Source organism: Triticum aestivum, chromosome 5D (assembly GCF_018294505.1).
Source record: "Triticum aestivum cultivar Chinese Spring chromosome 5D, IWGSC CS RefSeq v2.1, whole genome shotgun sequence".
In the NCBI taxonomy this organism is placed as follows: Eukaryota; Viridiplantae; Streptophyta; class Magnoliopsida; order Poales; family Poaceae; genus Triticum; species Triticum aestivum.
In genome coordinates this window covers 501,895,558-501,966,639 of record NC_057808.1, presented here as the reverse complement: position 1 = coordinate 501,966,639, position 71,082 = coordinate 501,895,558, and the positions used below count along the sequence as shown (strand labels likewise).

General features: G+C 45.9%; 4 protein-coding genes and 1 pseudogene across 6 annotated transcripts in view; 3 read left to right on the top strand and 2 right to left on the bottom strand.

Moving 5' to 3' along the window:
- The window catches only part of LOC123123226 (ankyrin-1), a 13,746-nt gene extending 12,501 nt beyond the window's left edge, over nt 1-1,245 (top strand). Inside the window, exons 9-12 of one of the 3 annotated variants that reach the window (XR_006460564.1) lie at nt 61-240; nt 321-400; nt 710-896; nt 961-1,245. Coding sequence is in view for 1 of the 3 variants with exons in the window: in XM_044543697.1 (XP_044399632.1) it covers nt 61-240; nt 321-400; nt 710-755 (306 nt within the window). In the remaining 2 variants the exon portion in view is untranslated. Of the gene's footprint in view, nt 1-60; nt 241-320; nt 401-709 lie in introns of those variants that run through there. The other 2 variants (XM_044543697.1, XR_006460565.1) reach the window with 2 other exon arrangements.
- A 10,038-nt stretch (nt 1,246-11,283) lies between these two features.
- Nucleotides 11,284-18,411, top strand: LOC123123227 (protein STIP1 homolog). Its single transcript, XM_044543699.1, has 8 exons — nt 11,284-11,399; nt 11,769-11,864; nt 12,007-12,140; nt 16,320-16,472; nt 17,070-17,171; nt 17,757-17,936; nt 18,016-18,095; nt 18,366-18,411. Exons 3-8 carry the CDS (start codon nt 12,054-12,056, stop codon nt 18,409-18,411), a joined length of 648 nt encoding a protein of 215 aa, XP_044399634.1. The 5' UTR covers nt 11,284-11,399; nt 11,769-11,864; nt 12,007-12,053.
- An 8,783-nt stretch (nt 18,412-27,194) lies between these two features.
- Nucleotides 27,195-42,964, top strand: LOC123121017 (ankyrin repeat and SOCS box protein 3). The gene is made up of 11 exons (XM_044540965.1): nt 27,195-27,264; nt 27,371-27,544; nt 28,081-28,206; nt 33,542-33,681; nt 34,189-34,293; nt 34,432-34,560; nt 35,719-35,871; nt 36,753-36,854; nt 42,358-42,537; nt 42,618-42,697; nt 42,856-42,964. The coding sequence occupies exons 1-11, from the start codon at nt 27,195-27,197 to the stop codon at nt 42,962-42,964; spliced, it is 1,368 nt and encodes a 455-aa protein (XP_044396900.1).
- LOC123126388 (uncharacterized) lies at nt 41,234-41,373 on the bottom strand (annotated as a pseudogene).
- A 2,866-nt stretch (nt 42,965-45,830) lies between the features above and the next one.
- LOC123123225 (eukaryotic translation initiation factor 3 subunit B) lies at nt 45,831-50,429 on the bottom strand. The gene is made up of 11 exons (XM_044543696.1): nt 50,122-50,429; nt 49,367-49,607; nt 48,738-48,884; nt 48,494-48,622; nt 48,247-48,375; nt 48,092-48,175; nt 47,894-48,018; nt 47,600-47,798; nt 46,979-47,514; nt 46,518-46,626; nt 45,831-46,425 (listed from the first exon to the last, which is right to left on the bottom strand). The coding sequence occupies exons 1-11, from the start codon at nt 50,241-50,243 to the stop codon at nt 46,081-46,083; spliced, it is 2,166 nt and encodes a 721-aa protein (XP_044399631.1). The 5' UTR covers nt 50,244-50,429; the 3' UTR covers nt 45,831-46,080.
- Nucleotides 50,430-71,082: the final 20,653 nt, after the last annotated feature.

Here is a 71,082-nt window from a genome sequence, read left to right as displayed (position 1 = left end):
GTCTTGGAGCACTATATTTTTTGGAATTGCTAAAAGTTGCATGTGACTGATGTGTTGTAGGCAATGGCATTTGACCCTAGTCCAGATGATTGTGCAACCATATTGGCAAATAGGAGTCTCAGTACGTTGCGCGGTGGGAACGGCAGAGCTGCTCTCTCTGATGCTACCATGTGCAGGATGGCGCGACCTCTTTGGCCAAAAGCTTGCTACCGAGAAGGCGCAGCTCTTATGTTATTGAAGGTAAAAAGAACGCAGTAGTTTTCTTCAAGCATTCGGGGTCATGATCATATAACTGATCATCCTATGGCGTGTACTTGTAGAGGTACGAGAGAGCATGTGAGGCTTTTGCGGATGGCTTGAAGCTTGACCCTACAAATGGTGATCTTGCAAATGCTTTAAGGTAACTGGTCCATATTTTCGTGGTGTGTAGGGTTACATGCTGCAGCCCCCTGCCTGCTTCAAAAGTTAAGTGAAAGGATACATGATATCGACCATTGTTTGTGTCCATGGAAAAGATGGTCTCCATATCTGGAGAATATTACATGGATTCAGTCATTCAAGTCCGTTGAGTTATTTTCTTGAGCTGGAGCGATTTACTAATCGCGGAAAGACGCCTACTGTCGATCTGCATAGTGTTATGATTGATCTTCAGAGCGAAGTTGTACACAGATTCCTGACAATGCTCATGTTCATAATATTTTGGTTGCAGGGAAGCCCAAGAAGCAGCAAAGAATGCTCGTAGCCGTGAAAAGTGACTGACGTGTCAAGTCTTACATGCAGAATCCGAAGCTCTATTTTGTTGCCGAGCACCTTTTGTCTAGCCTTAAAACTTCTGACGAGAATATCCTGTGGTTTTCAAGACTTCCTTCGCACGCATCGTTTGTAAATATAACCAGGTGAACTCGCTAGCTGTAGTAATCTCGATTCCAGTTCAAGTGTTAACAAACTTTATCATCACAGAAAATTAAGCTTGTTGTATCTTGGGTGTAATCATGGAATTCAGTACTGAAGTTTGGGGCTAATGCAGACATTGAAGTTTCACGGGTAGCCTGTGAAGGAATACTAGAACAAGTTATTGATTTCGTCGGTAGCCTGGTTTGCCCCAAAAAAATTAGGTTTTATATGGCATTGGGCATACTTTGCCGAGAGGTTCTTGTGTTGGACGTATTATGTCTTTGTCGGGCTGCCGAGGAAAATGTAATTGGCTCGTTCTCTCGATCGTTGAAGCAGAGATCACATAGCCCACATATGTCAACTATTTCCCAGAATGCCTAAATTTTACTTGCATCGTGATCATTTTGATCCCATCTGCTCCTCTCATCTCAAAATTTCATTGAAGTCCCCAATGTTCATACATGGAAGGTCTAAATCAGCCTTATAAGAAACTTAGTCATGTTCCGTGTGAGATGCAGCAAGTTCCTATTCGCCTCCCCATACAAGCATGTAAGGCACCATGGTTGTTTTCCCACCCCCTGCACCGTCATATCTATGTGATACTAGCAACTCCACTCATGCTTGTATGGGGAGGCGAATAGGAACTCAACTCCATAAGCATGATCAAAACCCAAAATCCTCTACTCATGCCTGAACTCCCAACTCCATAAGCATGATCAAAAGCCAAAATCCTTTGATTTCCTTTTCCTTTTTTTTCTTCTTTTTTCATCGGTTTTCCTTGTTTCCTTTATCCAGGCTCAAGCATGACATATAGTTAGGCCCGTTTATCTGTTATGGGACGCGTGCTTTTAGGCCAATTTGGATGGCATTTCCTAAATGGTGCCCGCTGCGCCCTTTTCTTCAAGCAACGCACTAACCACTTGGACAACGACACACTTGTGCTTACAGTCTTTCTTCTTTCCTTTTATTCTTTCTCTAGGTCGTTCGCTGGTAAGCTTCTGAGCGTTTTTTTTCTTGTTCCTTTTTCACTTTTCTTTTCTCATTTCCCTTCTTTTTTTCTTTCCTTCAATGCGCGAACTTTTTATCAAAGTCGATGAACTTTTTTCAAAATCGATTAAATTTTTTCAAATTTGATGGACTTTTTTAAAATTCAATGAACTTATTTTAAATCAGTGAACTTATTTTTCAAAACCGATGAACTTTTTTTAAATTTTTGCGAACTGTTTTAAAAATTGATGAACTTTTTTCAAATTTGATGAACTTTTTTCAAATTCAATGAACTTTTTTTAAATCAATGAACTTTTTTTTAATTCGATGAACGTTTTTTCGAAACTGATGAACTTTTTTTAATTTTTGTGAACTTTTTATAAAATTAATGAACTAGTTTTCAAAATCGATGAACTTGTTTTCAAAATCAATGAACTTTTCAACTAATTTTCAGATTTTTTAGGTTAAATGTTTCACTAAACGAATGGTTAAGTAGCACCTTTTCCTAGTTGTAGAACAACAGAACTTGTGCGGTGTAGTGGTACTTGAGTTAGTGCACAAAAGACTTGCGAGCCTGAGTTTGAAATCCGGCTTTCGCGCTTTTTCTTCACGTTTTTTTTCTTGTGACGTCTTTTGCTGTGATCGATCGAAAACCCACCTGGGCCGGCCCAGTATCATGACGCTTCGAGCGCCACAACTCGAAACCGGCGCTGAAGGAGCTCCCAATTTGGACTGTTTTGAGGGCTTTTGGGCTGTTTTCACACACACACACACACACACACACACACACACATATAGGGGTAGTTACCGCACATGTCTCATATACTACCATATAGTATTATAAAGAGTCGCACTATTCATCACCCTGGGTGAGGAATAGTTATTCTTCACCCCTCTCTATTTTGACGTCAATGCACCGTATTTTTAGGCTTTGTAAATTTTGTATTATTTCATTTGTAAAAAGAGAACGTAAGAAAATATATACTCGTCGTAAAAAAATATTTATGTGACGTAAAATTACGAACGTAAAAACATAGTGTAAAACAAATGTGATATTTCTGGTCTTATAACCCTTTTTTTTCTTATACCAAATTTTACGTAATGAATCAATATGAATGTAACTATTTGTATTCCAAATGTAATTTATTTACGAAGCGATCGTAAGATTACCTCGAGTGAAGAATAACTTATTCTACATCCTGGGTGATGAATAGTATTACTATTATAAATATGTTTATATATTATATATAATATATTTCAAAGTGAGTTACATGGTAAAATTGCAAGCTGGCCCATGATTTTTATTATATTTGCGAAATAAGTATATATTTGTACGTAAAAAAACATACCAAAATATGATGCATACTACCTAAAAAGTACTCCCTCCGTCCCATAATATAAGAACGTTTAGTGTCAAAAACGTTCTTATATTATGGGACGGAGGGAGTAGTACATATACTACATAAACATCGTTATATACTACATACTACGCGTACATACTTTCCGATTTAATAGATAGTACATACAACATACAAAACTCAAGTGGTGGTAACTACCACTGGTGGTAGATAAAATTTGTCATATATATATATATATATATATATATATATATATATATATATGTATATAAAATAGTGCTGAAAGAATGAAATAACACTGGTGGTAGATAAAATAAGTGGAGTTAAGATATCCATGCACCATACCACAGATATCGATTTAACTCGGATATGTTATATGGGCAGGACTGTATCTAAATTGTCTCCTCTGTGTGTCCTTGTGCAATTTTAACTACAGTAAACATTGTGTCAGATGGAAAGACATTTGATACTGCATTAGGGGTTAGTTAAATTCTCTTTCCACATTTGGTTCTTTTGTCTATGACTGACCGATGCCTTGTTGATGTGAACCTTTTTCGTGTTGAGGGCAGGATTGGTGTGAATTCCTCATGTTAATTTTTCCGGTTGTTGCAGGTCACACGCCACTGTACCTTTCTGCCTATTTTGGGAGAGCTGCTGCTGCAAGATATCTTCTTGATCATGGTGCCGATCCACTAGCTAGCAAACTACGGTCACCTCTTTATGGCGCTGCAATGCATGGTCTCTCTCTTTATCAACAAGCTAGTATGCTACTTTTATATCATATGTGTCAGTGCATATACATAGTCAATTTGTTTTTTGCCTTAGAAAGCCACATCACTGGATAAAAGCAGCATTAGACTCCGAAAAACATTTGATAGATCTAGAAGAGCAAGAAGAACTGGAAAAGGTTTCGGGAGACGTGATTCTCTTCTTTGATGTTGTCAACTACTTTGTTGCTATTCCTTTAGGGTTCATTTGGATTTAGGGATATGGAGGCTTGGAATCAGAAATGCTTGCTGGAGTTAAATCTTATCTGTATTTGGATGGAGGGAACTGGAAAAGGCGAAGGATAGGGATATGAACCTGCGTTTTCAACCCAAAGGGGGGAGGGGGGAGGTGGGCTTGATTATGAGGTGGAAATCGGCATGGCTAACCTAAATTATCAAAATACCCTTGATACCCACATGCTAGATCTTTTTTTTATCTTAAATTTTGATACTACCTATCCCTATTCCATCACAAACCATGCATTGAGTGGATCAAAATTTTACATCCCACCTATAACCCGCATCCTCATATCTCTCTATATTCACTACCTCACTATCCCTATATCCCGACATTTCTGCCCAGTGAACAGCCCGATTGATGCATAAGATGATCCCTTGTAGATTTTCCGGGGATTTATTTTTCCTACATGTTTGATACTCCCTCTGTTCCTAAATATTTTTCTTTGTAGAGATTTCAAATAGACTACCACACACAGATGTATATAGACATATTTTAGTGTAGATTCACTCACTTTGCTCTGTATATAGTCACTTGTTTAAATATCTAGAAAGACAAATATTTAGGAACGGAGGGAGTAGTTGTCCTGAGCAGGCTCCTCAATTTGTGCACTACATTTGTAAGCTTTGAACAACAAAGCCTTTAGGGGTTGTTTGGTTGCTTTCCTGGTCAGCATGCCTGTCAAATTTGGGAGCTTGGCAAGCGCCTGGGAAGCTGCAGATTTGTGCCTGGCCAAGCAAGCATTGTTTGACTGGTGACCACACCTAACCACACCTGGGGGTGAATTCTGGATGTCACATCAGCCTATTACTTTCCTTTTCCTACTCACATGCATGATTAGCATTGCCAGGCAGCACCCAGGCGTCCTTTCTCGATTGCCTGGACCAGGCTAGTGACGTTCTCCAGTTTCCAAGATAGGCTAATGTTGCTTATCGATTCCCAGGCCAGGCTAGCTTCGAGTTATCCAGGCACCAACCAAACAATATCTAGGCAGATCTCAGGCATCATTCAGGCCAGGCAAATTTGCTTCAGGACAAGAACCAAACAGGCCTTAGTCCCAAACAAGTTGGGGTAGGCTAGAGGTGAAACCCATAAGATCTCGCGACCAATTCATGGTTCTGGCACATGGATAGCAAGCTTCCACACACCCCTGTCCATGGCTAGTTCTTTGGTGACACTCCAATCCTTCAGATCTCTCTTTACGGACTCCTCCCATGTCAAATTCGGTCTACCCCGACCTCTTTTGACATTATATGCACGCTTTAGCCGTCCGCTATGCACTGGGGCTTCTGGAGGCCTGCGCTGAATATGCCCAAACCATCTCAGACGATGTTGGACAAGCTCCTCTTCAATTGGTGCTACCCCAACTCTATCTCGTATATCATCATTCTGGACTCGATCCTTCCTCGTGTGACCACACATCCATCTCAACATGCGCATCTCCGCCACACCTAACTGTTGAACATGTCGCCTTTTAGTCGGCCAACGCTCATCGCCATACAACATTGCGGGTCGAGCCGCCGTCCTATAGAACTTGCCTTTTAGCTTTTGTGGCACTCTCTTGTCACAGAGAATGCCAGAAGCTTGGCGCCACTTCATCCATCCGGCTTTGAGTCGATGGTTCATATCTTTATCAATACCCGCATCCTTCTACAGCATTGACCCCAGATATCGAAAGGTGTCCTTCTAAGGCACCACCTGCCCATCAAGGCTAACCTCCTCGCGCCTAGTAGTACTGAAACCACACCTCATGTACTCGGTGTTAGCTCTACTAAGCCTAAAACCTTTCGATTCCAAGGTTTGTCTCCATACCTATTAACTTCCTATTGACCCCCATCCGACTATCGTCAACTAGCACCACATCATCCGCAAAGAGCATACACCATGGGATATCTCCTTGTATATCCCTTGTGACATCATCCATCACCAAGGCAGAAAGATAAGGGCTCAAAGCTGACCCCTGATGCAGTCCTATCTTAATCGAGAAGTCATCAGTGTCGACATCACTTGTTCGAGCACTTGTTACAACATTATCATACATGTCCTTGATGAGGATAATGTACTTTGCTAGGACTTTGTGTTTCTTCAAGGCCCACCACATGACATTCCACGGTATCTTATCATAAGCCTTCTCCAAGTCAATGAACTTGATATGCAAGTTCTTCTTTTGCTCCCTGTATCTCTCCATAAGTTGTCATACCAAGAAAATGGCTTCCATGGTCGACCTCCCAGGCATGAAACCAAACTGATTTTTGGTCATGCTTGTCGTTCTTCTTAAGCGGTGCTCAATGACTCTCTCCCATAGCTTCATTGTTTGGCTCATCAGCTTAATTCCACGGTAATTAGTACAACTCTGAACATCCCCATCGTCCTTGAAGATTGGTACCAATATACTCTGCCTCCATTCTTCTGGAATCTTGTTTGCCCAAAAAATGAGGTTGAAAAGCTTGGTTAGCCATACAATCCCTATGTCCCCGGGGCCTTTCCACACCTCAATAGGAATACAATCAGGGCCCATGGCCTTGCCTCCTTTCATCCTTTCTAAAGCCTCTTTGACCTCAGACTCCTGGATTCACCGCACAAAACGCCTGCTGGTCTCATCAAAGGAGTCGTCCAGTTCAATGGTAGAACTCTCATTCTCCCCATTGAGCAGCTTGTTGAAGTACTCTGCCATCTATGCTTAATCTCCTCGTCCTTAACCAGGAGTTGGTCTGCTCCGTCCTTTATGCATTTGACTTGGCCAACATCCCTCGTCCTCCTCTCTCAGATCTTGGCCATCTTATAGATGTCCCTTTCGCCTTCCTTCGTGCCTAACCGTTGGTAAAGGTCCTCATACGCCTGACCCCTTGCTTCATTGACAGCTCGCTTTGCGACCTTCTTCGCCATCTTGTACTTCTCTATGTTGCTTGCACTCCTATCTAGGTATAGGCGTCTGAAACAATCTTTCTTATCCTTAATCGCCTTCTGGACATCATCATTCCACCACCAAGTATCCTCAGCTTCGCTTCTCCTTCCTCTGGACACTCCAAACTCCTTTGAGGCCACCTTAAGAATGCAAGTCACCATCTTCATCCACCCATTGTCTCCATCCCCTCCTTCCTCCCAAGGGCCCTCCTTAATGACCCTCTCCTTGAACGCTTGAGCTACCTCCCCTTGAGCTTCCACTACTTCGTTCTAGCGACTTTGGCACGCTTATCCCGCTGGACACGAATCCGAAAGCAGAAGTCAGCAACCACTAGCTTATGCTGAGGGACAACACTCTCTCCAAGTATCGCCTTACAATCTAGGCACGCATGCCTATCTTCTCTTCTCGAGAGGATGAAATCAATCTGGCTAGTGTTGACCACTGCTAAAAGTCACCAGATGTGATTCTCCCTTTTTAAAGAGGGTGTTAGCTACGATCATGTCGTAGGCTAGAGCAAAGCTTAAGACATCGTCTCCTTGATTCCTGATGCCATAGCCAAAGCCCCCATGCACCCCTTCAAAACCTGTGTTAGATGTACCTCCGTGGCCATTGAGGTCTCCTCCTATGAAGAGCTTCTCGCCAATCAATACACTCCTAACCATGTCCTCCGGGCCTTCCCAGAACTCACTCTTGGTGTTCTCATCGTGGCCTACTTGCGGGGCATACACGCTGATAACATTGAGAACTAAGTCCCCAACTACCAGCTTGACTAGGATAATCCGACCCCCACGTCTCTTGACGTCTACCACTACATACTTGAGGCTTTTGTTGATAAAGATGCCTACGCCATTTCTGTTTGCAGCCATCCCCGTGTACCACAACTTGAAGCTGGTATCCTCCAATTCATTCGCCTTATGTCCCCTCCATTTGGTTTCTTGGACGCAAAGGATAGTAACACCTCTCCTCACTGCTGCATCAAATAGCTCCTGAAGCTTCCATGTTAGAGACCCTACGTTCTAGCTACCTAAGCGGATCCTCCTAGGCTCGGCTAGCTTCCTTCCCTTTGCACTCGTCGAGATAAATGCGAAGACCCTTGCTCATTTTTCACTACATCTGGGCGCAGATGTAGCACGCCATTAAGGATGCGACGACCCGATCCTCGCTCACTTGCCACCGTATCCAGATCAAGATAAGGCGTGCCACCGGGGAGGGGGTGTGACAGCCCGACCCTTGCCCATTTGACACCACACCCGGGTTTCGATGTGGCGCCTCGCTAAGAGGGTTACGCCCCAACGAAAATCTTTTGGGTTTCATCTACATAAGAGTGGCCGAGTCTTTACGTTGGCTCGCCAAGCCTATCACAACCCTCCTTTACCCGGGCTTGGGACGGCTATGTTGAGACAATGTAGGCGGAGTTATTTGTAAGCTTTGAACTAGTGTATCAATTTAAGATGGTAACCGGGTGGCAATTATGGCGATACAATAGGCTTTATAGGCAAGTAGCCAGAAGAAACAAGTGCTTTCTTTCTTTTGCGCAAGGTTATTTCCGAACGTTGGAGCTGATTCGGACATAACTACTAATCGGTAGATCACAATTCCTGTTGTCCATTATGCCGGAGTTGTCAAGTCAACATGTGAATAGACTCAAAAGTATGGTTCAAGAGGCCTATACTTGGACACAGAGGGGGTAACAATAATTTTTGGATAAATTGCGAAAGTCAGGACTTGAACTCGAGACCTTAGGCTCCGATACCATGTCAAGCTTCATGCAGTACCCAACGGGCAACAACAATTTTTGGATAAATTGCAAAGGTCGGGACTTGAACTCAAGACCTTAGGCTCTGGTACAATGTCAAGCTTCATGCACTAGCCAACGCAACCTAAAGTCCAAACTGATTGAAAGGGCTAGGCAATCCACATATACACTTCAACAAGAATTTCTCCCCAAAAATGCAACAAATTCTCACCTCTGAATAGCAAGTTGCAGAAGTACATGATTCCTCTCTGTTAGGAAAGCAACTTATCTCTATTGAAGTCCCAACGGCATATATATATTACACAAGACTTGAGGTGCAAGGAAAGTAAACAGTCTAATAAGGACTCTTAGACCAATACTAATACTTCCTAACACCGCGCCTCAAATGCAAAACATATGCAATAGCATTGCATTTCAAGAAGTGTAACACTAGAAGAAGAAAAATGATAATCCAAATCCACGTCTTGAGTGTCGTCGTACCATGAAGAGTCTTCAAAACCTGTCGAGTCGCCAAAGGGCATAACGAAGAAATGGCACATCAGAGGAAGACACCGCATCACTTGAAGATGCAAAAGAAGTATCAAGAGAAGATGGGTAGTCAGAGGAAGATGGCACATCAAGAGAATGAAGCATTGCTTCAAGAATCATGGCCCATGAAATTCGATGGTGAAAGAAGCTCAGCGGCAAGAGAATGGGCTTAGATTAACAATGCAAAGAGAGGCCACAAATATCCTGTTGAGAGGACAATGACCAGAAAAAGGCCGACGGACAAAAGTTTGGTGGACTCACATGGCATAAGAAACACAAAATGTCAATGGATTTGGTGGACGCAGTGGAAAACAAAGAAAAGTAGAAAACGCGTAGTAGGGTAGATGCAATCAACACAGCCTGCAAAATGCAAAAGACGCCGGAAGAGATGACGTCACAGGTCGACGAGCATCAAGCACAGAGCCGGCGCATGTGCGAGACGGAACCAATATAGGAAACACCGTCGAGAATCAGCGGGCAGCGAGGGAGATGCATACCCTACAAGAACAACATGCCTCTTTTTTTCAGTAAAGAAACAAGCTGGGTCAAACCAGGAGAGTAGCACGGAGAGCAGCGGACAGCCTCGGCCTTGGAAACTTGGGACAGCAGCGGCAGTAGTAGGCAAGAACCACACTAGCAGCGACTCCAACTCCAAAGAGATCTAGGCGCGAGACCAAGTTGCAGGCTAAGCTAGAAGGCTGAGTAGTAGCAGCAGCAGCAGGTCCAAGCAAGAAGCAGAGCCATACACGGGTGCATTGCGGGAGGAGAACAGCCGTGGAAGAAGACCACGGCACTTGGTGGCGCGCCGAAAAGAGCAGAGGCGGGCTGCCCGCATTGGCGCTAATGGACGGGAGGAGCAGCATGACGCCTGGGTGGAGGCGCCGATCTGGAGTCGCGGGAGCGGCCGTTGAGTATCCCAAACCAGAGGCGACGCGTGTCTGCCCAGCAGCGACCATGTAGAGGCCCAGCGGCCCATCGACACAATGGGCCCAAGTTGACGCAGGGGACGGCTGGCCTGAATTCCGCCGGGGTCGAAGGAGACGGCCATCGCCTGGTTGGAGCGAAAGCAAAGGAAATCTTTCGTGGGAGATCGATGAGAAGTCACGAAACAAGCACAAAGCACAGGGACGTGCGGATCATGACAGACCGGGAAAAAATACGATCGGGAGAGAGGACGAGTTGCGGCGTCCGGGGGAGACCTAAACCTAGGCTCTAATACCATGTTAGGAAAGCAACTTATCTCAATTGAAGGCCCAAGGGGCATATATATATTACACAAGACTTGAGGTGCAAGGAAAGTAAACGACTCTTGGACCAATACTAATACTTCCTAACACTCTCATCCTGCAATTTATCACCAAATGTTTCAAACTCAGCGTGCAGAACTACAACCCTCACTCTTAGGATCATGGAAGTTTACTACCATGACACCTCTCTTGGCAAGTGTGATGCTTGATATTGTTTTAGCATATCTTGCCATATGTTTTAATGTGATCTCCATCGAACAAAGCTCCCATATATATGATTTGGATGATGGCCGAAGAAACATTATCGAGCGTGTGTAGAATAACTTAGGTTTGGGATTTTCAAGTTGGATATCCAATGTTATCCAAGGTGTTGATTATAATCGTAGAAGCTCAATATTGATGCCTTTTTCTATTTCTAAGGTTTAGATACACAAGTAATGGAAGTTTAAATAGTCCCAATACGACCGCATTTCAAAACCTGGTCCTGGATTGGATATGTGGTAACGAAAAAGGTTAAAGTCAGCTATATGCTGGAAAATATTCTTGCCTCATTCATTTTTTTGGAACTTCATTTTCCAGGGCATTGTGAAATGTTAGAAATGCTGCTTTCAAGAGGAGCCGATGTGGATATAGATTCTGTACAAGGGACACCATTGCATGCAGCTCTTCTTTATAGACAAGATGGCACAATGAAGATTTTATTGGAGCACCATGCCGATGTAAGACATTGTTTGTTGATTCTCTCCTTTGCAGTGCAAAAGAAAACTCTGGAATGGGATCTTGTTGCCTTTGATACTTGCGTTCCATCTGAAAAAAGGTTTGTGTCGTATATGAAGCAACAAAAATTTCAACATGGACAGTAATTAGTTATCCTAAAGTGAAACGTGCTCACTTTCCCAGAAGCCAAGTAAATGTTATGTCTATTTTCTGTATAAATATATTTCTTTCTGTTTCCTTCAGAAATACTAATGTTTTTAAACACCACGAGCTGATTTATTTCTCTATTAGCATATATCTCAAAAGAAATTCTCTATTGGTCCCTCTTTTTGTTGACAAGTGTAAGCGGTTGATTCTTCCACTTTTCACAGCCTAACAAGGTTTTCGCTATTGGTTATACCCCATTGAGTTGGGCTCTCCGGCCCATGCCTACAGTGTCATTGGAATCTGTCAAGCTACTCATTGAGGTCAGTACTCTTTCTTCATATGGAGCTTTCTTAAAGTTTACTCTGTAGGCACAGCTTCATTTTCTTTGTGTACATGTTCTCTGTGGCTGACATATCAAGCATTAACTCAAATAAATGATCAAATAACTATTCATTTACACAGGCTGGTGCTGATGTGAATTTTATTGACTTCACTGGGATAGTTACGTCATGTTGGCAGTGAAGTATGACATACCTGGCACTGGCATCTTGAAGTGCTTACTAGATGCTGGTGCTAACCCCAATATTCCAGATGAAGTGAGTTTTATTTGTTTCCTGTTTTGCTGTTGTCACTTGTCAGAATCTACTTTTCATGCATATGCTGTTAGTTAGCTGAACATTGTTCCCCCGTTTCTCAATGAGGTCATGTTACGCTGTAGACTCTTGACAGATTAGGGTAATCTTAACCGCACTTCTGAGGCCAGGAATAGACTTGCATGAGGAGAAAACACTGCTCCCTCCGGCTACAAAAAAAGGGCACACACACTTCGAGATTTAACTTTGACCATCAATTATACCAAGTATACATAAGTCATGTGACTTTAAAAATTACACCACTGGCAAATTCTTTGGGATACAAATTTAACAGTATACTTTTTGTGACAAATAACCCACATTTTATTGGTTAAATTCATGGTCAAACTGAATCTCGAAAAGTCGTCGGTGGCGGGCCTCTCTTCCCTGCTCGATGGAGGTCGGCGTGGGCCGGTGGTATTGGGCGGTGGCGGGCGATGTCAACGGTGTGAAGGGCTGCGTGGAGGTGGTGGTTTGCGCATGGAGTGCCTGTATCTGGGGCGTTGGCCCTGTCGAGGAGCACACCTCCTACACGGCAGCGGGTGGCTGGCGCGGATGCTGAGGTGCGTCACCCTGGGCCGCATGGCCAGCGGGTCACCGGCGGGTGTGGATCTTGCTCCCAGGGCTTCCCCGTTGGTTCTTGGAGCCAATAAGGAGTGGTGGTCCCCTCCCTCGCTCCTCATCCTGCCCCGCCGATCCGTGATGCGGTGAACCTCTGGTTGGTCGGATCTGGTAATTGATTAGGGCTGGTGAGGCTGGGGGCTCAGGATGGGGGGAATCCCTTGGCTGCCGGCGGCGGCCACAATACTGGCGACACTTTGGGCGTTGTTCCCCTTCTTGTAGGTGCCATCAAGATCCTGCTCCTGCCCTCCACCTCCATGTCTCGGGTGAAAGCCAAAATCTCTTGATTGGGTGGCGACGACGCTTCAACGCCATTTTTCTTCTTGAAGGCGCCACTTTGGGATTGTGGAGTTGATGGATGGGGCTTCGGCGTTGGGGGTGGGCCGCTGGGATATCTACAGTGATGCTCCTGTTCGGCTGCTTGCGGTGACATTTGATCTTTGTCGGAGGCGGTGGCGATGTATGGGGTGTTGCTTTGCGAGATGAGGTCGCCGTGCTTGTCATCCTCTCCTCGGCAACCTGTGCCGTCTGTACTTCCCTGACGGCAAATTAGTTGTTTCCCATAGTGGTTGGGTCAGGTCATGCGTGCTCGGGGATGAGCAACTCTGCTTGGCTACAACACGGTGTCCTTTGATGCAGGCCGAGAGCGCAGGGGACCTTCTACAGAGGCAGAGACGGATGGCAAGACAACCGCATACACACCACCTTGAACAGCAGTTGGTACTCTGTTCGGTGCAGCGCAACGTAGACCACGTACAAAGCAAGTGCGTACAACAGAAACTAACCTGTAAAGGACAATAAATCATTTCTACACAGCCAAAGCGACCATAAAAAGTTGTACGCGCCCAAACCTATTAGCGTTCTATACCTATTTGGAGTACCGCCCAACCAATGACCAAAAATATTGGCAGCACTTGTGGGCGGATACAAATTGGACGCTATTTGGATGATTGACCACGTAGAACGTGCTGACTTTCACTTTCACTAGAAAAAGAGGTGTTTGATTGTCTTTTCTTGAGTACAAAAGCTACACTTCTTGCTTCCTTGCCAATTGTGACGGCTGAGGTTGTCTTTGGTTGGCATAACTCCTCTTCGAAGATATCAGATGAAGATTTTAACTTTTAGTGGAATCTTGGACTTCCAAATTGTCAAGGCTTAAAGACATTTGTTGATTGTTGGTTTTAGGATAGCTAACGAGTCTCGCCACTTGTTAAAGACATTTGTGCTGATATGTGCGGTGTGCAATGCAGCAAGAAGAGAATAGACGATGCTGCTTCTATGCATAACTGAAATCTATTTTTCAGATAACATGCGAAGAAGAAAAAGGCATGAGTCAAATGTATGTGGGATTATAAATGGTCAGGTTGTATGCAGCAAGAAGAGAATAGACGATGCTGCTTCTGTGCATAACTGAAATCTATTTTTCAGTTAACATGCGAAGAAGAAAAAGGCATGAGTCAAATGTATGTGGGATTATAAATGGTCAGGTGTATTTATACATCTGAAATCCACTCTGGTTAATTCCTGAAGACACATTGGTCAGGGGAATTCACTAAGAACAATGCCCGTGTGTTGCAACGGGATATAAATATTCTATTATGTGAGCTTGTGATTTACCTGCCTATAATATGCAATTGTGTAAATAAACGTTCATCAAATTCTGCCCGTGATTTACCTTATATTTTGATCAGAAGTTTGGTAAGTAAATTAAAATGAAATTGGTTCAGAAGGTAAGTAGATTAAGGTGATTGATTATCATACATGGAAGGTTGGACAAAGGGGCGGTGGAAAGAAAAGGTGAAACGGGAACCTTACGTTCTTTTTAGGTAGTAGAGAGTAGAGATTCTGTGAGGAAACCTTCTTGCATCTTGGTTTAAGTATTACAGGTACTGTAAATACAGAAGCAAAAAGATGTAAAAATAGAGAACTCATGGTAGAGCAAAGTTTCCGATTATTATACCATAGCATCTCAATTAATTGGAGATAGGAAACTTATGGCAATATTCCTCAATCTCTTCAATCGATCTCACTTAGTCAGGCTTGATACCGTGGATTCACCTCCATGCATGTAAAAGCAGATCACCAAAAATCCATCTGAATAATTTCACTCAGACCAGCATGATAGATATTATGGTATTCCCTAGAGCTTTTGGCCACAATCAGAACCCAACTACTTCTCAGTGGATCTATGGATGCTGCATCTCCCTCTTCACGTCCCATCGTCCCTGAGACTAGTGGTCTCTGACGATGCCTTCGATGCCTTCTTTTTAGGAGCTGAGATTCACGAGGTGCCTCACACCATACTTTCCTTTTGGCTCTCCCTAGTGCCAGCATTTGGGGAGAATCTCCCGGATCCTTCTTGTCCATAGCTTAGACCTTACCTTCGCGTGGGGAAATTAGAGCCTTAGCCCCCTACCTGACGCGCCAGATGTCGGAGTGTGTACTTAGGACACCGGGGATCAGTGAAACCCCGTATTTTTGAGTTTGGCCAGGGGCTAAAACACTTTGTCAATCCACGAGCAAAGGATCTCACACAAACACAGGGGATTTATACATGTTCGGGACGCTATCTGAGCGTAATATTACTTCCTGTTGGTATTGATATGAAGGGGGGGGGGGGGTGATATAAGTGCTTCTGTGTTACAATGATGGTGGTTGGGGTGCAACCAGTGGTGGTCGGGATCTACCTAGAGTGCCCGAGCACCCATCTCTAACCTTCTCCCTTCCTACTACTTGGTGCTCTTCAAACGATGGATGCTAGTGTGCTTTTGTGCGTGTGTTCTTGCCTGTCCTACTAACCTCGGTCCTCCCTTATATGCTAGTGTGCTTTTGTGCGTGTGTATCGCAAACCTGAAAACTTGGGGGTATTCAGGATTGAAATCCATCACTACCTAGAGGTTTCTCCTGGCGCCAATGTCCCCGTACCTAGGTGATTTGGTGTGGGATACTATCAATGCATCAGATGCTTATAAGAGGATCGTACCATGTGTCCCATCAAGGACCCCTTCATGCACCTGAACTTTGACTGTGCAGCCAGGAGGATGGACGACGAAACTGCATGTTTACAGTTGTAAAAATGATTTTGAAACATTGTAAATTGCAGGGTATGTCATGTAAATGTTTCTTGTCTAGCAAATTATGAATTGAAAAAAAACTCCAGCTTCTTCATAGCCTGGTCTAAAGAAACATAAAATGCAACATCTTCAAAGATTCCTTCTGCCCTTTCCATGTATATTTTGGTGTCCGTATCATCTTCTTCCTATTCTGTTTTGAAAAGTTTATGCAATACAACATATTAGTTGAAGCTTTCGGTTATTAATGTTACTGTACTTAACGTAACCTTTGCCTTACAAATTTCATTAGGAAGGATGAACGAGGCTGTTCCATCATTTGCCCTTGCATAGTGATTCTCTTGAAGTCCATCCAGCCATTTGGTTGAGATGTTAGGCTGTGATTCCTAATTATTAATGATGGAAATCTTCCAACTACTTTTGTATTTATGTTTGGTATTTATTCTTGCAGTGTGGTACGACACCAATTGAACTTGCTGCCTCTAAAGGCCGTAGGGACATGGTTGAAATGTTATTCCCTTTAACCTCTCCTATTTCAACACTGCCGGAGTGGAGTATTGATGGAATCATTTCTCATGTGAAACACTTTGGTTTGAAACCGATGGTATGTGTTTAGTTCTATGCTCGCTTGCCCGTATGTTATTTATCATCACCCTGTAGCTCTCTTGTTTGGCAGTTCTGCCTATCATTTGGAGTAGAATTAGTTTTAATTCATGATTGTTGTAAACTCCATTGTGCAAGCAAAACATTCCATGCAAATTTTAGAACCATGACATGGTTAGGTTCTGGCCTTCCCGATGTTTTGGAGCTGGCTGCGATTGATTGTAAGGACACTGTTGATGAGTAATACAATTTTTACCCGCAAAACAAAAAAATCAATGCAAATTTTACTTTGGTGCATTACATCACTATGAGCGAACTTCTATCGTTGGGTATTGACTGTATGATGAACATTAATGTGCTAGCTAGACTTAACAAGTTGTCTTCATTGATATTCTGCCAATCCCTGCAGCTTCAGACAACAAGGTTTTAGTACGCACTTATGATACACCCTGCAACACTGCAGTACAACAATTTTTGTAGTTTTATACACTAATTAGGCGATATAGGCTGAGACTTACAAATTTGTACGTTTTATGTTTTACATTACAGGCTAGTTCTACATATTTGTTCTAACTGCAATTTTTTTTTTTGTGATCAGGATAAGCAAAAGCGTGCAAAGAAATTAACTGAACTGAAACAGAAAGCTTCAGAGGCTTTTAAGAGTGGGCAGTATTATATAGCAGCACTGCTGTATAGTAGTGTAAGTCACTAGGGCACATTTTTATTGCTTGAAGGAGCGACAGGTGTTTTCTATATTTGTAAACTGCTAATCTCAGTCCACACTATAGTTTTGTTCACACGAAAAATAGGTTTCATATTCTGGTAAAACATGTGTTGTTAGATACTCCATTCTACAGTACCCCCTCTATCCACATATATATTATACTCCCTCCGTCCCATAATATAAGATCGTTTTGCAAGCTGTTTTTAGCTTGTAAAACGATCTTATATTATGAGACGGAGGGAGTATGTTATAAAAAGTATACCTTCGAGTTCGTATTTGAAAGGAGTTTTCAATTGTACAATTTTATAGCATACATCTCATGAATTATTGATCTTCTTGATGGTCAAAGTAAATATCGGAATACATATTAGGCCCTATATATATGGATGGAGGGAGTACAAGGCATGCACAATCTAGGCCAGCCATCCTGCTCTCTTAGTAATTAGGAGGTAGTTGAGCAGTTTGTATACGGTTGAGGTAACACAATACTGTTGTACAAAAGTTCTTGGAGCACTCTGTTTTAGGTGTTTCTAAAAGATGCATATGATTGATGTATTGTAGGCAATGGCATTTGACCCTAGTCCAGATGATTTTGCAACCATCTTGGCAAATAGGAGTCTCTGCTCATTGCGCGCTATGAACGGAAGAACGGCTCTCGCTGATGCTAGCAGGTGCAGAATGCTCCGGCCTCTTTGGCCAAAAGCCTGCTATCGAGAAGGGGCAGCTTTTATGTTATTGAAGGTAAAAAGAAGATGGTAGCTTTCTTCAAGCATTCGTATCATGATCATAGAGCTGATCATCCTCTGTTTCGTACTTGTAGAATTATGAGAAAGCATGCAAGGCTTTTGCCGATGGCTTGAAGCTTGACCCTACAAACGGTGATCTTGCAAATGCTTTAAGGTAACTGGTCCATGTTTTCATAAGTTAAGTGAAAGGATAAATGATATCTTATAGACAATTGTGTGCATGAAAGATGGTCTCCATCTCTAGAGAATATTACATTGCATGGATTCAAGTCTGTTGAGTTCTTTTCTGAGTCGGAGCGATTTACTGATCGTGGAAAGAGCACCTAGTGTTGACCCGTGTGTTACTAGGGTTGATTGATATTCAGGGTAAGGAGTTGTACACAGATTTCTGACAATGCTCATGTTCAAAATATTTTGGTCGCAGGGAAGCCCAAGAGGCAGCGAAGAATGCTCGTTGCCCTGGAAAGTAACTGACGCTCCTGTCCTACAATGCACAATCTGCGGCTTTGTTTTGCTGCTAGCTAGCGTCTTTTGTCTAGTCTGAAAACTTCTAGCAAGAACATCCTGTGGTTTTTTAAGACTTTCGTGGTACCCATCGTTTGTAAACTGGATGCACTCGCTAACCGTAGTATGTTGATTCCAGTTCAAGTGTCGACAAACTTTATCGTCACAGAACGTTAAGCTTGTTATATCTTTGGTTGTTGGATCATGGAATTCAGTACTGAGGTTTCTCGTTGAACTTGGCATTGTGACTGGCAGCCACATTCTGAGGCTGGTCTGGTCCGGTGCGGATTGGGATTGGCCCTTGGTGGTTGCAATGGCATGAAGGGCGTGGTGGTCGTATGGCATTGTCGGGTCCCTGAGTAGCGAGGGAGCCTGGACTGAGAGCATCTCCAACCGCCAACACCCCCCCCCCCCCCCTCCCTTGATTTTTTAGCGCCGGCGCCCAAAAATCGGCCCAGTCGCGGCCCTAGGAGCCTGTTTTTCGCCGGTTTGGGCCGAAACTGGCGCCGGCGAACCCAGGCTGAACCGGGCGCGCTGGGGAGCCCCGGGGCAAGCGATTTTGACGCGAACGAACTGCGGGTCTATCAAGTCAGCGACACTCGCCTCGTCGTCCTCACAGCGCCTCTGTTTCCCGCGGGGAATCAATGCTAAGGCTGTCGCCGTCAGCCTTCCATTGATTCCTCACGGGTGGCGCGGCGACGCCCCCCTCCCTCCACGCGTACACACGGCGCCCAGGCCGCTATAAAGCAACGCCTCCCCCTGCCTGTGGCCACACCCCGCCCACCGCCGCCTGAGCTCTGCCTCTCCCTCTCTCTCCCCGTGCGCAGCCGCCGCCGCCGCTCCTCCCCCCTCTCTCCCCGTGCCCATGGGCGAGCAGTTCCCCGGCGATGGGGCGGCGGACAATGGCTTCGGCCGCCGCTCGTTGCACGAGTGGGAAGCCCACTTGCTGTTCGAGGCCAACATCCCGGCGCCTCCCGACATGCGCGCGCCGGGGCGGTGGAAGCTCAGCACCGGTGGCGTCCCCATCGCCCCGCTGCCTGACGTCACCGTGCGCGCCGACGACGAGGTCGACCGCGTGCGGGCGTCGCTGACGCAGGAGCAGCGGGCCCTCCCGCAGTACGCCGCCGGCAACCACGAGGCATGGGCGGCGTACTTCCAGCACCGGTAGGCGCAGCGGCTGGCCTCCACCAACGGGGCGCCGGTGGTGCGGGGGACGAAGAATAGCGAGGGCCGCCGCCTGTTGTGGGGCGCCCCCGGCCGCACTCTCCACGCCGTCCTCCAGCACCTCGAGGGCGGTAATGACCCGCCGTTGACCTACCCTGCCGCCCCGCCACGCCAATGGATGCCGAGGAGGGCGGCGTCCTCTTCCTCTTCCTCCTCCCGCTCCTCACACTCCTCCGGGTCGCCGGCGCTGTTCAGCGTCAAGGCCGAGCCCGCGGAGACGCCGCTCGGCCGGTGCACCCGCAGCGCCGGCATCGTCATCAACGAGGGCGGGCGCGCCTCCTCCTCGGCTCCTCCCCGCTTCGTCAAGCCGAAGACAGAGCCAGGGCTCGCCGACGCCGTGAAGACGGAGCTCGGGCTCGCCTCCGTGAAGACAGAGCCAGGGCTCGCCGCTGTGAAGACGGAGCTGGAGCTCTCTGACGCGGCGGCCTTGAAGTGGGCGCGCGAAGACTGGGCGTGGACGGAGCTAGAGCTCCAGTGCCGCGCCCTAGAGCACATCGCCGCTCGGCGCCGTGGCCGCGACGAGGGAGGTGTCGTCGTTCTCGACGACGACAATGACAAGGACGCGCCGCCACCGGTCCGCCAGGGCGACCTCGGGCAAGGGTCCAGTGCGGGCGACCGCGTGAAGGAGGAGAAGGACGACGAGGACAATGGCAATGGCGGCGACTTCGCCGCACTCAGCGCGTTCTTCGGCTTGTAGTTGCGGCCTTTGTTTTAAGTATTTCACTTTTCTATGTAAAAGTCGCCTAAGAAATGTCATGTTTGCCGAATTTTAGCCGAATCTTCATCCCGTTTGCCAAATTTTAGCCGAATTCTTTTTCAAAAAAAAATTAAAACGCCTTCTGGGGCCGGTGCCTGGGAACGCCAGAGCCCCATGCCGATTTTTGCGCCGGTTCGCCCCTAGGCAGCGATTTTACGAGCCCCCTGAGGGGCCAACGGCTGGAGATGCTCTGAGAACCAAAACAACTATTTATTTCCGCTCTCGTTTTGCCTGGAGTCTACAATTACTTGGAGGCACAAATCCATAATTCATAACAAGAGGCAACGCTTAATTCATGTGCTTCCTGTGGTATGCACTTGCAGGCCATGAGTCGGGAGCTACACTGTAGCACCCACCCTACCATCAGAGCCATTGCCCTAGAGCTAGATGCATGTGGGAAATCATGGGTGCGCGTGCGCCCCTTACTCGTCACGTCTGACACTACCGCTGGCAACATGAACCCCTTCATCCCGTCATATAACCAAATATTGGTGCAATATATTATGGGCATGTTTGGTTGCCTGCATCAAATTTGAGCCATTTGTATCTGCGGCCCGACGCAACCAGCCTGAGTCAATGCACTTTTTTTCATTAATTTACGTAAAGTGGGGCTGTTGGTATTTCGACGTGGAGTTGAGGGACATTGTAATTAAACCGCTCACGTAGCATGGGCCGATGGTGTGCAACAGGTTTCAGCTTCGCCAAACACTCCCCCCAAGAGATGGGATTTGTGGGGATAAGAGCATCTCCAGCTGTTGGCCCTCTCAGGACGCATAAAAATCGCCCCTGGGGGCGAGCCGGCGACACAATCGGCGCTGGGGGCGGTTTTGCGTCCAGTCGTTGCCCCCAGCTCGCCCCCAGGCGCCGAAATTGGCCCACTTTTCAGCCCCATTTTGGCGAATTAAAGGCCCATATGGGCGAGAATAGGCCCATATTCGGCGTGGTTCACCGTGGCTCGGCGTTCAATTATCAATGTAAATTTTTTCTTATAACATATTTCATCACAGAAAAATCAAATACTTCCAACAAAATAGTACAACAACAAATAGTTCAATACAAATTATATAGTTCAACAAATAAAAACTCATATTTCATCACACGTCGCGCCCGGCGTCCCCCTTGAGCCTCCATAGGTGCTCAATCAGATCTTTCTGCAGTTGATGATGCACCTGTGGGTTTCGGATCTCCTGACGCATACTGAGATAGGCAGTCCAGGTTGCCGGTAGCTGGTGATCAACTTCGGCTAGAGGATCCTGCCTGTAGTATGGTTCAGTGTCAAACACTGGGTCTTCTTGCTCGCTCTCGATGATCATGTTGTGCAAGATGACACAGCAAGTCATAATCTCCCACATTTGATCTTTCGACCAGGTCTGAGCGGGGTACCGGACAACAGCAAATCGAGATTGGAGCACACCAAATGCCCGCTCGACATCCTTCTTGCAAGCCTCCTGAATCTTCGCAAACCAGGCGTTCTTGCCTCCTGGCACAGGGTTTGAGATTGTCTTCACAAATGTCGACCATCTCGGATAGATGCCATCAGCTAGATAGTACCCCTTGTTGTAGTGCCGCCCATTGATTTCGAAGTTCACCGAAGGAGAATGACCTTCAACAAGCTTGGCAAAGACAGGAGAGCACTGCAGCATGTTGATGTCATTGTGAGTTCCTGGCATACCAAAGAAGGAGTGCCAAATCCAGAGGTCCTGTGTGGCCACCGCCTCAAGTACCACACTGCAACCGCCTTTGGCGCCTTTGTACATCCCCTGCCAAGCAAATGGGCAATTCTTCCATTTCCAATGCATGCAGTCGATGCTTCCAAGCATCCCAGGAAATCCTCTTGCTGCATTTTGTGCTAGGATCCGAACAGTGTCTTCCGCATTGGGTGTTCTCAAGTATTGTGCTCCAAACACTGCCACCACTGCCCGACAGAACTTGTAGAAGCACTCCATGCTGGTGGACTCGGCCATGCGCCCATAGTCGTCGAGTGAATCACCGGGAGCTTCGTATGCAAGCATCCTCATCGCTGTCGTGCACTTCTGGATCGAGGTGAATCCAAGTTTGTCGGTGCAATCCATCTTGCACTTGAAGTAGTTGTCGAACTCCCGGATGGAATTCACAATTCTGAGGAAGAGCTTTCGGCTCATTTGATAACGGCGCCGAAATGTTTTGTCGCCGTGAAGTGGAGCATCGGCGAAGTAGTCGGAGTAGAGCATGCAGTAGCCTTCGAGACGATGCCGGTTTTTTGATTTCACCCGCCCCGGCGCCGAGCCACCTCGCCGCGGCTTTTCATTGCTCGCCAACAGCTGGGCGAGGGCGGCGAGTACCATCAGATGCTCTTCTTCCTGGACGTCGGCCTCGGCTTCCTCCTCCAGCAGCGCGGCGAGCGCTTGCTCGTCATCCGAGTCCATCGCCGAGGCAGGCAAATGCCGAACACCTTGCGCCCGGTTGGCGTGCACCCGCCGCTAAACTGCCCCTCCGCGGCCGGAAACGCCTAGCTGCTGTTGGAGGGGCTACCGCGGCGAACCTCTGCTATTTTTCCGGCGAGGAATGGCTATCTAGCGGTGAAGGGCGGCGAGCGGCGCCGGGATATAGCTAGTGGCGGCCGAGGGCGCGGGGGGTGGAAGGCGAGTCGGGGAAGAAAATCTTGACTTTTCACCTGAGGGTGTGGGCCAGCCGCGCTTTTCCCTTGCGCTGGAGCCCCCGATTGCCCCCCAGTGCGCCGGGTTCGGTCTGCGCGCGCCGGGAGAAAAAAGGGCCGAACCGGCGCTTTTCGTCGTCCTGGGGGCGCGACTGGGGCATTTTTTTTGGCGCCGGCGCCGAAAAAGTGGCCTGGGGGGCCTGTTGGGGGCGCGGCTGGAAGAGCATCTCCAGCCGTTCGGCCCCCCAGGGGCTTGAAATAGCGCCGCCTGGGAGCGCGTCGGCAAAAATATCGGCGTGGGGGTGGTCGGATTCCCAACCGCCGACCCACGCCCAACCCAGACGCCGATTTTTTGAAAAACAAACTCAGCCAAAATTCGGCCAACGCGACACATATTCGGCCAAAATGGTGATTTCATTGATATTTGTACATAAAAACTTAAAACATAATTCAAAAACTAAAAACATAAACTAAGCGCCGCCGTCCGCCGCCCCTCCTACAGGCCGAAGAATGCACCGAAGGCGCTGTAGTCCCCGTCATCGCCGGCCTCCTCCTTCTTCACGCCGCCGCTGTCCTTGCTGCACCCCTGCCCTGCGTCGCCTTGGCGGACGGGTTTGGTTGGCGGCGGTGGTGCGTCGTCGTCACTGTCCTCGACGAAAATGACACCGCCCTCGTCGCGGCCGCGACGCCGGGCGGCAATCTCATCGAGGGCGCGGCGCTGGCGCTCCATCTCAAGTTTGACGTAGTCCTCGCGCGCCCACTTGAGGGCGGCCTCGGCGGCGGCCATGTCGTCGTGCTCGCTCTTCACGGTGATGAGCCCCGGCTCCGTCTTCGGCTTGACGAAGCGAGAGGAAGAGGAACCACGGGCGCCCTCGTTGATGACGAGGGCGCCACGAGTGGCGTCTCCACGGGCTCGGCCTTGACGCTGGCGAGCGCCGGCGAACCAGAGGAGAGGGAGGAGGAGGAGAGGGAAGAGGAGAAGGAGGACTACCCACCCGTGCGCCTCGGCCGGGGCCGCCGGGTACTGGAGCGGCGGCTGGTTGCCGCCCTCGAGGTGCTCGAGGACGTAGTGCATCGTCCGCCCGGGGACGCCCCACCACAGGCGGCGGCCATCGGCGTTGTGGCGCCCCCTCACCGGCGCGTTGTTGGTGGAGGCGACCTGCTCCTCGTGGCAGCGTTGGAAGTACGCCACCCAGCTGGCGTGGTTGTTGGCGGCGTACTTCGGATGGCCGCGCACCTCCTCCGGCAGGGAGGCCCGAACGCGCTCAATCTCGTCGTGGAAGTGGTCGGCGTTGGGCTGCCGCGGGACAGGGACGCCTCCGGCGCTGAGCCTCCACCGCCCCGGCGCGCGCATGTCAGGCGGCGCCGGGTAGTTGGCCTCCTGGAGGAGGTGCGCCTGCCACTCGTGCAGGGTGCGACGGCCGAAGCGTTAGCCGCCGCACCGTCGCCGGGGAAATGCTCACCCATCGGAGGCTGGTGGCGGGGGAGAGAGAGACGGGATGGGGCGCCGGCGACGAGAGAAGGACTGTGGGGGCGAAGGAGAGTGCGTCCACCGGCGAGGGAGGGGCGGCTTTTTATAGCCGCCAGGGGGAGGCGCGGCAGGCGTGTGTGTACGCGTGGCGGGAGGGGGACGGCGCGTCGACGTGCCATCACTGCGCCGTCCGTGAGGAATCAATGGAAGGCTGACCGGCGGCAGCCTTGGCATTGATTCCCCGCGGGAAAATGAGGCGATGAGGAAGACGAGACGCGGCTGACCGCTGACTCGGCGGGCCCGCCCGACTTTCGCGCCACAAACGCTTTCCCTGGCGCCCCCGGGTGCCCCAGCGCGCCGGGTTCGGCCTGGGTCCGCCGACGCCAGTTTCGGGCCTAACCGGCGAAAATTGGGCTTCTGAGGGCGTAACTGGCCGTTTTTTCGGCGCCAACGATAAAAAAGTGCCTTGGGAGGGGGGGGTGGGGGCTATTGGTGGCGCTGCTGGAGATGCTCTAACGCCCTTTGTTGGCGGCAAGAGGGACGAAAAAGATTGGTGACGGTTAGGTTTGCTTGCCGCGAGTCGCTAGGGGATGCCGGTATCAAGGGCATTTCAAGAAATATGGCGATTCTAACAGCTAGGACGACTCTCTTATAGTGGTTTTTTGGCCTTTTGCCTCCAGATTGATGGTTATTATGCAGTTCAAGGGCTTTTGAGGAGTCCGCCAACTCTCTTACATGTGCCCACTCAATGGTGTGACTCGCGAAAGCCTTTATTTATTTTTATCTTGAAAACCATACTTTGCTTGACAAACTTTAAAAGATGTTATCAGAAACCAGATTAAAAAGGAGAGAGGCATATTACGAGCAATTGGGAAATGTTTATGTACTAGATAAAAATGTAAGTATATATGAAATAAAATGATCATCGCGTATTCAAAATTAATGCATAAAATAGATTCAAGTACTAAAATAATCATTTGCTCCCTCCGTCCCAAAATAAGCGACGTGGAGTTGAACTAAAACCACGTCGCTTATTTTGGACAGAGGGAGTATGTTTTAAAAAAATTAGAAATTTAAATCTTGCTACTATTAGTACGAATATATGTTCATGTATATACTACTAAAAAAATTAAGCCATAAAAGGTAGAAAACATAACTCAATAAAGAGTAAAAATAAAATAAAACTTGAGAATAAAAATTTAAAAAGAGTAGAAATAGAAAGACCCAAGCGGCTCACGACTAGGGTTTCCTCTGCCTCTCGCCGGCCGCCGCTGGTCCGCTTGGTCTCCTATATGATTCTAGGACTATGGAGACATGATAGATCCCGGCCCTTGTCGGCGAGAGGGGGCTACGTGTTTAGGTGTTTTTTTCAGTCTCGTTAGGGTTTCTGCCATGCTCAGGAAGATCAGATGGCGGTGGCTTCCTGAAGATGAAATAAGGTTTTTCTCGCCTATCCCCAGGTGGTGTTTCTAGCGTTGTGGAGGTGTCTCTCCGGCGGATCTCGTGGGATCCGGTAGATGTTTGATGAAGGTGGATCCGCTTGGATTCGGTCTTCGTTCGTCTGCGACCGTGTGTCTGCAGGTTGGATCCTTCCGATCTACACTTCTCTTCATCGGCAGCGGTTGTTGTTCTAGTGCGCTGGTCTTATGGGGCCTTAGAGCAACTCCAACGCGGTTAGCCAAACAGACCCGGATTTTTTCCGCCTTTTGTCCGTTTGGCTCGGCGAGCGGACATGCGTGTCCACTTTTCGTTTGGGTCAGCCGGTGTGCCCAACGGGGACGGACGCATTACGACGCACCCGGCACGGCGTCCACACGCTCGCCCTCGACGCCATGCGATTGCGACAAACCATAGTGGACGGGATCCACATGGTCTCAATGCCATGCGCTCTTCAGCAGCACCGGCGGCGGCGGCGCTCCCGCTCCAGCAGCAGCAGCGTTGGGGGTGGGAGGAGGGAGGGGCGAGACGAGGCCGGCCGTCGGCGTGGGTGCTTGGTGGCATCGTCGGGTGGGTAGAGAAAGAGGAGGAGCGAGAGGTGGGAGCTGGTGGGTCTGTGACAGGTGGGCCAGATCTCGCATGCAGTGAACGAAGAGGACATAGAAAACGCCCACTTTGTGTCTGCCTCCGACCCAAATTTGGGACGAAAATGGGTCCGAGCGGACACAAAATGGAAATGGGTCTCTGCGTTGGGCCGTATTTTTTGTCTGCGCGGACGAATTGGGTCGCTGCGTTGGAGTCACTTTTAGCACGACGACTTTCCAACTGTCTACTACAACAAGGTTTGTCCGACTCTAATGAGAGAGGGGCGATGACGGTGGCGTGACTTCGGCTCGCTCCAGTGCATGTAGTCTTAGCTAGGTGGTCTACGGACCTGGATGAAATTTTTATTTCTGGTGTTCTTTGTACTACCAATGACAGTTGGTGATCTATGGATCTGGATATTTTTTATTTCTGAGCAGATTGGAAGTTCTCTTAAAAAAATATAGGATAGGTATATATAAAAAAGAAGAAGAAAAATTGACGGAGTGAGCATCAAATGGTCTCCTCGTCTTCTCCAGACTGTCCACACTAATACTACCCCGCAGCGCGTGCCGCTCTCTCTCCCACGTATCGGCAAGGGAACAACCCGCCCGACTTCTCAATCGCCATGGAGATGGAGGCGATGGGGAAGCAGCAGCGGGAGGAGGCGCTCCTCCGCGCCGCCTCCGACGGCAACCTCCGACTCCTCAAGAGTAACCCCGCCTCCTCCTCCTCATGCTCTTTCTTCTTAGGGTTTGACGATGGTAGTAGCTTGACGGATTAGTGTCTGACTTGGCTCCCACTTCTCGCATTGCGAAGAGATGGCGCGGTGGATGGGCTCAGGGGGCCATGGCGAGGCCGCAGTCCTGGCGGCTGTGGAGGATGGCGAAGGGGACCGCGCTCTCCACCTGGCGGCCAGGGAGGGGCGGGTTGAGGTCTGCAGGTACCTCGTCGAGGACCTTCGCCTCGATGTCAATCAACTCAACTTCATAGGTGACGCCCCCTTCCTTGCTTCCCTTCGCGTCAATTTGTAGCTCCTTTATCACTTTTAAAATTTATTTATTTATGTTGATTGCTACTGCTTACTAGTTACTATTATACCATGTGAAGTATGCATTTGGGGCTTCGAATTTGGTCTTATATGTTGTATGCATTTGTAAATTGTGATGAAGTGACAAGGGGAGTTGAAATATCCAATATATAGACATCCATGCTCAGAAAGTCCATGCACCATACCAGAAACATCGATTTTCCCCCTAAAAAAACATAATTTTTTTTTATCCTTAACATCAAATTTCTTTGGGTATGCTATATATAGGCAAATCGCTGTATGAAGTGTCTCCTCTGTCTGTCGTTGTGCAATTTTGTCAGCACTAAACATTTGTCAGATGGAAAGCCTTTCACAGTTTCACCAGTGAAGTCCTCTTTCCACGTTTGGCTCTTTAATTTGTGTACAGTTTTTTGTATTGAGGGCAGGATTGGCGTGAATTTTGTTGAGCTCCTGATGTTTATTTTTCTGGCTGTTGCAGGTGACACGCCACTGTTCCTTTCTGCCACTTATGGGAGAGCTGATGCTGCAAGATATCTTCTTGATCATGGTGCTGATCCACTAGCTGGCAAACTACACTCGCCTCTCTGTGGCGCTGCAATGCAAGGTCTCTCTGTATGCTTATTTGTCATATATATATGTGTGTGTGTGTGTGTGTGTGTGTGTGTGTGTGTGTGTGTGTGTGTGTGTGTGTGTCAGTGTATACATAGTCAATTTGATTGCCTTAGAAAGCCACATCGATCACTCGATATAAACAGCAGTAGACTCCGACAAACTATTGATATATCTGGGAGAGCAAGAAGAACTGGAAAGGGGTTCCCGAGACGTGATTCTCTGCTTTGATGCTGTCAACCGTTTTGTTGCTATTCCTTTAGAGTTCGTTTGGATTTCGGGATATGAAGGCTTGGAATCACAACTGCTTGCACGAGTTAAATCTAATCATATTCCTATATTTGGATGGAGGGAATTGGAGAAGGAGGAGAAGGATAGGGATATCAGATATCAGATATGAACCTGCGTTTTCAACCCAAGGGGGAGGCTAGTTCTGAACTTCTGATGGAAATGGGCATGGCTAACCAAAATTATCAAAATGCCCTGGATACCCACTTGCTGGATCTTTTCCTTTCTTGAATGAGTGAGGATATTTTGATCTTAAATTTTGATACTACCTATTCCTTCCATCACAAACCAATCATTCGAGTGGATTATCTATAATTAACCCACACATCCTCACACCTCGATCTGTCTCCAACTCTCCATATTCCCGGCCTCACTATCCATGTATCCAAACGCTGTTGCTTCTGCCCAGTGGCACAGCCCGATGTGATGCATAGGATGGCCCGTTCTAGATTTTTCAGGATTTATTATTCCTAACTCGTTTGATACTTGTCCTAAGCAACTTGTGCACTACATTTGTCAAACTTTGGCCGATGTACCAATTTAAGATGGTAATTGGCCGCCTGGCCGGGTCACAATTATGGCAATACACCAGGCTTATAGGCGAGAATAGCCAGAAGAAACAGGTCAGTGCTTTCTTTCTTTTGCACAAGGTTGTTTCTAAACGTTGGAGCTGATTCCTACATAACTACTAATCGGTAGATCATAACTCCTGTTGTTCCCAGCCTAAGTGATATTCTGGAACGTACGCGGTCTCAACTCGACGGCCAAGCGTACTGCCGTTCGTAGCATGATAGCCGCCGCTACTTCCTCCATTGTATGTCTCCAAGAAACCAAGCTAGCTCGCTGTGATCTCATCGGACCTTGTCATAGAAACGCTTGGTAGCTTGTTCCTGGATTTCTTCTGGCTCGCCGCAGACGGTACCCAGGGCGGCATCCTTCCTGCTTGGAGCCGCAACCCCATTGCCCTTACTAATCCCCATGTTGGTGACCACCACGTCTCCGCTGCGGTCACCACGCTCTTCGGTGGCGCGCACTGGTGGATCACGGGCGTTTACGGGCCGCAAGGGGACGATCAGAAGCTAGCATTCCTTGCGGAGCTGCATGACCTTCGCGCTACCATCGTCGGCCCGTGGATCGTGTGGGTGGGGATTTCAACATGATCACTTCCGCAACGGACAAAAATAGGCTCATCCAGCGCACCATGAATCGATTTCGACGATTCATCGCTGACTTTACCCCGCGCGACATCTATCTCCACGGTCGTCGCTACACTTGGTCGAATGAGCAGGACAACCCCACTCTCATCCGCAATGACCGTATCCTCGGTACCCCCTCCTGGGCGACTGACCACCCCTAGCACTTGCTCCGTTGCCTGTCCACGGCTACCTCCAATCACGCTCACTGCTCCTGGACTGATCCCCTCTACCGGGCGCAAAGAGGCGGTTCCACTCTGAGCGTTTTTGGCCCAAGCTCGATGGTTTTTAGGAGACTCTGGCAGACGCGTGGGCTTCTGTCGAGCCTGATCCGGACCCCCTCCGACGCATCTTTGCGCGCCTGAAGGCCACCGCGCGGCGCCTACGGGGCTGGGGCACGTGCTCCACCAACGCCATCGCCACTCAGCTCCTCCTCGCCCGCGAGCTTATTCTACGTCTGGACTCCGCCCAAGATTCTCGCGCTCTGTCCTCGCCGAGTCTTGGTTGCGTCGTGAGCTCAAGCGCGCCTATCTTGGACTGGCTTCTCTTGACCGGTCCATCGCCCGTCAACGCATCCGCTTCCACTAGCTGCAGGAGGGTGACACCGCGGCGGCCCTCTTCAAGATCCATGCGGCGCACCGCACTACCAGGAACTGCATTCTGGCCCAGCTACCATCTCCGGCGAGACCGATCTGGCTCAAGCCGCGTTCGACCACTTCACTGCCATTCTTGGTTCGTCCGAGCCGCGCGTCAGGTCCCTCAACCTTGGGGTCTTCCATCACCGCTGCTTTGATCTCTTGGAGCTTGAACAGCCGTTCACCGAGGACGAAATTTGGTCGGCCATCAAGCAACTCCCCACGGGCAAGGCACCCGGCCCCGACAGCTTCACTGCCGAATTCCTTCCCGCCCGCTGGGGCACCATCAAGGAAGACATATGTGTAGTCTTTGACAAGCTCTACCTCAACAATGGCCGTGGATTCCATAAGCTCAATGAAGCTCTCCTTACCCTGATCCCCAAGAAGCAAGATGCCACCACCTTGTTCGACTACCGGCCTATTAGTTTGATCCACCTGCTGGCCAAGCTCTTTGCCAAGGTCCTCTCCCTACAGCTCATCCCGCAAATTGGCCGAGATCGTCTCCTCCAACCAGAGCGCTCTCATCGCTGGTCGGAGCGTACATGATAATTTCATCTTAGTCCAGCAAGCGGCGAAGCTTCTTCACAACCTAAAGCTCCCCAGAGTGCTGCTTAAGCTCGACATTGCTCGCGCCTTCGACTCAGTCTCCTGGCCATTCCTGCTTGAGACCCTGCGCTCAGCGTCCACCTGCAGGTGCGGCTGGATCTCCATCCTCCTCCTCTCAGCGTCCACCTGCGTCGTGATCAATAGCACCCTCGGGCCGCCGATCGACCACGCCTGTGGTCTCCGGCAGGGTGACCCGATCTCCCCTATGATGTTTGCCATCGCTATCGATTCCCTGAACTCTCTGCCCCAGTACGCGGTTCACGTCGGGGCCTTTCGCCGGCTCACTACGAGGCACGCCGTGTCCAGCATCTCGCTCTTCGCGGACGATGTGGTGATCTTTTGCCACCACGATCCCATCGAGCTCTCCATGGTGCGTGCCATCCTCGACATCTTTGGTAGCGCATCGGGCCTGTGCACGAATTGCCAAGTGCACCGCCATGGCCATCCAGTGCCCCCCGTCTGCACCTGCTGACATTCAGGCTGCCCTCGCCTGCCCCATGGCTGATTTCCCAATCAAATACTTGGGACTGCCGCTCCCCGATCCGACATCACCCTTAGCACCCGATGGCTTTGTCTTCAGGCCATCGACGCCTCGCGACTGTGGCGCCATCTTCACCTTCCCTACGAATCAAGGCCTTCTTTCGGGCCTCTACTACATGGGCTCTTGGCGACAGTAAGACCTGCCTTTTCTGGGAGGACCACTGGCTGGTTGGCCTTTCTGTCATCGACCTCGCGCCCTCGCTTGTATGCAGACGCCGCCGGCTCGTATGCGAGGGCCTCCACCAGCGCATCTAGATCGGCGGCATCCGCGGTGCTCTGGGTCCCCACTCCCCAGGCCATTGTCGAGTACGTGGAGCTTTGGTGCCAGAATACTCCTCAAACCCAAACCGCCCCCCCCCCCCCCCCCCCCCCCCCGCCCGCCCGCCCGCCCGCCCGCCCGGACACGATCGCGTGGTGATGAACCGCCTCTAGCACTTACACTGCCAAGTCTGCCTACCTTGCCTTGTTTCACAGCTCCACGGAAGCCTCCTTCTGGCGCCTCATCTGGAAACACTGGGCCCCGCTAAATGTCAAATTCTTCCTCTAGCTGGCCTCCCAAAACCGCTGCTGGACAGCCGACCGACTGGCACGGCACAACCTTGACCACGAGCCCACTTGCATCCTCTGTTCTCGGGAGGACGAAACCTTACATCACCTTCTTGTTGGCTGCGTGATCTCGCGGATTTCCTGGCATGAGATCCTCTCTTGGGCACGACTACCTCTGCTGCCGCCTGACGGCTCCACTAGCTTCTAAGATTGGTGGACCATGGCAGCCGTGACCTGCACCCCGAGCTTCCGGCGCTGACTAGGCTTCCTCATCACCATCTCGGCCTGGCACATCTGGAAGCATCGGAACGCCTGCATCTTTGACAGCGAGACGCCCTCCGCTCACATGATCGTCGAGGCTGTCAACGCAAAGATACGTGCCTAGTGTATTCACGAAAAAGATCCTGTTGTTCAATATGTCAGAAAATATCTCCCAAAACAATGCAACATATTCTCACCTCTAGATGGCAAGCTGCAAAAGTACATGATTCCTCTCATCCTGAAATTTATCGCCTAATGTTTCAAACTTGTAGTTTGCTTTGTAAGATTTGGAAATGTAGTTAGAGTACCAAATTTCCAACGAAGTTCATTGAAAAAAAAAGCTTCTCTATAGGAATAAGGCTGCCAACATGGCCCCGCAGCTGCGAGTTAGCAGGTATAGCGATCCTAACTAGTCGTAGGAGGTGCAAAAGGCACCGAATCAGCCTTGGAGATAACTGGATAAACCTTTCTCCTAATAGTTTTCCTAATTCTTAGTCAGTCCAAGATTAGTCTCAGGATTCTTCTTTTTTTTTATCCGGTTATAATAAATTCTGAAATTTTCACTGTTAGATGAAATCAGTGCCCCATATCATCGAGAGAGAAGTAAGCATTTCTGGGTCGATTGATCCAAATTCGATCCATTCCTTCAAATTACTTATTAGTTTTCTTTTGATAAGATTAGTCTTAGTTTTGCTAACATTTGTTTGGTAGCCTCTCTCTGTTTGAATAGATTTGGCTAAGGAATAAAGTAAGCAAGAGACACGCGTCACAGCGCATGGAGCTATAACCTTCAGTCTTGGGATCGTGACAGTTGACTACTATGACACCTCTCTTGGCTAGTGTGATGCTTGATGTTACTATTTTAGCAGATCTTGCCATATGCTTTTATGTGATTTCCATCGAACAAGACTCCCATATATATGATTTGGATGATGGCCGCAGAAAGATTATCGAGTGTGGGGAGAACTTTGAGGCTTGGAATTTTGAAGTTGGATATCCAATCTTATCCAAGGTGTTGATGACGACTTTCTTCTATTTCCAAGGATAAACAAATAAAATTTGAGTAGTCCCAGTCCAACCACTTTTGTAAACCTTATCCTCGATGAGATATGTGGTAACCAAAAAGGTTACTGGGCAGTTCATGATCACAAAACTGAAAACTGGCCCAGAGTTAAATTTTAGCGCAGATGTGTAAAGTCAGTTACATGTTAGAAAATATTCATGTCTCATTCTTTTTTTTTTTTGAAACTTTGTTTTCCAGGACATTGTGAAATAGTAGAACTGCTGCTTTCAAGAGGAATCGATGTGAATTTAGATTATGCACAAGGGACACCATTGCATGCAGCTGCTATTTCTACACGACATGACGCAATGAAGATTTTGTTGGAGCACCATGCCGATGTAAGACACCAGTTTCTTGGTTCTCTCATGTGGGCAGTGGTACTCGTGCTCCATCTGTATATTCTATTTAGGAATGCACTGGAATGGAAAAACTTATTGCATTTGATACTTGTGATCCATCTGAACAAAAGATTTGCGTTGTATTTGAAGCAACAAAGATTCATCATGGACAGTACTTAATTATCCTATAGTAAAATGTGCTCACTTTCCCAGAAGCCAAGTACATGCTATGTCTAATTTCTACGTAAATATATTTCTTTCTGTTGCCTTCAAAAATACCAATATACTCCCTTCGTTCCAAAATAAGTGTCGCCCAATTTACTACAAAATTAGTACAAGTTTGTACTAAATCTACGACAGTTATTTTGGGACGTAGGGCGTATTTAACACACCATGGGTCGATTTTATTTCTCTATTGACGTATCTTGAAATCAATTTCTTTATTGATCACTCTTTTTTTCCGACAAGTGTAACTGTGTAAGTGATTGATTCTTCCACTTTTCACAGCCTAACAAGGTTTGTGGTCTTGGTTACACCCCATTGAGTTGGGCCCTCCGGGCCATCAGGCCCATGCCAAGAGAGTCGTTGGAATGTGTCAAGCTGCTTGTTAAGGTCAGTACTCTTTCTTCATATGGAGCTTTGTTAAAGTTCTGTAGGCACAGCTTCATTTTCCTTGTGTATATGTTTTCTGTGGCTGACATATCAAGCATTAGCTGAAGCAAATGATCAACTAATTATTCATTTGCACAGGCTGGTGCTGATCTGAATTTTATTGACTTCGGTGGTGGTAGTTACGTGATGTTGGCAGTGAAGTTTGGCTTACCTGGTATCATGAAGTTCTTACTAAATGCTGGTGCTAACCCCAATATTCCTGATGAAGTGAGCTTTACTTGTTTTCCTATTTTGCTGTTGTCACTTGTCATCATCTACTTTTCATGCATATGCTGTTAGCTGAACATTGTTCCATTTCTTCTCTATGAGGTCATGTTAGGCTTTAGACTCTTGACACTTGACAGATTAGGATAATCTTCTTACCGACACTTCGTCTGACGCCAGGAATAGGCTTACAAAAGACGGCACACATGCTTTTTGAGATTTAACAGTTAGCGAAATAATACACAAGTCGTGTAACTTAAAAATTATACCATTGAAAAATTCTTTATATACAAATTTAATGGTATAATTTTTGTGACACATAACCCACATTGTATTGGTTATTAAGATCAAGGATTAAGACGTTTGTGATGACTGTATATGCAGTATGCAGTGCAGCAAGTAGAAGAGAAGATGCTGCTTCTATGCATAACCGAAATCCATTTTTGAGTTGCGAACAAGAAAAATGCATGAGTTATACCTATGTGGGATTATAAAATGGAATTGTTAGGTTGTACTTATACATCTGACATTCGTCAATTCCTGATGACACATGGTCAGGGGAATTCAGTAAGCTTATGTCACTTCTTATTCTGTGAGGGTACCTTCTTGCAACTTGGTTTAAGTAGTATTATAGGTACTGTAAATACTAAATACATAAGCAAAAGGATGTAAAAATAGAGAACTTATGGTAGAGCAAAGTTGCTGGTTATTATACCGTAGGCTATCAATTAATCGGAGATACCAAATTTATAGCAGTATTCCTCAATCTCTTCAATCCATCTCACTTAGTCATGCTTTGATATCGTTGATTCACCTCCATGTAAAAGTGGATCTCCAAAAATCCATCTGAATAATATCACTCTCAGATCAGCATGATAGATTATACCCCGAAGTAGGGTGTACAATGTTAGAGTAATCTAAACGTGTTGGATGTGTAGTACTAGCTAGTAGGTTGCATGTAACGCGTTATTTTGGCTTGGAAACCTAGGTGTGTCATATAGTACTAGGACAGGTAGGCTGTTCCACCGTTTGTCCTTGCATAGTGATTCTCTTGAAGTCCATCCAACCATTTGGGTGAAATGTTAGGCTGTGATTCCTAACTATTAATGTGCAAATCTCCCAATTACATTTTGTATTTATATCTGGCGTTTACTGTTGCAGTGTGGTCGCACACCAATTGAAGTTGCTGCCTCTACAGGCAGTAGGGACATGGTTGAAATGTTATTCCCTTTAACTTCTCCTATTTCAACGCTGCCGGACTGGAGTATTGATGGAATCATTTCTCATGGGAAACACTATGGTTTGAAGCCAGGGGTATGTGTTTCCTTCTGTGCTCACTTGCAGCTCCATATGTTATTTATCATGCATCACCCTGTAGTTTTGGTCTTTGGCATGCAGTTCTGCCTATCATTTAGAGTAGAAATAGTTTTAATTCACGATTATTGTAGATTATATTGTGCAAACAAAACATTCCATTCACAAATTTTACTTTTGGTGCCTTTGGGTATGACCGTACGGTGAACTATTAATGTGCTAGACTAATAAGTTATCTTGGATGATATTGTTCCAGCCCTGCAACACCGGACAATAGTTTTTATTACAAATTTATAGTCCTATACATTAATTAGGATACACCTTGAGCTCCGGATAAATCCTGCAGCACTGCAGTACAGCACATTTTTCTAGGAAGTGGAGTATTTGCACCCGAGCTCAAATGCTCCCTGGTGAACAGTAAAATCAGAAAAAAAAAAGTAAAAAATCCGTTTTTTTGTGCCAATTTTTGAGAAATGTTTTATGTGCTTGCAAAAATTTGTCATGAATGGACATTCCTGGAAGCCGTGGCAAAAAAATCGAAATCAATGCTCCTAGAATGCTATTTTTCAAAGCATTTTGGAGTACTGTTTTTTTTTGCCATGACTTCCAAGAATGTTATTTCGCAATGAAAATTTTCAAGAATAGAACATATTTGTCAAAGGTTATCACCAAAAAAACAGTTTTTTTGTTTGTTCATTTTTTTCTCTGTTTTACTGTTCACACGAGCTCATTTGAGCTCGGGAGTAGAAGAACACTTTCGATTTTTCTAGTCTTATACATTAATTAGGTGATATAGGCTGAGACTTACAAATTTGTACATTTTTCATGTTTTACATTACAGGATATGTCTACATATTTATCCTAACCGCTTCTGTCATCAGGATAAACAAATGTGTGCAAAGAGAAGAATAGAACTAAAACAGAAAGCTTCGGAGGCTTTTAAGAGAGGGGAATATTTTATGGCATCGGAGATGTATAGTTGTGTAAGTCACTAGGGCCCATTTTTATTGCCTGTAGTGATTGTTATTTTTTATATATGTAAACTGTTAATCTCAGTCCATACTATATTTTTGTTCACATCGAAAATAGGTTGCATGTACTGCCACCTCTTTCTGGTAAAACATGTGTAATTACGATGTAGTTGAGCAGTTTGTGTTTGTAAGCGAGCGGTGAACATCGTACCTCGTTGGAGGCGACGGTTGCGTGTTATATAGGAGGGGCATACAGATAGTTGAGATTACATCTTGTGAATCAAGAAAGAATGGAGAGAAGAGATGAATATTGTTACATGAGATCTTGGCTAACTAACTCTATCTAGCCAATACGGTTTAGGTAAACCGGTGTGCCTAAGTAGTGCGCCTCTCAACTACGTGACATATCATGTTTAACACCCTTCCATAATCACAGCTTTGTTAAGTTGAGATTACGTTTGAATTCTTCGAAGCTCCTTGTAGATAAGGCATAGGTGAAACCATATGCAACTTGATCTTGGGAATGAATAAAACGAATATCCAGTTTCTTTGCAGCAACTCTTTATCTGACATAGTGAGAATCTATTTTGATATGTTTGGTCTTTGCATGAAAAAACGGGTTAGCAGAAAGATAGGTGACACCTAGATTGTCACACCATAGACATGGGACCTGCTTACAACGCATCCCAAGTTCTTTCAGCAAAGACTGAACCCAAATAATTTTTGTTGTGGCATTTGCCAATGCTTTGTATTCCGCCTTTGTGCTAGATCTCGAAACTGTGGCATGTTCTTTGCACACATGGAGATTAAATTTGGTCCAAAGAACATTGCAAAGCCACTTGTTGAGAGCCTATCATCTAGGCAACCTGCTCAGTCAGAATCAGAGAATGCACTGACAAGAGTTGATGGTGACTTGCTGAATGTTAGTCTAATGCTCAAAGTATTTTTAACATATCTAAGTATGCGTTTTGCAGCTGGCAAATGCATTGTAGTAGGTGCATGAATAAGCTGACATACCTGTTGACAACAAAGGAAATATCAGGCATGATCAGAGTTAGGTACTGTAAAGCACCAACCATACGTCTGTACTTGGTACTATCCTCTTGATTCAAGAGTTCTCCTTGTGACAAGGATAATTTTTCTGTGCTAGACAGTGGTGTTGATGATGGTGTACAACCCGGCAACCCAACTCTAGCTACAAGATCAGTTGCATACTTTTCTTGCGATAGATGAAAATCATCTCCATTTCTCTACACTTCAAATGCCAAGAAAATAATGCAAGTCTCCTAGATCCTGGAGAGCAAACTCAGAGTTTAAATCTTTTAACAATCTTGTAACAGCCTCATTTGATGAACTTGTAACAATGATGTCATAAACATATATAAGCACAAATGTGGAAGTATTTGACTTATTATAAATAAACAATGAGGTGTTTGACTTGGAAGGAGCAAACCCAAGTGCTTTAAGTTTTGAACTTAAACGGGAGTACCATGACCTAGGAGCTTGCTTCGGTCCATACAAGGCCTTATCAAGCTTGCACACATGATGGGATGTATTTCTGTCCTCAAACCCAGGAGGTTGTCTCATGAACACTTCCTCTTCCAGAATGTCATGAAGAAACGCATTCTGTACATCTAGTTGTCTCAAGCTCCATCCCCTGAACACTGCAATAGACAAAACAAGACGAATAGTGGCAGCCTTTACAACAGGACTGAAAGTGTCCTCATAATCTATGAGGTACCTTTGCTTAAAGCCTTTTCCAACTAGTCTAGCTTTATAGCAATCTATGGTCCCATCAGACTTCTTTTTAATTCTGAAGACCCATTTGCAGTCAATCACATTTTTTACCTTGACGAAAGGAACTAAATGCCAAGTTTTATTTTTCTGGAGCGTCATGTACTACTCTTCCATAGCCTTCGTCCACCGTGGGTCGCTCAGGGCTTTTGCAACAATATTTGGTTCATTTGTACTACAAGTAAGACCAACTTTTGCTGTGTGTTTATATTTTTTGGGTCGAGTTACTCCCTTTGAAGCCTTGTCCGTGGTGGCGAAGGAGCCGGCACAGAAGGTTTAGCAGACGGCGCGGAAGATCCCGCAGCAGGGCAACACACAAGCCCGAGGAGGATGGGCACGACAACCTTGGCGGATGTTCTGTGGCTGCAGCGCGCGGCTCAGAGAAGCCAGGTGGCGCAGAAGATCCCGCACCTGCGGCAGTCTCATCATGAGCCGATGATGGAGTGGCCTGGGCGGAATCAATGCGGGACTCCGAGCCAGGGTCCTGGCGCTGCACACGCCACGTGTAGCAACGTGGTTCGTCCCCGAACTGTATGTGCGCCGACTGGTCTGCATGCGACCACGCGGCCTCGGATGATTGGCGCGGAGCAACACGGTCGGCCGATCCACTGCTGGCGTCATGACATGGCACGGATTCTGGAGTGGGTCGCTATAGTAAGTGCGGTGTGGATCCCGGGGTTGATCCCACTCACTGGCGCAGTGCAGACCTGCGGTGTGAGGATCCTGAGGCCGATTCGCCTTGTTCCTGAGGCTGATCCGCTCCGTCGTTGTTGTTGCCTTGTCCAGTAGGCATAGAATACCGATTTGGGTCAATTTCTTCATCATTTTCTATACCGTTTTTTCTGCTTCATCACAAGACTCATGTTCATCATTAGTAAGAGGATTAGTCAACAATTGATCACCAGTATTATAGTGTTCCCCTTGATCAATAACGGTGAGGTGAGATGGCAAAAGGATTTCTATTTGGAGGAGGGCGCTGGCAGTGGGATGAAGATGTGCAAAGGGGAAAACGGTTTCTTCGAACAGAACATCACAAGAAATGTAGACACGTCCAGTGGATACATCAAGGCATTTGACAGCTTTGTGGTGTGGACTATAACCGAGAAAAACACATTGTTTTAATCTAAACATGAGCTGGCGATTGTTATAAGGACGAAGATTTGGCCAACTAGCACACCCAAACACTCGTAGAGATGTGTAGTTAGGTTTTGTATGGAGAATACGTTCTACCGGAGTTTCATTGTGATGACACGACTAGGCAACATATTGATACGATAAACTACGGTAAGAAAGGCTTCATCCCAAAATTTCAAGGGCATGGATGCGACAACAAGCAATGATAACCCTACTTCAACGATGTGTCTATGCTTACGTTCAGCAGATCCATTCTGTTGATGAGCATGGGGACATGACACATGATGTGGCATGCCAATTTGTTGGAAGAAGGAATTGGGGTTTCTGTATTCCCCTCACCAATCCGATTGTAGGCCTAGAATTTCACAATCAAATTTTCTTTCGACAAGTGCTTGAAAGTTGTGAAGAACTTGAAATACATCGAATCTTTTTTAAGAAGGTAGATCCAAGTATATTTGTTGTAGTCATGGATAAAACTCACATAACAGGAATGTCTACTGACAAAAGTAGGAGAAGGACCCCAAACATCCGAGAAAATGAGCTCAAGTGGTTTGGTAGAAACACTCGTAGAAACCGGATAAGGTAATTGATGACTTTTAGCGCGTTGACAGGAATCACAAATTGTTTCACAACTACGCTCACCAACAAAGAACAAACAAGAGCTTATTTCTTCTAATTACTTGCTTGATTAAAGAAAAAGATGCATGTCCTAATCTATCATGCCACCGTGTTGGAGAGACTTTGGTGACACCATAGGCTTATTTATTGAATCTCCTAACCTCTGGAATCAACGGGTAAAGCCATCGAACACATCTACCTCGATATAGGATTTTCCTCGAGGCCTGATCCTTGATCAAAAATAAGAACGGGTGAAATTTGAGGAAGACATGATTATGAATGGTAATACAATGAACGAAAAGGAGGTTTTTCAAAGCACTAGGAATATGCAAAAAGAATCTGAGATGAATTTTTCTATGAAGGTGTTTTATTACTGAATGACCAACGTGACTAATTCTCATACCTTCTCCATTGGCAGTGTGAACTTGCTCCTGGTCGCGGTACTTTTCATGCATGGTCACCTTTTCCAGCTCTCCCGTGGTATGATTTGTGGTGCCACTGTCGACATACCAATTGGTATCGACGCTGTAGGAGCCATCTACCGTCACTACCACTTTCTCATCTTGGGAAGATTCATCATCTTCCTCGAAACGATACTAGCAGTCGCGCACCGTGTGGCCTGGCTTGCCACAGATTTGGCAGCGCGTGACATTCGCCTCCGCTTGATTTGCGGCGGCCCTTGTTGTTGTAGGAGGGTCATCCGCCTCCGCTTGATGGCTTGCCCTTGCTGCATGGAGGCCCGCGGTAGCGACATGAGCCACCGCTGCCACGGCCACGGAAAGCGGCGTCGGCAGAGAATTTGAATCCCCCACCAGAACTCGCACCATGGAAGAGGGCGATGAGCTGGTCAAAGTTGCTCATCTGAGCAAAGACGTCGTCTGAGGCTGATGCTCTCGGTGAGGGCTTCATTGGCCGAGACAAGGGGCTGGTACTCCATGTCGAGGTCGGCGATGATGTAGGAGATCAGCTCGTCGTCGTCGATCGGCTTCCTAGCGGCTGCAAGCTCATCTGCGAGAGACCGAATGTGAGCAAAGTATGCCACCACGGTTTGCGGCCCCTTCTGCACCGTGGAGAGCACGTTCTGGATGTTGTTGACGCGGGCCTTGGACTGCGACGAGAACATGCTCACAAGAGCAGCCCAAATCTCGTGCGGCATGGCAATGGAAGTGACCTGCACAAGGACTTCCTTGGAGAGGTTATTCGACAAGTGTCTTGAGTACCTGTTGTCCTTCTCTAACCTAAATCGAGTAGAGAAGATTGAGCGTTTTCGCATCTTTTCCGTCTTTGTCCTTCGTGGTGAGGAACTTGACGGGCGCTGGTGTGATGCCATCGACATAGCCAAAGCAACTAGCTCCCCTAAGCTGCGGCGTCACCTGTGCATGCCACAACACGTAGTTGGTGCGAGAGAGCTTCTCTGCGTGAGGGCGGTCTGGACGATGCCGGAGGAGGACGACATGGCTGGGGATGGGTTTGGCTAGATGTAGTGGATAGAGGAGGCTTTTATTACCATGTAAGCGAGCGGTGAGCTTCGTACCTCGTTGGAGGCGACGGTTGTGTGTTATATAGGCAGAGGCATCTCCCTGAGATAAGCATACATATAGTTGAGATTACATCTTGAGAATCAAGAAAGAATGGAGATATAGAGATGAATATTGTTACATGAGATCTTGACTAACTAACTCTATCTAGCCAATACGGTTTAGGTAAACCGGTGCACCTAAGTAGTGCGCCTTTCAACTACGTGACATATCATGTTTAACAGTGTTCAAAGGGCTGTGGTAACACATTACTGTTATACAAAAGTGCCTATTTTGAAATTTATCCAATACATTTGCTGGTTTCATGTGTACAGGGATCTCTATATCAATCAGAACAACACTATCTGAGCGCCATCGTAAAAGATATGATTATTATCAGTACTCAGTTTTTTAGATATTGCTAAAAGCTGCATGTGATTGATGTGTTGTAGGCAATGTCATTTGACCCTAGTCCAGATGAGTATGCAACCATATTGGCAAATATGAGTCTCTGCGCGTTGCGTGCTGGAAATGGAAGAGCTGCTCTGTCTTATGCTACCATGTGCAGAATGGGGCGACCTCTTTGGCCAAAAGCCTGCTACCGAGAAGGGGCAGCTCTTATGTTATTGAAGGTAAAAATAACACAGTAGTTTTCTTCAAGCATCCGTGATCATGATCGTATAACTGATCATTTTATGGTGTGTATTTGTAGAAGTACGAGAGAGCATGTGAGGCTTTTGTGGATGGCTTGAAGCTTGACCCTACAAATGGTGATCTCGCAAATGCTTTCAGGTAACTGGTCCATGTTTTCATAAGTTAAGTGAAAGGATAAATGATACATTACATTACATGGATTCAAGTCTGTTGAGTTCTTTTCTTGAGTCGGAGCGATTTACTAATCGTGGAAAGAGCACCTAGTGTTGACCTGTGTTATTAGGATTGATCTTCAGGGAAAGGAGTTGTACACAGATTTCTGACAATGTTCATGTTCAAAATATTTTGGTCGCAGGGAAGCCCAAGAGGCAGCGAAGAATGCTCGTTGCCCTGGAAAGTAACTGACGCGCCTGTCTTGCCTGCAGAATCTGAGGCTTTGTTTCGTTGCTAGCACCTTTTGTTAGTCTGAAAACTTCCAGCAAGAATATCCTGTGGTTTTTATAAGACTTCCATGGTACCCATCGTTTGTAAACTGGATGCAGTCGCTAACCGTAGTATCTTGATTCCAGTTCAAGTGTCGACAAACTTTATCGTCACTGAACGTTAAGCTTGTTCTATCTTTGGTTGTTGGATCATGGAATTCAGTGGCAGCCATTCCGAGGTTGGTCTGGTCCTGTGCGGACTGGGATTGGCCCTCGGTGGTTGCAATGGCATGAATGGCACGGTGGTCGTATGGCATTGCCGGGTCGCCGAGTAGCGCCGGAGCCCGGAGAATGTAACTGGCTCGTTAGCTTTTCCTTTTTGTCTTGCGGGAAGTGGTAAATGATGAAATTTGCACTTGAACCAACCTTAGTCTCAGGTTGGTTGCCCAAAGGTCGGTGAATTGGGCAAAAGATCCAGGGAACTGTTTACTGTTCATATGTTCTGTGTCGTTCCCTGGAGCAGCACTAGTAACCTGGCGCTTGCGGCTTCTAACCAATTGCTGTTTCTACCTGTTATTATTGCTAGTGCTTTGTTTGTAACATCTTGTAGCTTCACTACTCCAAGCACCTACTTGAAATATCCATGTTTAGGCATGGCAGATTTCGCCACTTGGACAAGAAAAAGTGATTTTGATGCAAATACGAGACAAAAAAACACCAGTTTGATTTCATCATGAACAGCGCGGCAAACTTTTCGCCACGAAGAAGAAGCAAGAGGAAATGTTTTCTTTCGCAAAATTTATTTTGCCCTACCTGGTTCTTGCCGAACCGAAATGAGCATGAGAAAACACTTTTGTTTTAAAAAGGTTGTCTGAAGGTCGGTGAATTTGGCAAAAGATCCAGGGAAATGTTTACTGTACTATCTGTTCTGTCTCATGCCCTGAAGTAGTAGTAGTAGTAGTAGTAACCTGACGACGTGAGCCAACCAACGCGCACGTTGCCAAAGGCAACTGCCGACGGTTTGGTACAAAACGGATTAACAATCCAGACAGACGCCATCGATCAACCGCAGAGAGGGAGGGAGTTACTTGACGACAGATCAGATGGGATCCGTGGTGGGCACGGCGGCGAGCGGCGTGGGCACGCTGCTCGGCGGCGCCGTCGCCGCGCCCTTCAGGGCCATCCTCAGCGCGTCCTGCGAGGGCGTCTGCTCGGGGACGTGGGACGTGGCCTGCTTCCTGGAGCACCTCTGCGCCGCCAGTCTGGCCAGGCTCTTCATGGTCATCGTCCTCACCTACGTCGTGCTCTTCTTCGCCTACCTCGTGTGCAAGGCAGGGATCGTCCGCTGCGTGGCCAAGAACGCCTGCAAGGTCGCCGGGGCGGCGTGCTCCGGCTGCTGCCACGCGCTGAAGGGATCGTCGTGCTTCCTCTGGCGCAAGCTGCGGGACACCAAGCGCGTGTACCACGGCCGCCGCCGGCGGCATCCGGACGTGGAGACGGGAGTTGGAGATTGGAGCTCCGACGAGGAGAGCGACGGCGATGGTGGCCACGGGCATGGTACAAGGAGGTGGGGCAGGGCGAGGGAGGGGTCGTCGTCGTCGGTGAGGGAGAGGAGGAAGGACAGGCTGCGCCGGTCGCTGCGCCTGAGGAGATTCACCTCCCACAAGGAGCAGTACGCCACGGCGAGAAGCCATGGGGGCGGAAGGCATCACCGCGGCAGGGTCGGGGTGCCGTCCACGTCGCTGCGTGTCGACGCCGGGAGGAAGTTCAAGCGCGTCCGTACATAAACCGTCTTCAACTTAGTTCAGATCATTTATCGGCTTTGGTAAAAAAAATTGCGGAAGTAGTGTGAGGAGAAATGTGTTGGATGTGTTGTAAAAACTCCTTCAAACCTGAGGGGGAGGTGTGTAAGAAGAAAGTGATACAGCATGTAATGGTAAGTTCGTCGCAGCGAAGCCTAGCCAATAAAGATCATCACAAGAGTTTTTAATCAGTATCTTGATAACGGACTGTTCGGTAGTCGCATCTGGCTGTGCTCCATGCTTGGCGAAGAAGGCACCAGCAAATCGGTGAGATGTCTTCCCACCTTATACCACCGCCATGGCCATCAAGATACCGCTTATGTCTCACCTACAATTCAGGGCACGAGTCACTGAATTGTAGCATCCACAATATGCTGCCCTGGTGCTAGAGGCGACCGCACGCTGTTGCTGGCGCCATGAACCCCTTGTGTAAATATCAGCAGAACAGATGCTGATGCTGATGCTGATACTTTTAGAAAAGGTTTTTTGGTACCACCGGTTTGTAATAGGTTATACGCGTAGGACCAAATATTGATGCAGTTTATCACTAAAGTATGATTTATTTATTTTTAATTTACTGTTCATACGGTGCAGATGAGCTCGGGCTCAAAAATGAATATTCGAAAATTGCTTACATTTTGTAGTATCTTCTAACGGTTTCCTATGTCCTCTGCTTATTTCAAATGGAAACAAGGCTGCCGCTGTGTACCAAGTCGTTCAATACTTATGATTTGTTCGTGGCATACCTGCGTTTGGCTGTAATTGCTGCCACTTGATGTTGACCGGACGCATTTCACTTGTGCAATTGCCAAAACCTGAGTTGATCATGTTTATACCTTGCCAAAATGCCGAAGTTGGGTGGGAGGTTTTGCTGGAAACATGACACCATGCATGCAAATAAGCAAGGCGAGTATTTTCTCAAGATGGGCTCCTGACGTAACACAATGTTGATCAAACAGTAATAGATACCGTACATTAGTACAGTATTGGACAACAGAACTAGGCTCAAACACCAGGAAGAACATCATTTTTCAGACAATTTCGATATCACAGGCAAATACAGTACTAAAGAAAATGAAATAACCGTTTTTGCAAAGAAACAGATTATGATGGTTAACATTCCAACCACAAAATTTGGTCTCCATAAACATGACGGTGAATTTAGGAAAAGTGTACTGGCAGAAAGAACGACAAATTATCCACTTGCACGTATCATGCAAAACAACAGCGATTTACTCGGCAGGCAGAAAATGAACACTCGGCAGCAGAGAGACTAGTATGAGAGACTTGTGCGCTTTCACTCCTGGTCGAGGTCAAAGGCAACAATTTCTTCTGTGACATCAACCAACTCCTCCGCCTCAATCTCCTTGTACTCCGCCTCTTCTTCCTTGTCGCTCTCCTCCCCGCCTCTCAGCTCCATCCGGTATGCACGCTCCTCCTCGTGCAGCTGCTTCCACTTGGCCACCCATCCTTGCCATTCCTCTTGAAGCTGCGTCCGTCTCTTGCGCTCTAGCTCACCCACCTGGTTGGACACGTCCAGATCCTCTTGTTCATACTTCTTGCTGTACCGCTTGAGGTTCTTTGAGATGTCCTCCTCCTTCTCAGGAGTAAGTAGTGATGGTGGCCTCGGGCGCCATTGGAACTGTACCATCATGCAGCAAAGGATAAAGCATTACTACATACAGCAAATGCATGGAGATAATTCAAAGAACAAAGGATGGACACAAGCTCTACCTGATAGAAGTGATCCTTTGAAATCTTGTAAATTAGCTTCCCATTGAAGGACCAAATTTGGAAACCATTTTCCATCTCATGAACCGAGGTAACTGCAGTCGCGAGAAATCTGAACAAGCAAGTTCCAGAATCATCTTAGTTCATCTCAGTGGTAAATGGAACACATTCTATTTTAGGTCTACTACATTACAAGGAAATCAATCCATGGAAAATGATACACACTATTACTATTTGTTGCTTTCAACTAATAAGTCCATACAATTTGAGGGTGAGTGTTTTAACAGGTGAAGAAAACTAAAGCTCCCATCAATTTCAGCTGAGCCTCTATGTTCCCAGTGTTCAGGTTATGTATAATAATTCCTATAACCAATTCAGTATATGTTTATTATTGCTTTAACACTTAATTTTGTAAACTTCACCAGATAGTGATGTCAGGAAAAAATTCATCGTGATGAGCTCACCTTCCAGTAGGATCCCACATGATGTCAGTCGCCATAAAATGTTCTCCTGTCGCCATGGTCTCAAGATCATCAACGTTGAAGAACTCCAGCTGGCCATTGAAACCCTTCAGCCCTGCCAGAACAATGAAACGCCCAGCAGGAGACCAGAACAATGCGTTGGCCTGCTTGCCCTTGAGTGTGGTGAGCTTGGACACACGACTAACATTATTGTTGACTGCTTTCATGGTGTAGAAACTTATATCAGGCTTAGGCCCATCACCATGAATAACAGCAAAGCGGTGACCTTTAGGCTCCCATGCAAAGGCAATTATCTTGTCATTCTTGTTTTCCAATTCAAAGACCTCAATTGGGATGTCCCGTTCCTTGATTCTGAACAGCTCAAACCCAGTGTAAATGCTCTTCTTTGTTTTGGTGTACCTGTCTACCTGGACAGCCAGATATTCTCCATTGTTCTGCCAGTACATTTTGCAGTCACTAACACTGAAAAGGTTTTTCTGCCGAATCTCCTCTTTGCCCGGAATTTGCACAAGACTCACCTTTCAACACAAAGCACATATTTTAGCATTCGATGCTAACTGAAAGAACATCTTAGAAGAGGTAACTGTAGCAATTTGTACTTACCCTGGCAGGCTGGTTTCCACCACCTAATTCAGGCACAAAGAGTGATATGATAGGATCAGTAGGAGACCAACTGAAGTCAACCACATTTTCTACCTTTAGGGACTTCTTATCGATAAGAGAGAACGTATCAGTCTCATAGACAGATATAACATTCTTTCCAAGTCTAGCAAAATACTTATCATCTCTTCCACCACCCCACCTTAAAAGACACATAAAAAAACCATATTAAGCATCGATTCAGGGCAACCTAATAAGTTGTGCATTCACTTCAAATTATAAAACTAGTGTTTTCACCTGAAGATAGGCCATGAAACACCAGAGACACCCATATTTCCACCAGTAGTGAAATCATCAGCACTTCCCTTGAAGTCCCGCATCACTTTTCCAGTGCGTACATCAAAGATATTTAGTACGACCCTCTACAAGCATAACAATGCAAGTCAGATAGGACACAAGACATGACAGAAAATAAGTCTTATCATATTCACTTACATGTGTGTCCCTAGGGTTGCTGGGCTCCTGGCTGCTGTAAGTGATCAAATATTTCTCACCAGGAGAGAAATCAATGAGTTTCACCTGTCACAGGTAGCTGTCAGCTAAAAGAACATCACGTATTGCACAGATTAACTGTTAGCAGAAACCAGTACCTGTGGATGAGCAAAGCGCATTAGACGAACAAACTTATCATCACCACCCCACACCTGCGCGCCCTGCCTATGCACGGTAGCCAAGTGTGTTCCAAGAGGGGACCATTGGATATAACTATCCGTCCAGTACTGGCAAAGAAGAAGGATATAGGATATTAATTAAAGTTAGTTCTCCATATAGAATAGGCCTCCCATGAACTTTATTTCCATTTTGTAATACAATCTAAATCCACAAAAAGTTAAGCACCTGCTTTTGGTACACAAGCTCAGGCATTGCCCGTCTGGCGTCGTTCCAGTACACTTCAGTGAACGTCCCAGCACGGATCACAAACTGATCTCTGGCCTTATCATCAGTTAGCCACTTCAGAAGATTTTCCTGCAAAGCACACACATATAACACCCAAGTTACATGAAACCTGTCATAACATAAAGAAACAACATTGTGCGTGTGTGTGTGTGTGTGGGGGGGGGGGGGGGGGGGGGGTACATACTCCAGGAGTGTATGGCTTGATTTCAGCCGGTGCCCATTCATCGGGAACTTTCATGTACTTCTCAAAGTCATCGAACATATTAACAGCAAATATGTGAGATTTGTCCAGTTTGTAGCCATTTGTTTTTTCCCTAGCAAGCTCAGCTTCCTGGCACATTGTCAAACAATCATCTTTGAGGGACATGAATAATTTGACAATCACAGAACGCAAAACAATTTATGAAAGCAAAAGTGGTGTTTGATTTGGACGGGCATTTAAATAAAATTTGGTCATAACTGCAAAACACTATAACATAATAGCAATAATCCAGTAAAACTAGAAGTACAAATACTCCTGCTTCGAGCAATCGTCTTTCTATAGGAAAATCTTATTAATTAAGCAATCAAACAAACTCTACCCAAACAAAGATGTTTTTCATGCATGTTTCCTCTCTACTGATTATCTTCTTCCGATCCATGTTAACTACTAGCAAAAACGTGAACCAGGGTAGATAGTTGAAATGAAACTGGGATGACCTTTTTCATAAAAGGAATGCACATGACTTGCAAAGGCAACAGGATTAAGGCATTAATTACCTCATTCCATCATGCAGATAAGTAAATAAATGTAACTGACAAGAAGCAACATACCTGTGGAGTGTTATATTCGATGAAGCAGTAGCCGTAGGTCTTCTTGGTCTCTGGGTGTGTAGGCATCCAAAGCCCGCCTTCTTTGATGACACCAATTTGACTGTATATCTTGCGTACAACGTTCTCCAGCTTCTCATACTTTTCTGGGGGAACAACCGGCAGATTGTCCACCACAATAATGTTTGAAAAGCCCATCTCAAGCTCTGGAATGTCTTCATTCTGAAGCAAATCCTCATCATCACTGAAAATATGATCGCAACATTACACAGGTAACAAAGTCAAGAAATACCCCAAGCCAGGAAAGCTATAGATAAATAATGTGAAGATGCCCCCCTCCTGGTTAAGCAGGATTGAGGTATTATAGTCATTCTTCTTAAACATGTTGGATCTTTGATGTAGCTACCCTAATAATTAGTTGATTAGTGTGATGTAACAACGTATCAGCAGCACAACAATAAAAGCAGTAATAGACCGATTGCATAACCAAAACAGCAACACGTATCTACTTGAACATACAGTGTCATAGAGTGGGTCAGTAGCATACTAGTGTACTGAACACAAAGCAAGCAAGCATTTCTGTTGAAAACTACACACCACTAGAATCTGCGGCAAAGGAAAATCATTATTATTTGACAGATTCTAACAATCCTGGAGGCTCCAGGAGCTTGCAGCATCCCGTCCCGATGAGACAGAAGCAAATAGGGCAGGAGACGCCATCAAGCAACCACGTGACGGACGGATCTGGAAGGACGTACCTGAGGATGTCGAAGTCCTCGCCGGGCGGGAGGGTGATGGAGTCGACGTCGACGGAGTCGAGATCGATCCCCAGCTCCCGCGCGCGCGCATCTATGGCTTCCATCGAGATCGCTAGCGCCATCTTCGCTCCTCAGCGCGAGCGGGTTTGGGTTTGGGGGGCGCCCGGAGGCGAGGACGGCGGGGGCGGGGGAGACGCTGCTCTAGCTAGGGTTCTGGAATGGATGCGGCGGAGTGATGGGCTCTCTCAGCGACCTTATGCGCGACGCCCGTGCCATTCGTGGGCCTGGGCGGGCTTCAGTCTGCCGCTCGAACAAATGGGCTGACAGTGCAGTCAAATGCATGTGCTGCTGATACCAGCGTAACTAATTTCGTCAACAAATCCTAAAGGTACCCTCTAGTTTTGGGTTTTTCGCCTCTCGCGGCGCTTCCATTGCCGTCTAGAGTTTTTCTGATCCGCCGCCGGTCCGCCCCTCCGTGCAGCCCGTCCTGCTGCCGGGAAGTAGGAGGAGAGGACCGTCTGTTTTTTGCCTGACTCGGCGAGCTGTTGACGGGCGAAACCCTAGATGGCGGCCGAAGCGGGATCGTCTTCTGCAGGTTGGTCTGGGAAGAAGCTGAAGGAGATGTTGCAGCACCTGGATCTCCAGGATGATGAGTTGGATGATGTGATTGTGGGGGAGGAGGAAACAAAGAAGTACGAAACAGATGCGAGATGGTTGGCGATCGAGAAGGTAAACACGACCCGCCCCTTCAGCTCATCGTCGATGTTCGAAACCATGAAGTCAATCTGGGGATTAGCACAAGTGTCGAAGTACAGGGAGGCTGGAGAAAATCTTTATATCTTTCAGATGTTTTGCCTGGGAGATTAGAAGAAAGTTGTTCATGGAGGACCATGGCTGTTCAGGGGGATGGGGATGCTAATTGAAGATTATGACAGCAAGCAAGATCCGGCATCCTTCATCTTTGATGGCATGTATGTCTGGGCGCAGATCCACAATATACTAGAGCTTTACCGTAAAATCGAGGTAGTCGATCAGCTAGCACGTCGTATCGGCCGGGTTAAGGAGACACAACTTTCACCTAGGCTCTTTTATGAGGGTGACTATGTAAGGGCCCGAGCTAGGGTTCTGGTGAATAAACCCCTTACCAGGGTGACTCCGTTGAACGTTGTGGGCGAGGGCAGAAAATTCCTCCCTGTCAAGTATGAGAAGATACCCTACTTCTGCCAAGTTTGCGGACTCATGGGTCATAATCATGAGGAATGTGGAGATGGAGTCTGGGAGGCAAAAGATAAGCAATGGGGAAGCTGGATGTTGGCACAGAGAAGGGAGATAACACAGGAGCAGCAAGGAGGAGGCCGAGCTTCTCGAGGTGGCCACTATGGGGGACGAGGCAGAGAAAGATCAGGCGGGGCGCTCCACCGCCTCGCCAAGCTTCACCAGTGCGTAAACGATCATCTCAAGAGGCGGGGCTAGACTCGGGAACAGAAGAGGGAGAAGAAGAAGATGTTACAAGTCCTCTGAAACTAGCTGATACAAGGGGAAAGGAGCATGAGGAAGGCCTGGGGGTTCGAAGGAATCTGAACTTCGCCATGTCTGGTAGCACACCTGATCAGGATCAGCAACCCAAGGTTGCGACAGGGGGGTCTGACGCTGGAAACATGATAGCGCCGGGCGACATGGGCTAGGCTCTTGTGGCCGTTCCACCACTACCCCATCATATGTGTCTCCCCGAGATGCCAAGAAAGCAAGGAAATCAGTTTCACCAATGAAGCAAAACACAAAAAAGTTGGCATTATTGGCGGGCTCCGACACGGGGTGCCGCCAGGCCCAATGAAAATCTTAAGTTGGAACTGCCGCGGGATAGGCGACCCCACGACAGTTTGAGAGCTCCGCGATCTCGTGGAGATCAGTTCGCCAGCTATCTTGTGTTTAGTTGAAACTCAATTACAAAAAAGTCGTGTTGAAGGTCTTCGGTCTTCTTTAGGTTATGATTTTAGTTTTGGAGTCAGTAGTAGTGGTCGCAGTGGCGGTCTTTGTATCTTTTGGAAAAATTCCTTGGATGTTGCAATAAAGAACTATTCAGAGTATCATGTTGATGCGTGGGTCACAGTACCAGGTAAAGAGCAGTGGAGGCTAACATGTTTTTATGGAGAAGCTACCAGGAGTCTACGTTACAAGACCTGGGATACTATGAAAATATTGAGGGGAGAAAGCACCCTCTCGTGGATGTGCATAGGTGATTTCAATGAGATCGTGAGGCCTAAAGAGCAGCATGGCCCTAATGAACGTGACAGCTCGCAGATTGATGCGTTCAGAGAAACTGTTGATGTGTGTAGATTAGCGGACTTGGGATACCGTGGACTAGACTGGACGTGGGAGAAGAAAGTTGCTGGAGGGCACTTCTGTCGTGTTCGCCTAGACAGAGATTTGGCTTCGTCTTGCTGGTCTGCTCTTTTTCCTTTCGCTTCGGTTGAGCATCTTACCGCTGCAAAGTTTGACCACTGCCCTATTCTTCTGGAGTCCGAACTGATTGATACAAGCGTGTGAGCAAAGCAAAAGCATTTTTGCTATGAATGTATGTGGAAACGAGATACACGGTTTGGAGATGTGCTTACCGAAGCCTGGAACCCAACTGGAAGAGCCCAAACCGTTACAGAGTTGTCCGATAAGTTGGCCTCGGTTGCTGGCAGGTTACAGAGTTGGGGACGAACCACTTTGGACGCGGTCCAATCTGAACTGCGCCAATTACGGAAGCAACTAGAGGTGATGCGCTCGCTCCCAAATTGCATGGGGCCGTCGGCTGAGGAGGAACGGGTAGAAGCCCGCATGGTAGATCTCTGCCTAAGGGAAGAAATCATGTGGCGCCAGAGGGCGCGAATTCAGTGGCTTGCGGAAGGATATAGTAACACAAAATTCTTTCATCGCAAAGCTAGTGCTCGCAAGGCAAAGAACTGTATAGTTGAGCTGCAACGGGCTGACGGAACTATCTGTAAGGAGCAGCATGAGATGGCGGACATGGCTACATCCTTCTACAGTAATTTGTACGCTTCAGAAAATACGGCGGGAATCGAGGAAGTCCTTTCTCACGTACCACCCAGGCCAGGTAGACGCTTCTATGAACGCCTCCCCTAATGCACAGTATAGCAAGGCCAAGGTGAAAGCGGCTTTGTTTCAGATGTTTCCGACAAAGGCTCCAGGGCCTGATGGCTTCCCTGCATATTTCTTTCAGTGGCACTGGGAGTTGTGTGGTGATGAGGTTAATGATATGGTGCTTTGAGTTCTTAATGGAGAGGATTCTCCCGAGGAGATCAACAAAACGTTCATTGTTTTAATTCCCAAGATTGCTACTCCAAACAATTTAGCACAGTTTTGGCCGATAAGCCTCTGCAATGTGATCTTCAAGATTGCATCCAAGGTGTTGGCTAATCGGCTCAAGCTCATTCTCCCCGACATCGTCTTTGAGGAACAGTCAGCATTTGTACCAGGACGTCTTATTACCGACAATTTCATATCTGCCTATGAGTGTCTCCACTATATGAAAACAAGGAAGCTGAAGGGTAACAGGTTTTGTGCATTAAAACTTGATATGATGAAAGCTTATGATAGGCTCGAGCGGCATTATCTCGAAAGAGTTATGCTCAAACTGGGGATCAGCCCGCGTTTTACACAAACAGTGATGAGGTGTGTTACATCTGTCTCTTTTTCTGTCATCTTTAATGGAGGTAAGCAAGAGGAGTTCAGTCCCTCCCGAGGGCTTAGGCAAGGTGATCCTATATCTCCATACCTATTTTTATTGGATGCCGAAGGGCTCTCCTGTCTTTCGAAATCCACAAGGCCAGATGAGAGTGTTCATGGTATTATGGTGGCACCTGGCGCCCCTCAGGTAAATCACCTACTTTTTGCCGATGATAGCCTTTTATTCTTTAATGCTACACCTGTGATGGCAAACAGAGTTGATAGCTTCCTGCAAAGATATTGTGCGGCTTTAGGGCAGCGCATCAATAAGGAGAAATCCTCAATATTCTTCAGTAAGGGCTGCTCGGAAACCTTGAGACAGGAGATAGAGCAAATCCTTGAAGTCCAAAATGAGAAATTGTCTGAAAAATACCTCGGCCTTCCTGCTGATGTGGGCAAAGCCAAGGAAGGGTCCTTCAAGTATCTTAAGGACAGGATTTGGAAGCAAGTGCAAGACTGGATGGAGAAGGCACTTTCTGTTGGAGGAAAGGAGGTGCTCATCAAGTCAGTTGCTCAAACAATCCCTACGTACTCTATGGCATGTTTCAAGCTACCTAGAGGCCTGTGTCAGCACATCAATGGTATCTTCAGGAAATTCTGGTGGGGATCAAAAAATGGCGAGAGGAAGACTGCTTGTGTTTCTTGGGAAGTTATGACACTGATACGTCTCCAACGTATCTATAATTTATGAAGTATTCATGCTATTTTATTATCATTATTGGATGTTTTACAATCATTTTATAGCAACTTTATATCCTTTTTTGGGACTAACCTATTGACCCCGTTCCCAGTGCCAGTTGCTGTTTTTTGCTTGTTTTTTACATCGCAGGAAATCAATATCAAACGGAGTCCAAACACCGCGAAACTTTTTGTGGATTTTTTATAGACCAGAAGACTCCCGATGGGCCAGAGCAGCACCTGGGGGGTGCCCCGAGGGGGGCACAACCCACCAGGGTGCGCCTGGGGGCCCAGGCGCGCCCAGGTGGGTTATGCCCACCTCAGTGGCCTCCCACACCCCCTCTTTACCCTATAAATTCACAAATATTCCGAAAACCCTCAGGGTTAACCTAGATCGGAAGTTCCGTCGCTGCAAGGCTCTATAGCCACCTAAAACCAATCTAGAACCTGTTCCGGCACCCTGCCGGAGGGGGGAATCATCTCCGGTGGCCATCTTCATCATCCCGGCGGCCACCACGATGAGGAGGGAGTAGTCCACCCTCGGGGCTGAGGGTTTGTACCAATAGCTATGTGTTTAATCTCTCTCTCTCTCTCGTGTTCTTGAGATGTCACGATCTTGATGTATCGCGGGCTTTGTTAATATAGTCGGATCATATGGTGTTTTCCCCTCTCTATCTTGTTGTGATGAATTGAGTTTTCCCTTTGAGATTTCGTTGTTATCGGATTGAATACTTTTATGGATTTGAGAACACTTGATATATGTCTTGCAATCGAATACTCGTGGTGACAATGGGGTATCGTATTGATTCACTTGATATATGTTTTGGCACTCAACTTGCGAATTCCCGATGTGACATTGGGGTAATCTATGCATAGGGGTTGATGCACGTTCTTGTCTTTGTTTCTCCGGTAGAAATCTTGGGGCACTCTTTGAAGTTCTTTGTGTTGGATTGAGTATTATGAATATTAATTTGCTTTGGTGTTATTTTAGTATGAACTCTAGGATAGATCGAACGCGAAGAATAGCTTTGTGTTATTTTAGTACGAACTCTTGAATGGATCGAATGGAAAGAATAGCTTTGAGCTGGTTTCGTACCCTACAAACGATTTATTCTTATGTTCTTCGCTAGATAGGAACTTTGGAGTGATTTTTCATCGCACTTTGAGGGGTGGTTATATGATCCAATTATATTAGCATTGTTGAGAGGTTGCACTAGCAAAAGTATGGACCCGATGCTTCATTTTCAAGCATATATTGCAATACCGTTTTTGTGCCCATTTACTATTTGCTACCTTGTTGTTTTTATTTATTCAGATTATAAAAATATATTTCTACCATCAATATTACACTTTTATCATCATCTCTTCGCTGAACTAGTGCACCTATACAAATTGCCATTGTATTGGGTGTGTTGGGGACACAAGAAATTTCTTGTATTTGGTTGCAGGGTCATTTGAGAGAGACCATCTTCATCCTACACCTCTCACAGATTGATAAACCTTAGGTCATCCACTTGAGGGGAAATTGCTATTGTCCTACAAAACTCTGCGCTTGGAGGCCCAACACGTGTCTACAAGAATAAAGTTGCATAGTAGACATCAGACACATCCAAAAATCATGGGGGGCATGGGGTTCCGTGACATCAAGCTTTCTAATCTTGCCTTGCTTGCGCGGCAAGCTTGGCGTCTCCTCTAGGAAGGAAACTCCCTGAGCGCCCGGATTCTCAAGGTTGTCTATTATCCTACATCTTTGATCCTTGAAGCAGAGTTGGGCAGGAACCCATCACAAGTCTGGCGATTTTTAGTGGAAGGTAGAGACACATTAAAGCTTGGGCTAGTTAAACGAATTGGATCCGGAGAAGACACCAATATCTGTCTGGATAATTGGATACCGCGAGACTTTAAACTGCAACCGGTGTACCCAAAAACGTCGAACCCCCCGCAGAAGGTCTCTGAACTCATCAATTCCATCACCTCATCATGGGATAGCGTCGTGCTTGAAGAACACTTCTATACGATGGACAAGGAAGCGATTCTAAATATCCCTCTCAGCTCTCGAGTACGCTAGGACTTCTGGTCATGGCATTATGAACGAAAGGGCGTCTTTACAGTGAGGTATGCGTACAAGCTTTTGTCCTCTACTAAGCAGCAGCGCACAGATTGGCTAGAACATAATGAGGGACACTCGCATGTCGAAACAGACCGCAGGTCTTGGTCTAACCTCTGGGGAGCAGCGGTTCCTTCGAAAGTCTGAGTTTTCGCTTGGAGATTGGCCAAAAGTTCCATTCCTATAGGAGATGTTCGTAAGCATAGAAGTATGGCTGATTCGGCGGAGTGCTCGATTTGTCACGCGACAGTTGATACATGGCGCCATTCCCTCTTTGACTGTCGTATGGCATGGTGTGTTTGGGCCCTCGCCGATGAGGATCTTACAGAGACTATCATCTCAAACAGGGTGGAAGACGCAAAGCTCTGGATGCTCTGGCTTGTCGACACTTTAACTACAACGGATCTAGCACATGTGTTTGGTATCGATGTGGGCAATATGGTGGGTGAGACGCCGAGCCATACACGATAAGCAGTTCCAGAGTCCGCTGAGTACCCATATTTTCGTCAACAAATTCCTAGCAGAGCTCGAGATGAACCCAGAGAGAAAATCACGCTCCAAGGACCTGCATGTAACTCCCAGGGACCTGCATGCAAACTCCAGGGACCTGCATGTGACTACAGGAAGTGGCGCGGAGCCGACATCGTCGACCGGGTGGCTTCCGCCTGAGAGACATGATGTCAAGATGAATGTTGATGGAGGCTTCTCGAAGATCGGCGATCGTGCTGCTTCAGCGGTGATCTGCAGGGACAAGGGAGGCAATTATCTGGGTGCCTCGGCTATCATTTATGAAGGCCGCCTTGATCCGACAATACTCGAAGCACAGGCATGCAGCGAGGCCCTCTCACTTGCATCCGATCTGCAGGTCCAGTCCGTGTGTGTGGCCTCAGATTGTTTGGAGGTAGTTACGAACATACAAGATGAAGTTCCTTGCCGGTATTATTCCATCCTGCAAGACATCAAGCACCAGAGAAGGTTATTTCAGGATATCAAGTTTATTCATGAAAATAGGAAGCATAATGGGGAGGCCCATGCCTTAGCAAAGGCGGCTGCTTCTCTTAGTCCTGGGCGCCATGTGTGGCTTAGTGTTCTGCCCGATATCATCTGTATCCCCATGTGTTTGAACATTTAATAAAGGGTGTAGTTGATAAAAAACTAATTCTCAAAAAACCCTCCAAAATAAAAACCATAACTCTGAGCTCTGCACATTTGGGTCGTCCGGTCTTGTTTGTCCCTCGATCTGAGCCGTCCTTCTTGTGCTCTGCTCACGCCATGTGTCCTCCTTCTCATCCCGTCCCGCTTGGCCCCGCCCCTTTGCCTCTCCCTCTACACCCTACTGTCGACGTTGTCGCTTCTCCACCATATGCGCCGCCGGCTGAGAAGTTGAGTTGAGTAATAAAAATTTTGTGTGCTAGGTGGGGTAGAAGTTGAGATCCTTGTTGTCGAAATGCTAGCTATTTCTGAATTTATATATAGTGTCAAGCATGTCTGCAATACATTAAAACTCTCACTACAAGAAAAACGAAAGCTTGGTATGACTCTTTTTCTTTTTTAATTGTTGATTATTGTCGTGCTCCTATTTTTCATCATTTTTTCTTTCACGTCAGTATTTAGTGTTTGCCTCTGTCAACTCCGAGTTTGATGCAGAAATGAGGTTGTTGCTCTTACTTCCCTATGTTATGCATTAAGCGACTGAAACACATCCCTTCGTCTCATTGATGTGTTATGAGGCAATTCCTTTTGATTCGCCCAGTTTTGTGCTTATTGAATATGCAAGTAGCAAGCCGCTACTTCTTGTATTTACGAATTAATTATGTGCTTTGGTGATAGTCGTCCTTTTGAAAAATGTAGTGCATTTTCACCTCATGTTCTGTATTGTCCATGCTTCTTTTCTTTGTTGTTAGTGGGTTGCTGGTCACGTTCGTAATGATATTCGGCAATACATGTATCCAGAGTTTTCCTATGTTATGATTTATCTTTCCTAAAACCAGTACATCTGTTGGGAAACGTTGCATGGCAAACAAAAAAAATTCTACGCACACACAAGATCTATCCATGGAGATGCATAGCAACGAGAGGGGAGAGTGTGTCTACATACCCTCGTAGACCGTAAGCGGAAGCGTTTAGTAACGCGGTTGATGTCGTCGAACTTCTTTGCGATCCAACCGATCGAGTACCGAACGTATGGCACCTCCGCATTCAGAACACGTTCAGCTCGGTGACGTCCTCGCCTTATTGATCCAGTGAGACGGCGAAGTAGTGGATGAGTTCCGGCAGCACGACGGCGTGGTGACGGTGGTGGTGATGCTATCTCCGCAGTGCTTCGCCTAAGCACTACGAAAATATGACCGAGGGATGAAACTGTGGAGAGGGTGTCGCACACGGCTAAGAGATTGTCGTGGGCTATGTGTGGCACCACCTCCCACATATATATAGGTGGGGGAGAGGGGAGGCAGCCAGGAGGAGCCCCAAGTGGGGCTGAATCCCTTCCTTTCTCACATGAGGAGGGAAAGGCAGGAGGGGCCAACCCTCCCCCTAGGGCTGGTGGCCACGGAGAGGGCGTGCCAGCCCCCTTGTGGGCTGGTGTGTCCCTCCCCTTGGCCCGTTAGGCCCATAGACCTCTCAGGGGTGTCCGGAACCCCTTCCGGCGATTCAATGACTACGCGGTACACTCCGGAACTCTTACGGTGTCCGAATAGTATCGTCATATATATCAATTTTTACCTCCGGAGCTCCTCGTCATGTCGGTGATCTCATCCGGAACTCCGAACAATATTCGGTCGCCAAATCATATAACTCATATAACACTATATCGTCAACGAACGTTAAGCGTGCGGACCCTACGGGTTCGAAAAGTATGTAGACATGACCGAGACACCTCTTCGGTCAATAACCAATAGTGAAACCTGGATGCTCATGTTGGTTCCTACATATTCTACAAAGATCTTTATCGGCCGAACCTTATGACAACATACGTAATTCCCTTTGTCTGTCAGTATGTTACTTGCCTGAGATTCAATCGTCGGTATCTTCATACCTAGTTCAATCTCGTTATTGGCAAGTCTCTTTACTCGTTCCGTAATACATCATCTTGTAATTAACAACTTAGTCACTTTGCTTGCAAGGCTTCTTATGATGTGTATTACCGACAGGACCCAGAGATACCTCTCCGATACATGGAGTGACAAATCCTAATCTTGATCTATGCCAACTCAACAAACACCTTTGGAGATACCTGTAGAGCATCTTTATGATCACCCAGTTACGTTGTGACGTTTGATAGCACACAAGGTATTCCTCCGGTATCCGGGAGTTGCATAATCTCATAGTCGAAGGAATATGTATTTGACATTAAGAAAGCAATAGCAATAAACTGAACGATCATATGCTAAGCTAACAGATGGGTCTTGTCCATCACATAATTCTCCTAATAATGTGATCCCGTTATCAAATGACAACACATGTCTATGGTTAGGAAACCTTAACCATCTTTGATCAACGAGCTAGTCTAGTAGAGGCTTACTAGGGACACAGTATTTGTTTATGTATTCACACATGTAGTTCAATTTCCAATCAATACAAGTCTAGCATGAATAATAAACCTTTATCATGAATAAGGAAATATAAAATAACAACTTTATTATTGCCTCTAGGGCATATTTCCTTCAACATTTTTTGCTTGGGCGACTTGTCGCTCTTGCATGCCCGACAAACATGCATCCATGGTGAATTGATGATCTTAAGCATGTCGAAAGAACATGACAAAAGACATCCATGATGGTGAGCTTCACTTCATTTCTCCATTGCAACCCCTAAAGGTAGAGTGTTTTAGTTTTATAACTTTTATGTTCTAGTTGCAATTTCACCTAAATATTTAACATTCAAGGTTTTGTGTTTGTTGTGTGTCTCGTATTCTGAGAGCATTTCATTGATTTGGTCTCCATGAATGTGAACAACAATGTCTAGGATACAGTTGAAGCAAATTATTTTTCTTCATTTTCGGATATTTGCTTGTGCTGCCTAATAGAGATAATTGCCTTCTTTTAGTTGACATGCTGAGAAACAGTAAATTGAGAATTATTTAGTTCATTGCATGGCCAGATCTCCATTCTAACGACCACTCTACCTGTGGCGTTTATGTCCTACACTCCCAGGTTAGTATGAAACCATCACATCTACATTCTACTTGGCATAATTTGTGTGCTTCTTACTTTCTCAAGAGGGAACAAAAAGTATGTTACATGAAAATTTGACATGGTAGATTGTGAACCACTACTTCAGACATGGACTATACGGAACAAATTAGCCATAAGTTCCGACTTAATGTTGATATTTCTGGCTCTCTAATAATGGTGTGTACACAAATAGTGCCAAACTGCCAAAGAGAATGTTACTAGACCCCATGCTTTAGTTTTTGCCAATATGTACATTATGTTGAGAGTTTTTTTATTCATGTGGTGTAGATTGATGATATATGATGCTTTTATGGCTCAGTACAAGAACTAATCGTTGGTTGCTATTTTTATTGTCATAGTTTGGTGTCTGCCATCTAAAAATGGATTTAGATGGATACACCAGACTAAGAATGCTTTAATTTGCATCGAGTTGAGTTGCATGGTTACTGCTTCATATTTGTTCTGTCCGCCCATGATTGTTGCAACCCTTACATGAGGTATCGCCGGCTCTCGTGTCTATGTCAAAGAGTAGCAAATGGTAAAACTCAATCAAACAAAACCAAAACCCTAAAACGACCTAGTGGGTATTTACCGAGAGACATGAGGCATGGGTCGGCCAGTCCAAGGAGGGGGTGTCAAATCTAACCTTAAGTCCATCTCCTCTCTAAAAATAGTCAGTAGTGCAGAACCGGGCTATAGCACCGGTTCGTAAGGCCCTTTAGTGGCACTAAAGGGTGGGGACTAAAGGTCCCCCCTTTAGTACCGGTTCAGCACGAACCGACACTAAAGGGCCACCACGTGGCACGGGCCAACGCCGGGGGCGGGGAGGCCTTCAGTACCGGTTGGTAACACCAACCGGTACTAAAAGGTTTTGGGGGTTTGGGGTTTATGATTTCTTTTTTCCTTTAATTTTGTGTTTTTCATTTAATTCTTTTTCATTTGCTGGTATTTTACGATACTACATATTGTACACATTATGCATATATATATATATATATATATAGAATTTCTCGTAGAACTGATCATATTGAGGCGCTCCAAGAACTCTAGCATGTTTTTCTCTACGTCTGCTCGATACCATTCCAATGTCCATGTCTCTTGATTAATGGTATTTGGGTCAATGAACCCAATGCCATAGCGTCCAGCTTTTTTCATTTCATAGATCTTCATCCTGCATAATACCACAGGTAATGATCAACGAGCACTACAACTAGCTTGAGACTTAGATTACAGAAAGAAATCACTTACAGACAATAGCAACTGATGATAGATTTGTCGAGTGCGTCTTGATTGAATAACCGAAACAGTTCTGTAAACTCAACATACAGAGCTAACTCATTGAAGTAATGCTCTGCCTTGACTTTCACCATGAGGGACTCTCGATTGGTAGTCTTGGCAATTTTCATGTACCATTCATGCAATTCATACATTCTCGTTGGGAGCTTCTTGACCTCCTCAGGCTTGACCAAAGGTTCACCGCGGGCATATTTCCGTTTTATGTCCTCCTCTCTAAGCGTATCCATGGGCTCCAGCTCTAGGAGTTGATAAACGATGATACCGAGCTCTGCAGCCTGCCTTCTATGCTCATCGGTTATTACCAGCTGATCGGCGCCGGTACTCGCATGTGTTGGTACAATGAGTGGGGGGGTCGATTGCACCGCCTGTTCTCCCAGCTGGGGAGCAGCTTTCCCGCTTTTTTTGGCAGCTGCTTGGCTCGAGATCGAGCTCGACTCCTTATTTTGTTGTGCTCGATGTGCCTTCCTGATTTGGCGCTCATAGTTTGAGTCAACAGGCTTGGGAGCTGGTGCTTCAGCCATACGAATAAAGTGGTCAACAACATGCTCATGCACTTTCTCCTTTGGCGGCGGTGGCGGTTTTGGTCCAAAATGGGCGTCCACTTGGGCTCGCACTTCGGCTTCGTTTTCCTCCGGAGTTAGGTCGTAAGGCCTCTTTGGAAGAGGCGTGAGGCTTGGACCATATTGAAATCGCTTGCCTCCTGTACCTCTTGTACCTTGACTTGTACCGCTACGCACCATAGCTGCGGTGGCTCTCTTCCGTTGTTGCTGAGACGGCGGAGACGGCTGGCGTGGCTGACTTGGAGGAGGAGGAGTAGGCTGGCGCAGTGCCGAACTTGGAGCAGGAGGAGTGGCCTGATGCGGTGCCGGACTTGGAGGAGGAGGAGTGGCCTGATGCGTTGGCGGACTTGAAGGAGCAGGACTCTGCTGAGGCGGTGGACTTGGAGGAGCGGGAGTCTGCTGACACGGTGGCGGACTTCGAGGAGGAGTCGGCTGACGCGGTGTCGGTGGCCTTGGAAAGATGATGCAATCCTTTCTCCATAGGATGATATGATGTATGGCTGATAACCCACAAGTATAGGGGATCGCAACAGTTTTCGAGGACAGAGTATTCAACCCAAATTTATTGATTCGACACAAGGGGAGCCAAAGAATATTCTCAAGTATTAGCAGCTGAGTTGTCAATTCAACCACACCTAAAAGACTTAATATCTGCAGCAAAGTGTTTAGTAGCAAAGTAGTATGGAAGTAACGGTAACGGTGGCAAAAGTAACAGTAGCAGTTTTTGTAGTAATCGTAACAGTGGCAACGAAAAAGTAACTAAGAAAAGATCAATATGTGAAAAGCTCGTAGGCAATGGATCAATGATGGATAATTATGTCGGATGCGATTCCTCATGCAATAGTTATAACATAGGGTGACACAGAACTAGCTCCAGTTCATCAATGTAATGTAGGCATGTATTTTGAATATAGTCATACGTGCTTATGGAAAAGACCTTGCATGGCATCTTTTGTCCTACCCTCCCGTGGCAGCGGGGTCCTATTGGAAACTAAGGGATATTATGGCCTCCTTTTAATAGAGTACCGGACCAAAGCATTAACACTTAGTGAATACATGAACTCCTCAAACTACGGTCATCACCGGGAGTGGTCCCGATTATTGTCACTTCAGGGTTGCCGGATCATAACACATAGTAGGTGACTATTGACTTGCAAGATAGGATCAAGAACTCACATACATTCATGAAAACATAATAGGTTCAGATCTGAAATCATGGCACTCGGGCCCTAGTGACAAGCATTAAGCATAGCAAAGTCATAACAACATCAATCTTAGAACATAATGGATACTAGGGATCAAACCCTAACAAAACTAACTCGATTACATGGTAAATCTCATCCAACCCATCACCGTCCAGCAAGCCTACGATGAGATTACTCACGCACGGCGGTGAGCATCATGAAATTGGTGATGGAGGATGGTTGATGATGACGGCAGCGACGGATTCCCCTCTTCGGAGCCCCGAAAAGACTCCAGATCAGCCCTCCCGAGAGAGATTAGGGCTTGGCAGCGGCTCCGTATCGTAAAAGGCGATGAATCCTTCTCTCTGATTTTTTTCTCCCCGAACATGAATATATGGAGTCAGGGTTGAGGTCGGTGGAGTCCCAGGGGGCCCACGAGGCAGGGGGCACGCCCCGGGGGGGGGGGGGGGGGCGCCCTGCACCCTCGTGGACAGGGTGTGGGCCCCCTGATGCTGATTCTTTCACCAATATTTTTTATTATTTCCAAAAACGTGTCTCCGTGGATTTTCAGGTCATTCCGAGAACTTTTATTTCTGCACAAAAATAACACCATGGCAATTCTGCTGAAAACAGCGTCAGTCCGGGTTAGCTCCATTCAAATCATGCAAGTTAGAGTCCAAAACAAGGGCAAAAGTGTTTGGAAAAGTAGATACGTTGGAGACGTATCAACTCCCCCAAGCTTAAACCTTTGCTTGTCCTCAAGCAATTTAGTTGACAAACTGAAAGTGATAAAGAAAAACTTTTACAAACTCTGTTTTATCTTGTTGTTGCAAATATGTAAAGCCAGCATTCAAGTTTTCAGCAAAGATTATGAACTAACCATATTCACAATAACATTTAGGTCTCATGTTTACTCATATCAATGGCATAATCAACTAGCGAGCAATAATAATAAATCTCGGATGACAACACTTTCTCAGAACAATCATAACATGATATAACAAGATGGTATCTCGCTAGCCCTTTCTGAGACCACAAAATATAAATGCAGAGCACCCCTGAAGATCAAGGACTGACTAGACATTGTAATTCATGGTAAAAGTGATCCAGTCACAGTCATACTCAATGTAAATTAATAGCAATGCATGCAAATGACAGCGGTGCTCTCCAGCTGGTGCTTTTTAATAAGAGGATGATGACTCAACATAAAAGTAAATAGATAGGCCCTTCGCAGAGGGAAGCAGGGATTTGCAAAGGTGCCAGAGCTCGAGTTTTGAAACAGAGATAAATAATATTTTGAGTGGCATACTTTCATTGTCAACATAACAACCAAGAGATCTCGATATCTTCCATGCTACACACATTATAGGCGGTTCCCAAACAGAATGGTAAATTTTATACTCCCCCACCACCAACAAACATCAATCCATGGCTTGTCCGAAACAACAGGTGCCGTCCAACTAACAAAAATCCTGGGGGAGTTTTGTTTGCAATTATTCTGATTTGATTTGAGCATGGGACTGGGCATCCCGGTTACCGGCCATTTTCTCGTGAGTGATGAGTGGAGTCCACTCATCGTGAGAATAACCCACCTAGCATGGAAGATACAGACATCCCTAATTGATACATGAGCTATTCGAGCATACAAAACAGAATTTCATTTGAAGGTTTAGAGTTTGGCATATACAAATTTACTTGGAACGACAGGTAAATACCGCATAGAGGAAGGTATGGTGGACTCATATGGAATAACTTTGGGATTTTATGGAAGTGGATGCACAAGCAGTATTCCCGCTTAGTACAAGTGAAGGCTAGAAAGAGACTGGGAAGCAACCAACTAGAGAGCGACAACAGTCATGAACATGCATTAAGATTAATCAACAATGAGTACAAGCATGAGTAGGATATAAATCACCATGAACATAAATATCGTGGATGTTATGTTGATTTCGTTTCAACTACATGCATGAACATGTGCCAAATCAAGCCACTCAAATCGTTCAAAGGAGGATACCGCCCTATCATACCACATCACAATCATTTTAATATCATGTTGGCACGCAAGGTAAACCATTATAAACTCCTAGCTAATTAAGCAGGGCATGAGCAAACTATAATCTCTAATTGTCATTGCAAACATTTTTCATTCATAATAGGCTGAATCAGGAATGATGAACTAATCATATTTATAGAAACAAGATAGGTCGAGTTCATACCAGCTTCTCTCATCTCAACCAGTCCATCATATATCGTCATTATTGCCTTTCACTCGCACGACCGAACGGTGTGGATAATAATAATAGTGCACGTGCATTGGACTAAGCTGGAATCTGCAAGCATTTAATACAAGGGAGAAGACAAGGTAATATGGGCTCTTGGTTAAATCAACAATAATGCATATGAGAGCCACTCAACATTTTCATCGTGGTCTTCTCCTCTCGACCCCCAAAGAAAAGAAAAGAAATAAAACTATTTACACGGGAAAGCTCTCAACAAGCAAAAGAAGAACGAGAAATCTTTTTGGGTTTTCTTTTAATTACTACTACTACAGGCACGGAAAGTAAACTAGCTAAAAGCTATAACTAATTTTTTGGTTTTTCTTAAGGTTTTTCAAACACACAAGAAGAAGGCTTAGAAAAGAAAATAAACTAGCATGGATAATACAATGAAAAAGTATGAGCACCGACAACTGGCATGAGTGTGTGAACATGAATGTAATGTCGGTGAGAAATACGTACTCCCCCAAGCTTAGGCTTTTGGCCTAAGTTGTTCTATGCCCACGGATGGCCTGGCGGATATCCAAAGTCATAGCTGGAGTCGTACTGAGATGCAGCAGCTACTGCCTGACGAGCTGCATCTTGGAGGCGTGCTGCCTCCGTCCTCCTCTCGTACTTTTTCGCCTCCTCCCTGGTTATAACATATCTCCTTTTGCCTGAAAGTTAAAGAAAGTAGGAGCAGGCAGGGCTACATGGACAGTGCGCTGTCTGTCAAAGATTAGTCGATACTGGAGGGGCTGTTCATTCCTCTCAAGAAACTGATGGCGAACCATAGCATTATAATCTAGATAAGCAGGAGGTAACTCCATATCATTTTCATGTATGGGTACATCAAGATAATTAGCTACACGAGTTGCATACATTCCACCAAACAAATCTCCACTTGTACCGTTAAGATGCAACCCTCGTGCAACAATAGCCCCCAAGTTATGTTGTTTATCACCTAATATCGCACTCTTGAGGGCACTAAGATCTGGAACGCACATGTGACAAGCCTCATCTTTACCGTTAATGCATCTACCTATAAACAGAGCAAAATAATGTATGGAAGGAAAATGAATGCTCCCTATGGTAGCTTGTGTGATTTCTCTAGATTCCCCCACAGTGATACTAGCAAGAAAGTCTTTATATTCAGATTTGCGAGGTTCGCTAACATTGCCCCACTGCGGGAGTTTACAAGCAGTATTAAAATCTTCTAGGTCCATGGTATATGATTTATCATAAAGATCAAATAAAACAGTGTGAGAATTACGCGAGGATGTAAAATTAAACCTTCTCACAAAGGAATCAGTTAGGTAGTAGTATTGTGGGCACTTATCTGACACGAGGCCCTCAAGATCAGCGTTACGCACATACGCGTCAAATTCATCCTTGATGCCTACTTGGACCATAAACTCCTCTGACGGCCATTCACAAGGCCGCACTTGAGCTTCCCTCGGTGGTTCATTGTCCGGCTCACATATCGCGAGCCTTGGTCCTTGCTTCCTTGAGGAACAACCTTGGTACATTTTCCTAAACATTTTTCTTTCTCTGAAAAATTTCTGAAATTTTAGTGACTCAAAATAAAAGTGAACCAAACTCAACAAGATTGATAGAAACTACTCCCAAAAGCTTCTAGAGGCTATATCATGCATTAAAACTACTTTGGACCATATAAATTTGACATGCAAGCTCAAGAACAAGGTCACCTTAGTAGCAAAAATTTGCAATAAATAAAGCACTAGAACAAAAACTAATTGGACCATTGGAGGAGTCACATACCAAAGAGCAATCTCCCCAAACAGTTTTGTGAATGGAGCTTTGAGCAAGGATATCAAAAATGGCAGCAAGATGAGCTAGAACACGGGTTTGAGCTATGGGAGGATTTTTTCTGGAGGAAGACGAAGTGAGTAGGTGCTGGAATAAGTGGAGGGGGTCCACGTGGGGCCCACGAGGCAGGGGGCGCGCCCCAGGGGGGTGGGCGCGCCCTGTGCCCTCGTGGCCAAATGGTGAGCCCCCTGGTGTGTTCTCAGTGCCAGAAATTCTTAAATATTCTACAAAAAATCATATTTCATTTTCAGGATGTTTGGAGAACTTTTATTTTTGGGGTATTTTTTATTGCAAGGGTAATTCAGAAAACAGACAAAAACTTTGATTTTTGCTTTATTTAATCTAAATAACAGAAAGTAAAAGGAGGGTAGAGAGAGTTGTGCTTTCTAACTTCATCCATCTCATGCTCATCAAAAGGAATCCACTAACAAGGTTGATCAAGTCTTGTTAACAAACTCTTTCTGAATCGCATGAAAGCGGAGAATTTTCGAATAACACTAGGTTACCTCAACGGGGATATGCATGTCCCCAACAATAAGAATATCATATTTCTTCTTGATAGTAGGAAGAGGAAATTCAAAACCTCCAATAATAATCGTTGAAGTTTTTCCAATAGAATTGATACTATGGACTTGAGGTTGTTTCCTCGGAAAATGTACCGTATGCTCATCACCATTAACATGAAAAGTGACATTGCCTTTGTTGCAATCAATAACAGCCCCTGCAGTATTCAAAAAAGGTCTATCAAGGATAATCCACATACTATCGTCCTCGGGAATATCAAGAATAACAAAGTCCGTTAAAATAGTAACGTTTGCAACCACAACAGGCACATCCTCAGAAATACCTACAGGTATAGTAGTTGATTTATCGGCCATTTGCAAAGATATTTCAGTAGGTGTCAACTTATTCAAATCAAGTCTACGATATAAAGAGAGAGCCATAACACTAACACCGGCTCCAAGATCACATAAAGCAGTTTTAACATAGTTTCTTTTAATGGAGCATGGTATAGTTGGTACTCCTGGATCTCCTAGTTTCTTAGGTATTCCACTTTTAAAAGTATAATTGGCAAGCATGGTGGAAATTTCAGCTTCCGGTATCTTTCTTTTATTTGTAACAATATCTTTCATATACTTAGCATAAGGATTCATTTTAAGCATATCAGTCAAACGCATACGCAAAAAGATAGGTCTAATCATTTCAGCAAAGCGCTCAAAATCCTCATCATCCTTTTTCTTGGATGGTTTAGGAGGAAAAGGCATGGGTTTCTGAACCCATGGTTCTCTTTCTTTACCGTGCTTCCTAGCAACAAAGTCTCTCTTATCATAACGTTGATTCTTTGATTGTGGGTTATCAAGATCAACAGCAGGTTCAATCTCTACATCATTGCTATTGCTAGGTTGAGCATCAACATGAACATCATCATTAACATTATTACTAGGTTCATGTTCATTACCAGATTGTGTTTCAGCATCAGAAATAGAAATATCATTGGGATTCTCAGGTGTGTCAACAACAGTTTCACTAGAAGCATGCAAAGTCCTATCATTTTTCTTTTTCTTCTTCTTAGAAGGACTAGGTGCATCAACATTAGTTCTTTGAGAATCTTGCTCAATTCTCTTAGGGTGGCCCTCAGGATACAAAGGTTCCAGCTGAGTCATTCTACCCCCTCTAGTCACAACTCTGACAACATTATCATTTTTCTTATTATTTAATTCATTGAGCAAATCATCTTGGGCTTTAAGCACTTGTTCAACCTGAGTGGTAACCATAGAAGCATGTTTACTAATAAGTTTAAGGTCACCTTTAACTCTAGACATATAATCACTCAAGTGTTCAACCATATAAGCATTAAGTTTCAATTGTCTACCAACATAATCATTGAAGTTTTCTTGCTTAACAATAAAATTATCAAACTCATCCAAGCATTGGCTAGCAAACTTATTACGATGAATATCACCTTCATCAAATCTATAGAGAGAATTTACCTTTACTACCTGTGTCGGGTTATCAAGACCATGCATTTCTTCAATAGGTAGTAAATTCTTAACATCTTCAGCTTTAATACCCTTTTCTTTCATAGATTTCTTTGCCTCTTGCATATCTTCAGGACTGAGAAATAGAATACCCCTTTTCTTCGGGTTGGCTTAGGAATTGGTTCAGGAAGTGTCCAATCATTATCATTACTCAATATATTATTCAATAGCAATTCAGCTTGCTCAATAGTTCTTTCCCTGAAAACACAACCAGCACAACTATCCAGGTGGTCTCTGGAAGCATCGGTTAGTCCATTATAAAAGATATCAAGTATTTCATTTTTCTTGAGAGGATGATTAGGAAAAGCATTAAGTAATCGGAGAAGCCCCCCCAAGCTTGTGGGAGACTCTCTTCTTCAATTTGCACAAAATTATATATTTCCCTTAAGGCAGCTTGTTTCTTATGAGTGGGAAAATATTTAGCAGAAAAGTAATAAATCATATCCTGGGGACTACGCACACAACCAGGAGCAAGAGAATTAAACCATGTTTTAGCATCACCCTTTAATGAGAACGGAAATAACTTAAGGATATAGTAGTAACGAATTTTTTCCTCATGAGTGAATAGGGTGGCTATTTCATTCAATTTAGTAAGATGTGCCACAACAGTTTCAGATTCATAGCCATAAAAAGGATCAGATTCAACCAAAGTAATTAACTCAGGATCGACAGAGAAATCATAATCCTTATCAGAAATACATATAGGTGAAGTAGCAAAAGCAGGGTCATATTTCATTCTAGCATTCAAAGACTTTTCTTTCAGCTTAGCTAACAGTTTCTTAAGATCATATCTATCTTTGTAAGCAAAAAGGTCTCTAGCAGTTTCTTCATCCATAACATAACCCTTAGATACATCAGGCAATTCATATCTAGGGGGAGAATCTTCATCATCACTTTCATCAATATTATCAGTTTCAATAATTTCATTCTCTCTAACCCTAGCAAGTTGTTCATCAAGAAATTCACCTAATGGCACAGTATTATCAAGCATAGAAGTAGTCTCATCATAAGTATCATGCATAGCAGAAGTGGCATCATCAATAACATGCGACATATCAGAATCAATAGCAGGAGTAGGTGTCGCAAGTTTACTCAAAACAGA

Coding starts and splice junctions, on each gene's coding strand:
- LOC123123225 (XM_044543696.1), bottom strand. CDS start 50,243: ATGGCGCTAGCGATCTCGATGGAAGCCATAGATGCGCGCGCGCGGGAG. Junction 48,176..48,246: donor TGCGCTTTGCTCATCCACAG/GTACTGGTTTCT, acceptor TACCTGTGACAG/GTGAAACTCATTGATTTCTC. Junction 47,515..47,599: donor GTGGAAACCAGCCTGCCAGG/GTAAGTACAAAT, acceptor TTGTGTTGAAAG/GTGAGTCTTGTGCAAATTCC.
- LOC123121017 (XM_044540965.1), top strand. CDS start 27,195: ATGGGGAAGCAGCAGCGGGAGGAGGCGCTCCTCCGCGCCGCCTCCGAC. Junction 27,545..28,080: donor CAATCAACTCAACTTCATAG/GTGACGCCCCCT, acceptor TGGCTGTTGCAG/GTGACACGCCACTGTTCCTT. Junction 35,872..36,752: donor ACTATGGTTTGAAGCCAGGG/GTATGTGTTTCC, acceptor TTCTGTCATCAG/GATAAACAAATGTGTGCAAA.
- LOC123123227 (XM_044543699.1), top strand. CDS start 12,054: ATGTTGGCAGTGAAGTATGACATACCTGGCACTGGCATCTTGAAGTGC. Junction 12,141..16,319: donor ACCCCAATATTCCAGATGAA/GTGAGTTTTATT, acceptor TTATTCTTGCAG/TGTGGTACGACACCAATTGA. Junction 17,172..17,756: donor CAGCACTGCTGTATAGTAGT/GTAAGTCACTAG, acceptor GATGTATTGTAG/GCAATGGCATTTGACCCTAG.